General features: G+C 44.7%; 4 protein-coding genes across 4 annotated transcripts; 1 reads left to right on the forward strand and 3 right to left on the reverse strand.

The window, feature by feature from the left end:
* Positions 1 to 9760: 9760 nt before the first annotated feature.
* On the reverse strand, positions 9761 to 11443 carry LOC131264706 (fatty acyl-CoA reductase wat-like). The gene is made up of 3 exons (XM_058266976.1): positions 10979 to 11443; positions 10657 to 10915; positions 9761 to 10593 (listed from the first exon to the last, which is right to left on the reverse strand). Exons 1-3 carry the CDS (start codon positions 11441 to 11443, stop codon positions 9761 to 9763), a joined length of 1557 nt encoding a protein of 518 aa, XP_058122959.1.
* Positions 11444 to 14449: 3006 nt separating this feature from the next.
* Positions 14450 to 22552, reverse strand: LOC131264707 (uncharacterized). The gene is given in 12 exon segments (XM_058266977.1): positions 14450 to 15264; positions 15344 to 15602; positions 15672 to 16011; positions 16084 to 16256; positions 18187 to 18401; positions 18404 to 18456; positions 18539 to 18646; positions 18708 to 18888; positions 18953 to 19089; positions 19181 to 19373; positions 19435 to 20036; positions 22425 to 22552. Coding segments are annotated over 12 exon segments (3195 nt in total). The 5' UTR covers positions 22544 to 22552.
* Positions 22553 to 29264: 6712 nt separating this feature from the next.
* LOC131266785 (putative sodium-coupled neutral amino acid transporter 11) lies at positions 29265 to 54623 on the forward strand. The gene is made up of 9 exons (XM_058269431.1): positions 29265 to 29327; positions 45141 to 45197; positions 46825 to 47016; positions 51385 to 51499; positions 53222 to 53477; positions 53573 to 53643; positions 53724 to 53885; positions 53961 to 54262; positions 54339 to 54623. The coding sequence occupies exons 1-9, from the start codon at positions 29265 to 29267 to the stop codon at positions 54621 to 54623; spliced, it is 1503 nt and encodes a 500-aa protein (XP_058125414.1).
* A 4520-nt stretch (positions 54624 to 59143) lies between these two features.
* On the reverse strand, positions 59144 to 63951 carry LOC131266792 (rhythmically expressed gene 5 protein). Its single transcript, XM_058269437.1, has 3 exons — positions 63017 to 63951; positions 60990 to 61170; positions 59144 to 59850 (listed from the first exon to the last, which is right to left on the reverse strand). Exons 1-3 carry the CDS (start codon positions 63131 to 63133, stop codon positions 59144 to 59146), a joined length of 1005 nt encoding a protein of 334 aa, XP_058125420.1. The 5' UTR covers positions 63134 to 63951.
* Between the last annotated feature and the right edge of the window lie 7843 nt (positions 63952 to 71794).

The raw sequence follows: 71794 nt of genomic DNA on the forward strand, positions 1-71794 counted from the left end.
AAATGATAGATAAATTATTAATTACAGATGATGTAAAACAAGCACTTCCTTCAATGCCTCCATTTTATTATGAATGTTTATTGAAATAATGTTATGACGCAATATAATTAGACATGAATAATTATTGTTTGTAAAGTTTATGAGTTGTAGAAATAATTCCCATTGAAGCAGCGTTCCTATGCGTCAAGGTTAGTTTTCAAAAATCTTCAAACCGGTATAAAAAGAGGTTTTCCTAAGCATACCAACATTACTGCCGAACAGACAAAATTACCTTTCTTCACTAAAAATCACTCATTTGAATAGTTGCGACCGGGCAATAGAAGCAAAAATGCTCTGTTAGCGGTTTTACGAGCGCTTCAAAAAAAACCCACGCATGTCTCGGGTTTGATTCATGCCATAATTGGCGGCGCTATTTCGTCATCATATGTTGCCGTCCTTGAAGTTGTTTTCAGTGGCGCCTTAATTGAATCCTCGACGCCATCCCCACTGGGGAAGTTCCGGTTTTCATTGCAAGCAGCAACAAGCAGACTCAGATTCTCCACCGCCATACGATACGAGCCCGTTCTCGGTCGGCTAGACGCCTGTCTTTGTCCCGTCTCTTCAAGTCTTCTCTCCTGACTGACTCGAATGCGATTGCATAACGATACTCATCGGGTAGGAAGAGTGGATAGATTCGCAAAGGATTTCTCACGTTGCCTTCGTGCAAACCGATTTACTCCGATCTACTAACACATATTTTATCCGGTTGTTGAATGCACTGCAAATCCACGATACCTTCCCGGCTGCTCGCCTAGTTTGTTCCTCGAACCCCTTGAATGAAGGAATTCTACTACGGATGCAAAATGCCGAGACTAAAAATGAAACTGCAACCTCATCAAACCTCAATCGTCTGGCAGGGAAGTGGACAGTCTGCCCCTCGGGTGACTCCTTGTATGCATAAATGTATGTTGATATTTCATTCTGCATTTTTTTTTCCTCCCAAGCAACTTCCTCCTGCTAAGTGTTGCATTCTTTATTGCAGCCCATTGGAGTTGCCGGTGTCGGTGTTGCCGGAAAGTGCACCTTATCTACCCAGTCCAGACGAAACGACGATGCAGACTGCAATTCATACCCCTCTCGCTCTTTACTTCCCTCGCTGTCTATCTGTCCGTCTGACTCGCTTGATCTCGGTGTGTGCTCAATTCTTCTTCCGTCTGGCCGATGGAGACAAAATTGTAGCGAAAACAGGCTGCGGAGACCAAACAAATTCAAATCAAATAGACTTAATGTGCACTGAACCGGGTGATGGTCCCACTGGGGCGGGTGGGTCACGTAAACTCGGCCCAAAAGGATTGCTTGACGCGGCACATCCTTCTCCACCTTATGGAACCTGGTCGCGCAAAACAGCCGACCATTCGCTACTGTGACCAACTTGTCCGCATCGGCAGGTATTTGCATGTGCAGGTAAAATTATTCACGACGGCCATCAGTGGCCGAGAGGGGGACACGCACGAAGCGTTGGGATGGGCGAGATGAAGCATCATAAAACAGGGCTCACCGTGGATGGGCAGATCGTCTACCGGATGCACTTGCATATATGCACATATGTAACAACGAGGCGGACTCGATGGATCGACCGGGAGGAAAGCTTCCTTACAAAGCACCAACTCTTAGGCTGTGCTTATTTAGGGCATGTTATGGAACGTAAGAAGCAGACGTTGGAATGGGTAAGAATTTAGACGTTTTTTTGTTGCACCGAGCACTTTGGGAAGGAAGTACATCTATTTGAAGACAATTATTTGAAAGAAATATACTATCTTGTTAACACTAGAATAAATTGTTTGGAATCTTGCCAAAATGCTTTTTTGTGATCTTTTCGACCTCTTTTTTTAACACTCTGACGGCCGGGTACATCTATAGATGTAATGGCTCCGTTTCAGTTTGCATCCGATCACATCATTTTGGGGTGCTGTCAATGCTGTCTCCTGACACGCACCACAGACTACTATATGTAAACAAGTATCAAATAAAATATGCTGTTCGTATGTTAATTCTAATAAAGATTGGAAAAGAATGAACAGGGTGGCCAGATACAGAGGAACTAGTGCTAACACGTGAATTGTGCGGACGTCAAAGTGTTAACACGATATAACTTCGTCATTTGACTATTTTTCAGCGTTTTTTAATTTTTATGCTCCTTTTCATAATTTGTTTTGAATTGAACAGAATTTGAATGCTTTACAACTTCTCTTTTGAAAAGTTTTCTTGCATTTTTAATATATAAAACGAAGATTTAAAAAACAGTATATGCTAAAGCATCAAGTATCTATAACAAATAATTTCATACTTTTTTAGATGATTTATGACACCAAGAATGGACCTTGAATTGAAATTGAGGATTTTTTAATTTACCATATTTTCCGTCGGTGGTTTCCATTGGGTGCTTTATTTCATTATTCCGTTATTTCATTAAATTTTTGAGTGAACATCTTTTCTCTTTAATTTTCTTCTTCTTCTTCTTCTTCTTCTTCTTCTTCTTCTTCTTCTTCTTCTTCTTCTTCTTCTTCTTCTCCTTCTTGGCGTTACGACCTTGTTGGTCGTATGCCTGCCCCGTTAAGGACTTACGAGCCTTTTTTTTACGTCAGGTCTCGATTAGGAACCCAATCCGTCGAGGTGGTGAGCCCCGGCGCTCATGGGCCGATTTTTCTAACCGACCCTACCGCTCGGCTGTCGCGGACCCCCAATCTTTAATTTAATAATTATCAGTTTTGAAGTCCCGTGATGAGATGAGGTAAAAAACCCTACATTTTCAAAGTGCACGTGAAGCAAGCGTTTTTAAAATTTTTAAAACTAAACCAGAATACTTTTGAGTTATTGGAAATTAAATTTTTTACATGATACGAAATATAAAATGCACACCGTTGCAACTTACAGTCCTTAGTAATTCAGAATAATATACGTCGCCTGAGACAAATACACGTGAAATGGAAACAAAATATATATTACGCAATAGATATCTCGGATGCACCAAAGGCTCATCCACTGCACCCAAAGTGCGACGTAGAGTGGAATTCATCAAAACAAACCGCTCGCCTTACAAACGTGACCCAGAAGTCTGCTGAAGCACACTGAATCGCGTTTAGAACGAACTGGCAGGATCGTGAAGAGCGGCTGGAGAGGGCACCGGGGCCGACCCTCTCCAAGGCTTCCTCCATCGCCTTCCGGCACAGTTTGCCGGCAAGGAACGACAGGATTATCTTTCTCCACCCCAAAAACTCACTACCGCACCACATCGGTCCGATTCTGGACGGTAAGAGGAGTACTCGTGTCGTGAAGGGAAAAAGGACAGCGAGAGAGGGGGGTGTTGGGGGGGGGGGTCTAAGGGAGACGGGAGCAAAGTGACACAGTTTGTGGTGGTGTAAGACACTGGCAAACCTCGCAAAGGGAGAGCGGAATCGCTCGGGGGTCCAGACGATGGCGATGAAATGCCGCGACGACACTTCCAATCGCCAATTTATTTAGAATGCATAGACATTCGCGCGAGCCGGCCGAGACTGAAACATTCTGGCTGATGGTGGTACACTTTTTTTTATTGATATTATTACTATTGCTTCCACCATGCCCAACGGCCTCTTCGGCCAGCGTGTGTCCTTTTCGCTGTCGAAGATCCCGCGAACTAACTTGCATCGACCGGCTTTAATGCAGCCACCAGACAGACGGTAATGAGTTTGCTGCCAAAGTTGTTACCCCTTGCTGTGGTTCTGCATTCCCCCCATCCCCTCTCTCTCTCTCTCTTTCTCTAAACGGAGGGAGGGTCCTTTGTAGCGTGCAGCCATACAATCTAACAATGTGTCTATAGACCGTTCGTTCCCCGTTCGGTTGCTTAGAAGCTGATTTGTGGTTTGCGGACTTGTGACGATCGGCTAACGAGAGAGCAAAACGGAACGATGGAAAAGCATCGAAAACATGAGCAACCGGAGACGAAGGGAATGGATCAGATGTGAAGCAAAACGCCGGCGAGAATGCATCGTTCCAATTTTGGAGATGCACTCTCCGCCTGGCAGAGTGCCTTCCGACGCAGATTTAGTGGTTAGTTGTTGGTCGAGGCTTTGCTGTTTGTGGTTTGGTTTCTTCTCGCTCTTCCGTTTTCGCCTGATTGGGCCAAGTTCCCCGCCGGTCCGACTCTTCCGGACGAGACGTCGATCCTGGCCGTCGATATTCCCCGCGGTATGGGCGGATCCGGGTGTGACATAACTATGGTATGATGCTTGCGTAGCTGTCGAGACACTGTTTATATCAGTTTGACCTACATTAGGCGGAATGGGACGGTGAATAAAAAATAATGCCAAACAAACTGCCGCCGGGCTAGACTGAGTGACAAACCGGCCACAATAAAGTGAGGGGCAGAAACAATAAACATTGCAAAGATGCCATCCATTACGACTCATAACAAAGTTATTGTTGTATCCAATTTGTTACAAAACAAACTTCCCAGTTATATTCTTACAAATGAAAAACCTTCAAAAGGAAAACCAATTTCGTTTATCGATTACAAAACTTTTCAGATTTGAAAGAATATTGAAATGAAAAATACTTAAATGAAAAACTTATTTTAATGCGCAAAAAGCGATTTTAATGTATTATTTCTCAGACAAACTCTTTCAAGTGGCATACGGTTTATAGGAATGGAGGAATAATTTGAGACCAAACTACGCCTTTAACTGTTCAGAAGTCAACGTTCAAAAGAAGATCAACGGTCTACAAAATGAAGGGTTGGATTAATTTTATCCTAGCTCATGGAATTCTATTTAAACTAAAATGAGAATTTATTTGGAAATTGGGAGTTCTTTCGATTTATAATAAGCAGAAAAGGATCTGCCTTTTTACCATAGTTTAGAGTAATTGTAAAGTGAATCCTACCCAGAGGGGGATCAATCTATTCCGGGCCTCAAGCGGATCTAATACCCCAAATGTTTCTGTACCAAAGACCAAAATTGGATTTGTTTGTTTTATAAGAGCTTGTTATCGATTTTAAAAGTTTGCAGTATTATCATTTACTTGTTATGTTTTTCAATTGGAATAAAATCGAAAGAAAAATCTGTTATTCTTGCAAACTCGGACACATATTTTATAACGAATGCTAATTAAACTACATGAAAAATTTCAGCAGAAGAATTGAAGGTATTGGTATAGTATAAATCCGCTTAGTTTTATAATTCTTAAGACTTACAATTTCCGATCGGATTATGATTCGGATTCGATTTTCAATTATTTCTATAGCAAGAAATTGCTATCCCTTTTCCACTATTTGCATATTGTTTTAAATGCAACTCATCATATTCTTTTTAATTATCTTAACAAGTTAAAAAAGTTCCCTACTATCTGATTCATACTGTTCAGTATCGTATCCAAATCGTAATACAGCATAAGTTTCTATTGGAAAACTAATTATTTTAGTCCTTTTTTCATTTTCAGTAAACCCATTTCTTCTTCTTTCGATAAATTCAAATCTACTGTATTGTTAATAGAAAATATTTATGTATATAGAGACGAAAGAGGCCAAAAGGATCGAAACCACTATAAACCTTTACTACTACTACTCTATGTAAAGTGTAAATAGCTAACATTCATTTTTTCATTTTTTTTATAATCGCTTTCTAATTATTAATTCCTTGTATTAATTTCGAATGCTATAAGGAAAATAATTTACATGGGTAACAAAACACACTTTTCCCGCTAATTGAAGGTACTTCAAACGGAAAGATTAGACCGAAACAAGAAAAAAAAACATGTTTTACCAATGCTTTAAAGGTGAAAATTAACAAAGATAAAGATGGTAAGATGGATGATAATAAGTTGGTATATCAAAGTATACCCACATATATTTGATCTCACTCGCTGTCCATATCCAAAACTGAAAAATATAAATGACAAATAATATACATCGGTGTTTTCTAAGGTTTTCAGCCCAGCCCCCTAAGCTCCGGGCGACCGCTGCTGCTCAATCCGCTCATAGGTAGATCCGCCAGTTATCCTGCACGTTGTAGTTCGCAAATGTATATTGAATGTTTCCACGTTATTTAATAGCAGAGCTAATGTGTTTAATTCCGTTTGAGCATGCATGTGCTTTAAATTAGCATTTATAATGCAACATAACTCAATTATATTTTACAGAACGAAAAGCAAAATATAAAAATGATATGTATCTTCGTTGTCCCTCAAAACAAGTGCAAGTATTTTGCCGACATTGACTAAAAAAGTGACAATAAATAAGTAAAAATAAAAAAATTAAAACAAAAAGCATCTCTTCCAAACGGTCCTCGCAGGTTTGGGGCAGCCTAAACGATGTGCAAAATTCAACCAAACATGCAAGCAATAAAAAAAAGCTCATTAACATTAACAATTGCAATTGATGTCCTTTGCGTAGCAGAGCGCAGTCAAAACAAATTTATCAGACCAGACGAAACACGACAAACCACTGCTACTGCACTGCACGCTGCACCCGGATCGGAGATGAGACACGGAAGGCCAAGGCGACCTAAGAACTAAGAAGAAGCACCACTTACAACACTGTACGGCAGCCAAGAACCGGGGGCCAACAAATCAAACCTCGCACAACGCCCACTTTGGTTTTACAAATTAATTTTCCCTTTTTCGCGTCCAGCCAAGGAGTTCCGTGTTCCGAAGTTGTCCGGAGCGATGGATCCGGCCGGACTGTTTGCCGGCTACATCACCAAATTTCGGATGCACTCGATGCTTCGGATGTCGTTCTAGATGCTTTTTCGCGTTCCGTTCTTCCTGTTGACGGGCCGTTCTGTTTTGTTCCTTTCTGTCCTCCCGGGGATTCGCTCTTCGGTCGAAGCAACGCCCACTGGCCGCAGGGAAAGGATAAGACAAACCTTTGGACAATTGGATGAGGTGCTTCGGTTGAGGGAACGGAGCGGGGAGGGAGGGGGCTGCATTTATTTGAGGCCCGAGGGCTGGTGAGGATGAATGCATAAAAATCATATTTTATTGCTATGTTACGCTTTTTCATGCTCCAGACGTCCCCGAGGGACGGCCCGATTACAGCATACATGCAGCTTCCCGCCCGTTCACCTTCCCGTTGCCCACCTTCCCCACCCATGAATCACCAAAGGAGAAGGACGAAGGAAGCAGAAGCTCGAAGCGATGAGACACTCACAAGTGTCTGCGGAGTCGTGTTCTTGGTGTCCGGAACGAAATTGCTGCCAGTCTGGTGAGGTGCATCTGCCTTCCCCCGCTCACTCTCTTCACCACGTGTCCCCATGCACCCATTGATTAGCACTTACTCCACCACGGCAGGCACGGCACGTCTCGCCCACAGTCTCTCTCTCTCTCACTCTTGCGTAACCGCGGTTCTCGACGACACCACGTCAATCCGGCGTTGCAGCCCATGCATCCGCGTCCTTCCTTGCTGCACCATGCGGCCACGCAGGGCGCATGAGCGTGTGTCAGCGCGTAACTCGTCAGCCAAGTCCAATAAGTCCGGCCAGACAGCCAGACGGTTGCTGTCGTTGATTAATCGTCTCGCTGGCCCGACTCAGACGGTCCAGACCCCCGTCCAGCCATTCGCGACACCACGCAGACCCTAAGCTAAGCCGCCGCTAGATGGCGGACTCTCCGGCGCAGTCAGACGGTGGGCTTGAGGCGAGCCAGACAACGGCGAGCCCACCGATCGTCAGGCTGGCATTGGTGCTAAGGAGGCAGCTCCGGCCTGTTCTGAGTGTGCGCCTCGCAGGCCTCGGAGGATCGCGAATTGCCCTGCTGGCAACGTCTGGCAACTTTTTCTAACGCCTTTCGCTCCGCTGTCTCGCAGCAATATTTTACACCTTTGCCGTGTGCTGAAAAGGGAATGTGTCTCGTTGTTGCATCTTGAATGCAGTTTGTCACGCACTCAATCGGCAGCCTTTAGATTACTTAGCGACAGATAGATTTTTTTTTTCTGGACCTAATTGTGGCGGAAAATCAATGTACTGCTTTCATGCTTATGCAGCACAACCTCCAAGGAGTCCAAGAATAATAGAATGAGTTAAAAAACTGAACTATTTTTAATTCTATTCTATTTCCCGATTTTAAATCGGAGTGCAACATACAACATTGGTGAAAGAAAAGTATTTCGCAGTTTTTCGAAGTAAAATTTTTAACCATCATGTACAATTTAATCTTTCTTTTAAAATGTTATAATTTTAATCAAATCATGCGCACCCATCAAAGGCTTTCTAGACTTTTTCCCTTTGTGTATGTGTATATTCAGTCCTTTCGTACAGGGAGGGTCCGGCCCCGTTTGGGATTCGAACCCATTAGAACCCAAAATTGACCCTTCCCTGAAATAATTTCATCATAGCGTTTCATTTACGTACACTCAGTTATGTACGAGTGTCAACAATTTTTGAGAAATTTTGTATATTGTAATGTAAGAACGAAAATTATATTCCTTGAGTTAAGTTAGAATTCACGCGATTGGGAAATTTCGGATTTACCAATTATGCAAGAAAAGTATACGTGAATGTCGCCTAGTGTTGGTTCCAACTTCAATTAATAGGAAAAGCATGTGTAACTTTATTTACAAAGCCGACATGAAATTAAATTCTATTCGTAAATTCATATCAAACCCTTCATCTGATCGCGTCGAACTCTTCTTGTGAACCTACCCTGATCTTGACCTTCGTTGAGTTAATGTTCAACTTTCTCTCTCTTTCTCTCTCTCTCTCTTTCTCTGGCTCTTCATGTGTCAATTACCGCCATCATTAGTGTCCACTTCCTCTACAGCCATCCAACGGAACAAGCTCCCACCTGTAAGCGAAACGCATGGTACGTCTGCGTTAAAAAGGAAAAACAAACCAACCGTCCCGCCGGGAGTTTGGGTTTTATTTGGATTTTATATTGCAGCGTAAAAGGATAATTTCCACCACAACCGCATCAGACTGCGAGATGATGATGATCCGTCCGTTCTTCAGTCATTTTATGACCGTGAAAAATAAAATCGGTTGGCCGCTCTTCGGAGCTGACCATGCTCCAGACGAAGGCCACTCCGAGGGGCAAACATTGGACTACAGTACACGGTGTCCTGGCCCTGAATAGAGTGAACCCGCATGATTCTCATGGTTTCTTTTTGATTCGGAGAGTAATGGTACGATAACGTATCATATATATGTACTAATGCAATTTAAAAAGTCAAAGAGGCCATATTGTTTGCATTACGATGTAAAGGGCGAAGTTAAATAAAAAGTGTTAAGTAAAAAGGGAATCGCTTTTGTAAATAAGATTCAAGAAGTGAACTGCAAAAGCAATGTAAATAATTCATCCATGCTGGACTCTGTCACCGAGTCCCATTTTGACGAAATCTTAGCTCATTATTTTTCCAATTGTACCGTGTTACAATATTTGAAGTACAAAGTATGCTATGTCGCGGAGTATGTCGCGGTTTGAATTTTACTATTTTAGATTTCTGTCTATAAGTTGGTTTTGCAATATGGCTGAAACTGTGGTTCTTTGGTCTTGGAAATCTAGCACGAACGGTCATGCTTCGGTTCTATGATATATCGTTTAACCTTTACGCTCGTGGTCCAAAGATAATGCTTCTATTATGTTTTTTTTTTTTCATTTTTTGTGTGTCGATCACCATAACTTTTAATAAATGAACAGACGTCGTTGGTTTTATTTTATCGCAGCCGTTTTAAATCATTTGTTTTACTTTTCACATCCTTTGAATAATGCAACAAAACGTCCCTTAACTGGTAGTGGTGTTCCCTCAACCGACTCAGGCTGCCTGCGTTTCTACTTCATCTACAGAAATTTCGTGCAAACCCTCGAAATTCAATAACCCATAAAAGTGCAGTATCTTCACTATCAGACAAAAAAGCACTCCGTATAGCAAAACGAGCAGACAGCGATGTGCCAGGGTACGTCGCCGGTGTCGGGGCATCGTCCACTCGAGCGTACTCCAGGGATCGCGCATCAAGTACAGCCGCAAGCCCTTGATCTGGTCATCGAGGAAGTCGTTCCACACGATCGCCTTCGGATCGCACGGGAAGAACCGCTGGTCGTCGGCTGCCAGCGCATCCAGCACGGCGCGCATACGCCCATTCCGGAAGCGCCACTCGTTGTTGGTGAAGAAGCGCAGAACGGCCGAGAACCGGTGCACCTTCTGGTAGAGCTTCAAGACGCGGGGCCGCTGGCCTCGCAGCTTCAGTACGGCGTCGAACAGGAGCGCCGGCAGGAGGTGGTAGAAGATGGCCAGCACGTCCGCCACTAGCTTGTAGCGGGTGGTGTTGTAGGTCGTGATCCAGAGGGACTTATCAAACGCGATCCGATCCTTCCATTGCTCCAGTTGGCTTTGCGTCTCGCGCCAGCTGACTGGATTGTCGTCGGTGGTGCAGTTGAACACGTGCTCCTGGCCGGGATGGGTCGCCGCGTACCAGGTGATCGCCAGCGTCGAGTTGATCACCGTGTCCGCTGGCACGATACTCGCTTTGTAGTCCATGTGAATGTGGAATATCCGAAGCACTCCGGTAGCCGCACCGCACACGACCCCATTGAAGCCGTACAAGTTATCCGTCCATCCGGCGATAGGATCCTCCTTGGTTGTGGTAACTGGTTGGAGAAAGAAACCCCGATACACTTACCCTAAATGCTCCTGCGACGCTTAACACTTACTAATAGATGGTCTTATGATAGCGATCGGTAGCTTTTCCTGGTAGCGACGCACGATCTCCTCGGAGAGGGACTTTGTAAACGCGTACGTGTTAGGCCACGGTTCGATGATCTTTTTCGACAGCATCTCGAAGTCGTCAGCATCAGTTGCCTTCTCCGAGACCTTGATCAGCAACGACGGATCGATCGGAGGTTCATAGAACGTCTCATCGATCTGCTTCAAAACGCAGTGTGAGAAAGCCGTCGAGATGTAGGTGAAAATCTGTTGAGATAATTTCAAAGGCCATCTTAATATTTTTTCCGCGCTCTTGAGGCGTTACCAGACCTCCAGCTTGCGGCACTTTTCGGCGATCATCAGCATTTCCTGCGTGCCACGAACATTCGTCTGCACCGATTCCTTCAGCGACTCGTCGAACCGCACGTCGGCCGCGGCATGCACGATGATGTTGGTGTGCTCGTACACGTAAGCGAGGTCATCGTTGGCCATACCTATACCGATCTCACTGATGTCGCCTTCGATGACACGAATTTTCGCCAGGTACAACTGCGGATTTTTCGCGTAGTTCACAAACACCGGCTCCTTGTCGAGCAACTGCTCGAGTCGGTCGGCCGGACTGACGCCTTTCTTATGCCGTAGAATCAACAGAATCTCGGCCACATCACACTTGACCAGCTTCTCGATCAACAGCTTCCCAAGAAAACCACTGCCGCCAGTGAGCAGGACCGACTTTCCCGTGTAGAAATCTTTCAGCGGCGAACGGTACGCCCGGAACTCCTCCAAACTTGCCATGACTACAGCGGGAGGTGCACCAGAAAACCGATGACACACTCGGGCGACCGAGTGCAACTGTAATAACTAGCGGAACTGCCAGTGCCAGTCTTGCAACTGCAACCGAAATGCACGGTGACCGATGTTTAAAGTTTAATTATAAGCTATCGCTTTTTTCTCCCTGCAACGGAGTTCATTACCATTATACTTTTTTCAGTCCTTTCGTTTTGTTTCACACTGTTTGGTGCATTTGATGCACTGGACATGCTCTTTTGCACAAATACAACCACGTGTTGCGAGCGAAAAAAGTGTTCTTTTGCAGTTTTGAAACATACAATGTTTGATGCTTTATTGATGCGATGATTGGCGAATGCCTTGTAATCTCAATATTCTCTAGGATTTCAAAATTTTGGATAAAAAATTAAAAGAATGTAATTAGCCTATCATTTATAAATCAAAGGAAAAGTTCAAATACGGATTCATACATTACAAACGTGCTATTTTTCCGAACAAACAAGTATACAGCCTCGGCCACGGTACACGGGAACTTTGTCATTGATTATGGGAATCTTAGCCGTCGAGGTCCGAACTGCGGCCGTCGATGCGGTAATAGCTGCCTCTTTTTGCCAAACGTCGCTTTAGAAATGCGATTCAGCGCACTCTTTCTACCCTTGAATTTCTACAGGCACCTGGGACACATGTACGGCATACAGCCTCGGCCACGGTACACGGGAACTTTGTCATTGATTATGGGAATCTTAGCCGTCGAGGTCCGAACTGCGGCCGTCGATGCGGTAATAGCTGCCTCTTTTTGCCAAACGTCGCTTTAAAAATGCGATTTAGCGCACTCTTTCTAGCACACCGTTTTCTCAGCCATTTGGCAAGCATATCAGAACATCCTAAAGGTATGCAATTGATTATGCGCTGTATAATTTTCTCTCACTCACTCACTCAGTTCATTCGGTACCAGTGTTCGATATTGAACGCCTGAAGTTATGCCGTACATGTGTCCCAGGTGGCTATAGAAATTCAAGGGTAGAAAGAGTGCCCTGAATCGTATTTCTAAAGCGACGTTTGGCAAAAAGAGGCAGCTATTACCGCATCGACGGCCGCAGTTCGGACCTCGACAGCTAAGATTCCCATAATCAATGACAAAGTTCCCGTGTACCATGGCCGAGGCTGTAACTTCAGGCGTTCAATATCGAACACTGGTACCGAATGAACTGAGTGAGTGAGTGAGAGAAAATTATACAGCGCATAATCAATTGCATACCTTTAGGATGTTCTGATATGCTTGCCAAATGGCTGAGAAAACGGTGTGCTAGAAAGAGTGCGCTGAATCGCATTTTTAAAGCGACATTTGGCAAAAAGAGGCAGCTATTACCGCATCGACGGCCGCAGTTCGGACCTCGACGGCTAAGATTCCCATAATCAATGACAAAGTTCCCGTGTACCGTGGCCGAGGCTGTAAGTAACAAAGTGTAACACTGTTTGTTGGTATGACCAGTTCTGGATTTCATTTATTTCGATATATTATTTAATGGAGCCTTTTTATTCACTGTTTGATGTGACCTACCATAAGTCTAAGTACTTAAAAGTATGTCCTATTATTCGTAGAAACAAAAAAAAAATTCTTAAATGAACTTCAAATTTTTTTTATTCGCAAAAGACTTGTTTGATTCTACACCCTCCTTCCATCTCTTGCGGACAATCTTTTTCGATGACAGGAAGACCCACTGAAACAAAATGCTGAGTAATACTAATAATACTGGTATGACGCGCTCGATGTTCCTCAGATATTACAGTTTGCGAGCTACTGAATATTTCCCATTGCTTTAAATCTTTACAAATTAATTTTAGAGACCCATTTCGTATGACTGCAAAGTTTTGCTTATGGTCACATCAACTAGTATGTATTTAAAATGTCAAGTTCAAATCCAGATAATTGCCAAGCTTAGGTAATTTTCAAATAGGAAAGCAAAATAGAAAAGCTATAAAATAGGAAATGTATTGTTGCAATTGGATGTCCAATGAACAAAATTACATATGTTGTAAACTGAATGAATGCCAACAACTCGGTGTTATATTTGAAAAGAAATACGGCTGATTTGAATTACTGCACCTGGTACTAATTAAAAACTTAAAATAGTCTTCCAGATATGACAAACTATGGCCGGAAGCAAAAGGGGAAAGTTTACTAAGTTACCACGAAGATGGTTGTTAATACAGAGAAAAAATGTCATAAAAAACTAACATTCAATGAAAACTGACGATCTTAGATTGTTCAAAAATATCGTTCAATTTTTTGTCGTTTTTAAAGTGTCCGCGTTTGGGGTCCGCGACAGCCGAGCGGTAGCGCCGGTTAGAAAAATCGGCTCATGAGCGCCGGGGCTCACCACCTCGACGGCGTGGGTTCGAATCCCAACCGTGACCGGACCCTCCCCTGTACGAGAGGACTGACTATCCACGTACAACAGGGAAACAAGTCTCGTAAGCCCTTAACGGGCAGGCATGACCAAGAGGTCGTTACGCCAAGAAGAAGAAGAAGAAGAAAGTGTCAAAAATTGAAAAATATGTTATCCCTTGTAGCGGCCCTCAATAGTACCGATCGTAGGTGCCGGAAAGCTTAAACAACAAGCGTCACCAAATTCTACGCTTAATTTGAGGGTCAAAGAACCGTAAAACTTTTGCGCTGCACACTTTTAGTCGTACTCTTGCTTTGCATAAACCAGCGTTCATTGGCGGACTAACCTCGACTGAAAAGGAAATAAATGTCACCTTTAGCATTGTACCCAATTTCGGACCCGGCACCAACACGAACAAGCTTCACGATGGAATGTGTAACAGGGGACCGTAAACCCGGAATCGTAGTGTAGTAAATTAAATTCGATTAGGCAACTCATTTAAATCGAAACAAACAAAGCACATTGCTCAACATAATGTAACCGCACGAGCTTTCTGGATAATTCGAGAATATTTATTGATAGAACAGTGGATAGAACACCCGTGTCCACGTTTACCGGTTGGTTACGTGAACTGAGTGCAGCCTAGGAATGTCCGTAAGTCCGGAACACCGGCCGCCTCGAGAATGTGCAGCCCCGCGACAGCAAACCCGGAGTAGATCAACCCCAGCATGCACCGGTGTATCCAGATGCGCCGTCGGTAGATGCGAAGGGCATCGTCGTTCGTCTCCCATGGCTCCCCCAGCAGATACACCCGGCAGCCACGGATGTGGTTGACGAGAAACTTGCTCCAAACCACCGAACGCATGTCGCACGGGAAGAGATACCGATCGACGATGTCCATCTCGTCCAGCACGTGCCGCATCCGGTCGGTGCTAAACAAGAACTGGTTGATGGTGAAGAACCGCAGTACGTCGGCGAAATGGTGCACCTTCCGGTAGAGCCGCAGGATCTGTGGCTTCTGGCCGCGGGCGCGCAGCGCCAGATCGAACATCATGGCCGGGATGAGATGATAGAAGATGGCTAGAAAGGCGGCCACGTAGTGGTAGCGAGTCGTGTTGTAGGTCGGGATCCAGAGCGACTTCTTGACCGCTACGACGCCTTGCTGCGGTAGGCAGTAGTTGCGCACCTCGCCCCAGGTCGTGTAGTTTTCGTCCATCGTGCAGTTGAACACGTTCTCCTCGTCCGGATGGTTGGCGGCGTAGCAAGCCGCCACCAGCGTCCCATTGATCACGATGTCCGCCGGAATAATATTGGCCTTGTACTCGTCATAGATGTGGAAGATGCGTAGCACTCCCGTTCCGGCGCCGGTCACAACACCGTTGAACCCGTAGTAATTATCCGTCCACCCAGCAATCGGGTCGGTGTAAGTCGTTGTCACTTTCAGTAAAGAAGAAATAGGAGATGATACTCAATATGGAGAATGCATGCCAAACAGTACGTTCAGGAACACTCTTACCGATCGATGGACGCACGATTGCAATGGGGACCTTTGCCCTGTAGCGACGTACCACCTCTTCGGCCAACGATTTGGTGAAGGCGTAGGTGTTCGGCCACGGCTCGATGATCTTTTTCGCGAGCGCCTGCAGATCGTCCTGATGGGGCTCATTTTCGATCATCTTTATCAGCTCCAAGGGGTCCACGTTGGCCGGATAGAACCGTTCCTCCACGGACCCGTAGACACACTGGGAGAACGCAGTCGACACGTGCACGAACACCTATGCCAGGAGGTGAACATCAACTCGCTGATCGTTAAGCGCGAATACTTAGCGATCTAAGGTGCGTACCTTCAATGCCTCGCAGTTGGCAGCAATCTTCAGCAGATGCTCCGTACCGCGCACGTTCGTTTCGACGGCTTCCTTCAAGGACTCGTCGAACCGCACGTCCGCCGCCGAATGGACAATAATGTTCGCGTTTCTGCGAATGTAGTCCAAATCATCGTTGCCGATCGCAAGGCCCGGTTTGCTCACGTCGCCCTCAACGACACGCAGCTTCGAGTGGTATAACTCGGGCTGCTGTGCGTAGTTCAAGAAAATCACTTCCTTCTTCAGCAACGCCTGGAGCCGCTCGTTCGGGCTGACACCTTTCTTGGATCGCAGCAGCAAAAGAATCTCCCGTACACCGCACCTGGGAGGAAGAAGTAACCACTAGAACCGCAACGTCTCGAGGTAGCCACAACCCGGTGTTTCCGGTGCATACTTGATCAACTTTTCGATAAACAGCTTGCCCAAAAACCCACTACCACCAGTGAGAAACACGGTCTGGTCCGCGTAGAAGTCCCCCACCGGTGACCGGTTGTTCTGGAACTCTTCTAGGCTCATCCTGCGCGTGCTAGGCGGGCTGATGACAGTGACGGTCTGACGCAAATGTACCTATCGCCCCAATCTACAATCGGTAACTAACGAACGGATCTTGCGCACGCAGTCCATTTGAAGCGTTTTCTGTTCCGTAATTAATTACGGACCTCGTCCGAATTACTGCGCTGGGGTGAGCGCAATGCATGTGGCACGTTTACTGCGTTAATTAGGTCGCCCTGTGCAGGCGGAACCGGGTGCCAAAAGGTCTTGGTTGTGTTTAAATTTGTAGCGAACCTCACATATCCGCTTATGGACACTGACATCTTTACACATTTTCATGCTCGTGGCGGCGGGCCCTGCATTTATGTGGACGACTCGCCTAAATGTACGCAAGCATAAGCTCTGCCTTAAAGTTGTGCTTTCAGCAGCTTTGCAACGAACCAATTCCTCTTTCATCTTTACCTTGTATCGCTGCTACAGCTTTGTTTCAGTAACCGTGGCAGTCTACCGGTTCGCAAATTAGACCATCGACCGCAAAATTTAAAATTTTGTTTTAGTACAAGTTATCAAAAAGTTTCTAAATTTTATTCTTTAAAAAAAACGCTAAAAGCCGTACACCTCGCTATCTAGTGTGCCAATATGGACTTCGAACGAATCTAAATCGAGCTATTAAATGCTGTCGAAAAAGCGTGCATCAAGCACCTTATGAGGTTATTAAAATCTTACCCATTTGATGTTCACTTTACACTACCCAAACATAGTAATATGTTTGGCAAAAAACACTTTTTTCATGCACTAACAACCACGCATGTTTTGCCTTTTTAATTCAGCAGGTTGTTTTAGATGGTTCTGATTGAAGTATGTGCTTTGGCATGGTTCAACTAATCTCGACATATGATTGGCTTTGCTCACACATTTTAACAGGTTGACTGCCAAGCGTTAGCACTCTTCTTTAGTACAATCTTTTTTGATAAAATTTGTTTATAACATTTATTAAACCGACTATTTTCGAAAGCCAAGCTAAGACTTAGCTTCCTAAAGAATTTGTTTTAAATAGTAATATTTTTTTATGTTGCATTTTCATTGATTTATGGGGCAAAAACTTTTTAGAACTAATGACAGCTGGCTATCAAAAATGATAGCCATGGCAGTCAACGTGTTAATAGTTTTTTGACATAGGCATCCGTGTTTACACAGAAAAAATACGCAAAATGAGCGGACATTGATATTTTGCTAGTTTTCGATAGTTTTACTTCATTTTTCAGCCGGTCTTGACAAACTGTATGTTGATGATAGCGCCCATTTTATGTAGTTTCGGTACTATTTTTTTGTTATTGTATTGAAATATTGTTACAAAGGATTTTACGACTCTCTATGTTGTTTTTTTCCTCTACCTCTCTTTCCTGAAATTAGTGAAAAATACTATGTCTATGAAAATTTATTGAACTTTTGCGACATTTGCCTCACGATATCTTCCTGATCCACGATAGTTAAATCTTTTGTATTATGCTCAGTTAGTCTAACAAGTGAAGCAATATGACTTGGGTATTAGATGACGATTAGATCTATTATGACACATTTACCACACATACTTACCCATAGTATATTATTTAAAGAATGCTAAAAGAGATCTTCCCATACTTTGGGCCAAATAATTTCCGTGTACCGTAAAATGCATTTTTATTTTGCTGGGACTTCTTTGCTATATACATGAAAAGAGACAATAAAAACGTACAATCGAAAGAATAATTCTAACATTATGAAAAACATTTCACGTTGCTCGCTTTCATACTCCAATCGAATATTTATACCATTCCACGATGATCGTAAATATTCAAAATGATTTGTACAACGAACGAACGAGCCAATCGCATACGTATACCGTAGAGAGGGGGTTTTTCACTTGAAGGAAAGTTCGTCGCTTCATCGTATCTCCCAAAGCCACGAAGATGAAAGATCTTGAATGTTTCAAAACGGGAAGGCTCTAAGGTAACCGTAACACTACCACCGCATCCGGCTTGGCCTTTAAAACACCAGCATGCCCACCGCTTTGCAGAGATAGAAAGCTAACAGCGCCAGGAGCGAGTAGTACGCGACCAGGATAAAGAAGTGAACTATCCGCATCTGCTTGTGGCGCTTGATCGCTTCGTTCAGGTTCTCCAGCGGTTCGTTGGCAATGTGCTTTCGCAGCCCGTGAATGTACGTCCAGAAGTAGTCGGTCCACTCGATCTTCTTAATGTTGCACGGGAACATTATCTGATCGTCGGGCGTCAGTCTGGAAAATAAACGAAAGGGTTGTTTTAGAAAAAGTACGCAGAATAAATAATTTCTTCGCGCGGCATATCAGCGAGACTAACCTTTCTCTGAGATTTTTCATGTTTTCATTTTCAAACGCCCATTTACCGTTGGCAAAATATGCGATGACCGTTGCGAATTTGTGTACCTTTCGATAAAGATCCATAATTCTAAAAAGAACGAATGGTTTTTTTTTAAAACTTCACAGGCAACTATTTCTTGAGAACGTACCTTGGTGTGCGTCTAATGGCTCGTAAATATGTATCGATAAGGAACGCTGGCAGCAGGTGATACAACAGTTTGTAGAACTCGTAGAGATACTTGTTTTGCGTCGTATTGTGGCACACGATCCACAGTGACTTCTTCGGTGGACAGTGTTTGCCGACCTCGATTGAGTACTCGTAAATTTTCTCTGTAAGGGTGAACGAAATGAGCAAACCATCCAGAACGATTGGCCAACCCCAAAAGGAACTTACGGTACGAGATAGGGTTGTCGTTTCCGGTGACACAGTTGTAAATTTTCGTCCGGGGCTTCTCCGCTCCCCTGAGCTCCCCGTTCGACTTGGCCACCGGGAGGGGCCGGTCCAGTTTCCTAAGGTGATGATAGATAAAACTGCCACGTCAAGAAAACAAATTCGGAACAAAGGTGGTGCGTTAAAAACCTTCCGCATGGGTGCGGAATGGATTGTGCGCTGGTACGTTACCGTTCTACGTAGGTCTCCCAGCCGGCGGCGAGGACTGCGTTCACGACAATGTCCGCCGGGATGATATCCGCCTTGTTCTTGTCGTCCACGTGCATGATGCGAATGATGCCCAGGGCGACGCCAGCGATCACCCCGTTCAAGCCGTAGATGTTGTCCGTCCAACCCGAGATGGGTTCCTCGTTGGTGGCAATCACTGCGTTGAAAGAAGTGCTCATGAAGTCACCTTCCACTTAGTACTTATCGGGAGTACTTACCAATCGATGGTCGCACTACGGCAAGTGGCAACAGTTCGCCGTACTGCCGCACAATGTCCTCCGTCAGCGCCTTGGTGTAGACGTAGGTGTTCGGCCACGGGTGGATAAATTCGTTCACCGTCTTGTTCATGTGCTCCTCAAACCGCTCATCCATCGCTTCGACCAACTGGATCATCTTCTCCGGATCGGACGGTGGCGTGTAGAACTGTTCCTTGATCACCGACTGCGGGCAGTTGGAGTACGCCGTCGAGATGTACACGAACAGCTCCAGATTGACGATCTTCTCCGCAATCCGGAGCAAATCGCGTGTACCTCGCACGTTTACCTCGATCGCCTTTTTCAGGGCCTGATCGAAACGTACATCTGAAGCAGCGTGCAACACAATCTGGGCATTGTTGACGATGTACTCGATCGACTCGTCGGACAACCCGAGCGATGGATGCTGCAGATCGGCATCGACCAGCTTCACGCGCTCGACGAACGTCGGGCAGTCTTTCTTGAGGTTCATAAACACGACGCTGCCGAACAGGTCATCACATCGTTCCTGCACCGTTTTGCCTTTCTTTGGCCTCGACAGCAGGATGATCTGTCGTACGTTGATTCTGTTGAAAGTGGAACGAAGAAAGCAACGGTTGGTGTTAGGGTAAGTATCTACGCAAACGCCGCAATCCACAGTCCATGACATTGACTGGTTTCTCGTCCACACGCTGGGTAATGCTAAGGTTGGATGCATGTTCGAATGCTAATCACCATCAACTCGACCCATCGAGCAACGCCATTCGCGGAACGCCGGGTCGCCGGTTCTGGATCAATTATCAATTCTAATTCTAAATCAGAAGCCACGGTGGGGCAAGCCGCCGATGTTCGAAGCTTCTAGCTACTATGTCTTCGAGTACTGTCGAACATAGCTCCGCTACACCTCGGCCGACTCTGACGACATTTACGCACTTGAACTTCACCTACCGAGAAGCTAGTTTTTTTACTAACTCAACCACAAGGAAACCGATCAATCCGGGCAACGACTTTCAAACCGCGAGTTTCTTTGCTGATCGTGCAAATAACAAAAGAACACATCGTACATCTCAGTGCGTCACGAGTAGGCACCATTTTGATAGGCAAAACTTTTTCCTTCCTCCTTTTGTCCACTCCATTTCTAACGCCTCGCTAACCGTAGTCCAACAATTGGTTGCGCCATTCCGTTTGCCAGTGTTCGCATAAAAAAACCTAAACAAATTGTACCGAGCAAGAGCAATTGTACGATTATGCTTCTTGAACTTCAAGTAACCTTCAATTGCTCACCAGCCAGGAAACGTTGATGCGCCCAAAAAACCGGTTATGAGAGATTAACAGAAACCCTTACAATTTGCCACAGGCGTTTATAGAAGACAGATACGCAGTAAAAATGTCTGACCATTCGACAGAACAACTCGGTTGTTTCTTACAAACAATTTTGAAAAAAAACCACCTATTGTACCTTCTCCGATTTACGGTAAATGTTTTCTTTTCTACATGCGAGTTGATTTTACGCCTTTTTTCTCACCGGTATCTTCACTATGCATCTCCATCTTGCACACGTTATCATCACATATGTCAACACTCCACGGGGTATGGCTCACATCACCTCAATGCTTTAAAATGCTACTTCAAACTTGATTGTATAATGCAATTTTCTGGTTATAACAGCGAAGTACGTACGTGCCTAATTGGCATTCCATGTTGATTTAGAATATAAAAGTGCAAATCGTTTTTAGACTGTTTTTCAACTACTATACACTCGACCTTATGGTAAATAAATTGCGGTTTGTTATACCCTACTAATGAACGTTAACGTTCATCCAGCAAACAAAATTTTAAATAGTTTTTTTTTAATTTCAAGCCCTTTCGTTATATTATGCTTCAAGATGCATCACACGAATAGTTCCGACCGGTTGAACGATCCGAGCACGGTTCGCAATACATTCAAGGCCACCATGTAACACCTCCATTTGATTCAATTTTTGTTCCTCAATTAAACTGAATATGGTCTTGAGACGAACAAAACAATCTGTTAAAGGCTATTTATTTTATGAAGATGGTACTCCGAGCTCCGACACCGAATGACGAATACTGGGCCTTCTTATGAATTAGAATGAAAAATCCATCAGAAAATGTTCATATCGTATAGAAGTGAACTTTTAAAGATCGAATTCTTTCCCAAAATTCTACAAACAAGAGGTTGTCAAGTAAGCAAATGATTATATTTTTAGGCGATTGCTTTGACATGTTGTAAATAGAAGGAGAAATTGGGAAGATCATTTTTTCCGCCCTAATCTTTCATGTATTGAGTTCATTCGATCATGCTGCTATGCGCTGCACCAGGGCATGGTTATTCTCATGGATGATCGGAAATGGCAGCTGTATTTGTAGGATCACTTAGCGCTACACAAATAAATCGTTTCGCAAAGAAAAAAGATGCTTGCACTCTACCTTCCGAAAGTGAAGTAACGTTGGTATTAACAATTATAGTGATTATCACCCACTTGTTAGTGTATGATCGGTGAACAATAATCATACACAAAGCAGATTGATGACGCAATAGCAGACCAGCAGATCGGATAGGTTTAGTATATGGTTTCAAATCCGTTCATGAATAATTTACAGTACTTTTCCATCAAAGAATAATTGGGCGACGTGTCGATCAGAGAGATTATTAGTACTGCGAACGGAGCTTTCCTAATGAAGAAATCACGGAATTCTACAGCAACCACTTCGTGGAGCAAATTTTCCATTTCTCTCGCCAACAAAACAAATGACTCAATTGCTCGAATCCAAGCAACAACAAGTTGCTTATTTTTCAATCCCTTTTTGCCTTTAAGCCACTTTGTTGACAACTGTGCTTGAATAATTAATTAATAGGAGCGAAATGTGTCGCGCACCAAGAAAAGGTCTAGAATGTGACTGTGAAACCTCACCCAGCGTACGATCGATACATACCCTGCCGGCAAACCTACCTGAGCAACTTCTCGATCAGCAATCGCCCGATAAAGCCGGTACCACCGGTAATCAGGACACACTTGTCGCGATAGAACTCCATCACGGGAGTGGTCGTGATTTTGCGCTCCTCCGTCATCGTTAGCTCATTATTATGGCTCGTCTCAATGGTTGCATGCAGAGCCATTTTTTATCCTGTAATAATCCTTTCCGCGGTAGGGTTTCGGATGAAGTTTGGAAATTTTCTGAAAGAACAAAAATAGTAAATTGAACAAATTGTGTTAGTGTTTATTTCTACACAGGAGATTTATCTAGAACATTTAAATTCCGATACAAAATCACTTTCGATTGCGATTTGGCTTTCCATCAAAATTTGTCCGTCTGTGCCGTACCGGTCTTCCAAACGACGGCACAGGGCAATGCCGTTTTTAGCCTTATTCATATTCAAACACCTTAGGTAATTAAAAACAAATCCGGCGACAGTTAAAAGGAATGTTAGGTACGCGACTAACGGCTTTCGCTTTTCATCGGTGCATTTCACTGAATGACTTTTAATATCGCTTCATATTTGACTCTAACTTATCGCTTCTTATTTGAGCAGATCATCCTCAAAACTAAGATTTTGTACAACGAACTTTTTATTGGCCTAAAAAATCACTCATGTATCTACAAATGTTATATTATAATTGCTGGTGGGCAGTATTTCGACCATCATCTTTTTTGTATGATCGACAAACAAGAGGAGAGTAAACACTTTGTTCAAACGATTACCGTATACGGAAAGCACTTTCACTTGATCCTTTATTTAACGTTAGTGTCTCATCAGTTAATATAACCTCTAAATCCTGTGGCCATACAAAATTACATTAAAAAACTAGTAGTCTAAATTAAACTGGCTACATGCCTCGAAAATGTTTTCATTTTCTCCCTAAAACGGAACGGCCGTTTATATTAATCTGTCTGACGATCGCTAGTAATTACCACAACGTGCACATATTTAACGATTCAACAAACGGATACAAACAATTTCTCTACCTCGAAAATCAGCGTCCCTCCCGATCACGACTGCACGATCACGCACTCAGCTTGAAAATAGTAGTTCCTCACGCTGCTACGTGCGTTTATTGTAGGTGATCGATCGATTCACCGACCGGTCCAGTAGGTGGCTCACTGTTGATGCGCGTATTTACTGTGCACTGTAGGCAGCACACGGAGGATCACAGTAAAAATTACGTCCGTACAGCTTGAGCTGATTCACAAAACTAGCTCCAGCAGACAGATTATTTCAATTTTCACTGTCGGAAACTTGAGTGCCCCCTTTCCGGTGGCCACCTCAACGACGACCCACAATGGCAGTACTCGTACGTCGTACATACACTCGCATACGTACACGTACGTGGGCTGTTTGTTTTTGTTGGTATGAACCTTTAGGAAGTGTGCGCATGTGTGCGATAGTTGTAACCGCAAATGAGTGTGTGAGCAGACACACGTTACGTTTGTACGTTGATTGGTGGTGCCCGATGCAGAGTTACCTTATAACAACCCGTCAAACAGTGGCACCTGGGATAGCGCCATTGATCGAACATGGACGCACACGCCATACGGAGGCGATCCTATGGCAAATAGAACCTCCCCTCCATTTCTACCAGGAAGCTGATATCCTCACCAGATTACGAGTGGAAAGATTCGACTGAAATAATGATGATGATGATGGTGATGACTGTGCCTTTTCCCAACCACCCGCTTCTCTCCTCCCCGCCCCCTGGGGTTGCACTGATACTCGGTAAGGTGCCGGTGTTTACCTTTGCGGCGTGTAACAACACCTAACTCACTTCGTCACTTCATCCCGTACCCGATAGATATTGAGTACGCCATTAGAAATACTTTCAACCCCGCGACAAATGGCACAAATTTGCTGACCAACGTCTACGTCAGCGATCAGTGTCGCGGCGGAGCGATCCTTCTGCTCAACCCGGTACTAAGGTGTAGTATAGGCTACACACACCGCCGCCAAATGACGTAAATCACTCGTCTGGAAGAGAGCACACCCTTGGCATCGCGTACTCCCGGATACTTTGTGTGGGGGCAAAAATATACATCAAGGAAACCAGGAACAACTTGGACTTCCATTTGTTGTTGCTTCCCCAAGATTCCAAGGGTAAAATTACGCCATCCTCGTTAAGTGTATTTGGTGTTCCCGTTGGGGTTGTTTGTGAAGTTATTGAATCAATGCACGAATCTGAAGAAAAAGTAGGATACGTCCTTATAAAAGCGTGTAGCTTTTCAGTTAATGGAAAAGAAGTGTAATGCTTTGAATGTTCTTACTTATCTTATTACTTTGAAGTGGATATACATCTGTAATCTAGATTCATAACCCTCACCGGAACGCCTACGATCCGATGTGAGTACAAATGAGTAATACGGTAGTAAGAAAACGTTAGTCAGGCCACATTCTAAAGTTCACAGTTCTCAACTTTCATCCCAGCCGCAGTACGGTGCGGGTTCTCCGCGGGTTTCCGGACCAGATAGGCCCAAGTTTCTTGAAGCACGCAAATTAACACTAAGCACGTCCCACCGAATCCGGTTCTCCGGGGAATCTGTCACAGTTGGACTGCTGGAACCTACCCGGTGCATCACAAATTTTCCACTTTCGATCCACAGGTTGCGATGACTAACGCAGTGCGGTGCGGAGGGGTGTTAAGCAACGGGACGCGATATCTGCAACTGCAATAAAACAAAACGTTTTGCAGGCAACCACTCTCGCCGGTTTTATGGTAGCTGAACCGGGGCCATTAAATAGTAAGGCGATTGAAATGAGCCTACTGGCTTTACTGCCGATCGATTTACTGCCGAGTGTACGTCGCGTTAGAAGAATAATTGTCGGTGTCTTTGGAATGTCACACCCGCTGAACTACGACTACTTACATACAGTAATCAAAGCACGCGGAAGATAGTGGGTGTTATGTCGCGATCACTCTCGTCTTGGAAGTCTATAAACGAACAATGATACTGCAAGCCTGGCCGTACCATGAAGTGCACATATCGCAGATCTATCACAGCAAGCTGTGCAAACATTTTATACGGTTAGAGTTTTTTTGTCAAAACTACGACATAAATAGTAATGTGTAGAATTTGGTTTTATAAGATTTCATTTTGCTTCATATTTTACGTCCAGTCACATAAAATGATTATCACAAAATTATTATACATCTTTTTTTGCCAGCGTATCACAAGATGTATTTGGAAGATTTAAAACCACTGTTAACCAGAATCCTCTGAAGCCGGAAATGGATTATACCATTATCAGCAATTATCTCTTGAATATTGTCTATCCTTAGTTCAGTCTTCGACTAGCTCACTAACCTTATCAACCACTGCAACATTTTTCCGCCAACGCCAGAGTTAAATTACGTTCTGGGTAACTCCTCCACCCAACCACCACGTGTTACCTCGCTCTCTGTTTCTCTACAATCAGTGTGTGGCCATCATGGCTTTCATCACGGAAACCTTCTGCGCTACCTACTTCGGCGTAGTATAATCATCCACTAATTAACAAGCGAACGCCGTTTATCCATCCCCGATGTAATGGACAGTGTCAACAACGGCTACGGATGTACTTTTGGTTGTTGAGTTGTCCCTAACACACACGTATGGATCTTACTCGGATGGACTTAGACACATTACAAAATGTAGGATTGATAAAGCCAAGTGCCGGTACCGACATTGTTCAAACCACTTTAAAACGAGTGTTACTTAACATTCTGACACCTCGCCGATTGAACAATTCTTGTTATTCGTTGGACAATAGTTTGGTACATTAAACAAAGGTATAAAACGCTGAATGTATTATGTTCTGACTGCAACAGACTGTACATATGTCTGGTCCCAAATCCACAGACCAACCCGAAACGAGGCTCAACGAAAAGCTGAAAAAATGGGATCTTTTCTTCGGGTTTACGTAGTTTGCTTGGCGGAATGACGCGAAATTCGCGTAAATATTATTTATCAACATGATCAATTTAAGCGTTTACCGACAATTTGAGCCTCAACACCAATTGTTACAACTTTTTATCGCATTTGCTCTTCAGGCCTCCCATCGACAAAAGCCTCATCAGCGGAATATCCATGTGTATGATGTTTGGCGGGTACCTCACGAATCACAGGATAACGAGGAATACAGAGTGACCGACCGCCTTTGGAACGGTCTGATTTTTTGGGGATTTTTTACTTACCGTCTCGCCAGCGATTCCCCAATGACGTCGACCGTTCTGCAGCTTCGTGGTTGAGAATGAATTGCCAGAACTGATGCGTGAAGGTACGCCAGCAATTACATCCGCAAACAGACAACAGTACTCAGTTTCGTACACAGGGACGATCGGACGATACTCGATCACGATGGAGGTGTTGTCGATGCGGTTTACACTTGGCCAGCTTCCGTGCGAGAACAGTCCCGGTGTCATGAGTCTATCGCGTACGATTCGCAGACGATTTCAACAGCCGATTGGAAAAACACCATAGCTTGGGCCATTTTTTGTTTGAGCTCACTCATCAAACACTCTTGCCACACGTGCCGTCAACCGCTATCTCAAGGTGTGTTTTTTTCGGAAAAAGATGAACTTTGCACTGGTAAGTGAATGCTCAAAATCAAACATTTATACCTTCGGGTCGGTGTGTACTCAGCATTTTTCTTTTCATTTTCGTCTTCCAACTTGACCATGACCATCAACTGTTTAGCTAATTGTGCGATCCGGATAGCCCATGGAGGATGGCCAATGGCGTTGATCAGCGTCAGTTCGGATAATTGCTGGAACCCATGAAAGCTGAAGGCAACCGAGTGCCGGTCGGTTTGGATTGATTTTTACTCCGGTGTAATGCGTCTAGTAAGTTAATTGCAATTTCATTAAAAAGACACACTTTGTATACCCAGCTCGAAAAGTTGGTCAAATATGCCCGTGAGAACTGTTTTCTTGTAAGTCATTTTGTGTTGTCGAATTTTGTGATGAATTATTTTCGATTTTTTGTTAACTATAATATTTTTACATGACTCTACTTGTTTTCTGTTTATATGTCAGTGCTTTGTAACTCTAAACATTAATCCACGGAAAGGGGAAAAGTTATCGTAATTTTAAATATTTTAACCTTCAAGTGATAATTATCAAGTATAGTCCTTAGCAAAAGCACAAACAAGCTTTTTCGAAACCAAATGCTCGATGGAGCTTTCAGCGCTGTGAACTTCGCTGATCGAAGAGCTTTTTCGAAACCGGGTGCAGTTCTTCCAAATTCCTTTGCCTACTGTTTCGCAAATCTTTGGTGGTCGTGCGTGGGGGATGCACGTTTTGAATGTCAAGATCAATGGTTTTGTCTGCTCGTGCCTTTCTTGCGCACGCTCGCTGCTCTATCTCTGTCTTCACCGTGTCTCATCCGAACCATTAACCGTCTCTTCTTTGCCTGTGCGTTTTTCGTAAACAAAACCAGGCTGTCTCCACGAGCGTGACAAGGGGCGGATAAGAAGAGGTCCTGATTCCTGTTGCTTGCTGGTGGCAAAAGGATGTCATGCAGGAGAGAAGTACAGAGAGAGAAAGCAACAAAGAGAAGATTGCGCGGGAAACAAGTTCGATTTGTTTTCGGGCGCCACCTCTCAGCTCTCACGCAATGCAAGGATACACTCTCCTATAAAACCCATCCCAATGGAACAATTCTGCCGCCAGCCAAATAACACCTGCGAGAGGCATGGATATATCCTTGCACTTGTGCCATCATCAGCGGCGTGCCTGTCTCGGCCGCAAGTCGACGCTGTTCCGGTGAGCTAGATAGCACACATTTCGCACAGACTGCAGTGAAGCTTCGTCGCGTGCGGACGTGTGCTCCCGGTTTTAATCGGTTCTGCTAAACGCTCCTCCTATCACCTGCACGTCACTTTCCACATTTGTATCTTGCATCACCACGCGTTCGTGTATTGAAGTGGAAGTTACAGGCAGTGATCTGTCCGGATTGACCTTTGGATACCAGCCTAAGTCACATCCAAGCTCACGATTCTTCCCTCAAATCGCTTGTCACCTCCTGATCCCTACTAGCTTGGTGTGTTGTGCACAACGGAATACATCAAATATCCAAACAAATCTCGCATCCAACACGTCCGATCGTATCGTGCCGATTGCTAACCATTTATTCACGTCAGTGTCACGCGTAATCCCTCGTTAGGCAGTCGCCCGGTACTGGTCCTCGGTCCCGGTAGGCCGCCTCTGATGGGACCCAAGGGACTAGCGCTCTGCAGCGTCAAACGGGAACGTGGTGCGTAAGCGTCAAACGTGCTGCTGAATGCTGCTCAATCGACCAGCGGAACCAGCGGAAAGGAAAACAGGAAACCGTAAGGCTCGTGAGTGGTCTGCTCCCAAGTGGATTAGCCCATTCTCAGCTCTTCACGTGCCCAGCTTCTCGGCAGTAGCGAATGCCTGTACCGAATTGATGAGTCCTAGTCCTAGTCTTTCAGTGAATTCCCTGCGCATCCTTCCGGCGTCCCGAACATCCACACCACTTCCAGGCACACCTGTCCCGTGTGAAAAGTGATTTTCGTGCAAGTGAATGGTACCGAGTGTCTGCGTCTACCGATGCCAACCGGTTCCCTCAACTATTGGGGCCCTTTAAACCGGAGTGTGGTGCGTGCTTAGAAAACCAAAACCTCCTCCGATACGTAACGGAAACGGCGGCTCGTAATTAAGTGCGCACGTTCCTCGCCTTGCAACAGGTTCAGACAATCGTGCTTTCTCTTCAGGTGGAAGTGAATTTAAAAGTTTCTCATCCCCAGCGAGATCGTGCTTTCCACTTACGGCAAGGCAACGGCTTTGAGCCAGCTGTCAGCGATGGAATCCGCCAGCACTAAGAAGAACACCGTGTCGGAGTTTAGTTACATGCTGCAGCGACAAGTAAATATAACTTATATCATTTTCTAAATTCCTCTTCTCTCAGAATTTACTACCTTGCGACTAGGAATTCAAATCCAACTCGTCATGCTCACTGCCAATAATGTGTGCATTTCCTTCCCTCTAGCCCAACCTCTATTCGGTGTATGTCATAAACCACACTTTGTGAAGGTTTAGCAAACGCTCGCTAGTAGAAATGGGTTGAATGCCAATCGAGCCACCTATTGGCACTTCGGCAGTCGTTCGAACGTCGAGTTCCTACGAACCTAGGGAGGAAAATGAAAAGGACAAACAATCCGAAAACCAACGCTGACCCGATCGTCCTGGGCACCATCACCCTTTGCCGTACGCTAGGCTACAATGTTGTCTACCACCCACGTTCAAACTGTCCGGACCTGTCGCTCCCGGAAAGGATGATAGAATACTAATTTATGGATAACCTTCGCCCGCTCGAGCGAGAGCCAGCTTCCAAATGGTTCTCCCCCCAACGGTCAGCTAGGTAACGGTGAGTCCTTTGGTGACCCGTTTTCGAAATGGTAGGAGATTGGAAATTGGGACAATTTAGAGCAACGTTTGGGATAAATCAAGTCCCCCCCGGGTGGGCGTTCCAGTCTACATTAGCCGTAGCACTGATGCGAAACGTTTGCATCTCGGGCAAGCGACCTTCAGCGTCCCCCATCCCAACGGGCACATTGTGGCATTTCTTCAATTAACAGAAACGCTTGAAGCACTGCGTGACCTTCACCCATCGGTTGTTCGGTTGGTACCGGAGGTAGCGCGCCCTTTGAACGATGTGGGTTGGCAGATTTTAAGTTTTGTCCAATATTTTGTACGCTACAGGCTTCGATGTTCAAGATCCAAGAGCTACAAAGATTACGAAAGATTACTCCCCTTCCTAAAAGTATCATGATATAAACTCCTATCGCCGCCAAGGGAAGAATATCGTTTCAAATAGAGATGTTCAAGGGTTTACGATAGAGTTGAAAGACATTGCCGAGGAAAGGTCGCACGTTGTCAAAGTTTCCAAGTTTTAGTAATATCACAGATAATCAGACCGAAATTCAAACACTTTCTTTCACAAGACAGCGAAATGGTATTGTCACAGTTTTGCTAATACTTCCTCACCGTTGCTCGAAAAGATTGCGAACATTCAGATCGCATAAATTCCTTGCGATTATCTCCTGGGACACATAATGAGAGCATGATAGAGAAGAAGGATGTTTATTGGTCAATCGGCACCGGTTCCCATGCTCGGGGGCCCATTATCCTTCCGCAACCAGCATCATCGTTTCGGTGGGCCGTAAATCAAACAATAAACAACTTCACTCCCTTCCAACTGAAAATCGATAAGCCAGGCCGGTGGCAGGTACCGTATCGTTCTTCACTAGCATCCCGGCCAAGCCGGGAGTTGGTGAAGATGCCCGGAACAGAAGCAACACACCATCTCTGCTCCAAATCCCCCCGACGATTGTCAGGACGAGACGTCTGTTCGTCTGATGATAGGCGGCGGGATCCGCGGTGGTTTGGCCGAGGGTGAATCCACCGGAGAGCCATTAACGCCATTCGGACAGCCGACGCGCTAAGCCTACCGAGAAAGGAATACGTAATCCTACTTGCCGTTCTGATGTCTACTTTACTGCATAATGATTCGCGTAAAGTATTCAGTATCATGACGGGTTGGCACACGGTTGATCCGGTTTCGCATTACCTAGAACCAAAGATTACCATGCAAAAACTCTATTCCTCCGCTCTCGGTTGCAATTGTTCATATAAAAGCGGAACCGTCAAGTGGAGCCGGGAAGTTTTCCTTCAGGGAAAAGAAACTTCAAAAGCATCGTTCCCCCGAACAAAATAAAGTTAAACAAGATCGTGCATGTCTTATCACTAGTTGATTTCTATCTTTTTTACGGTGCTGTCCATGGCCAATGTCATGTAGTTTATCACAATACCATAAAAATACACAAGGAGACATTGCCGATAGAGAATTCTAAGAATTGATTGGTGATGGACACGGAAATTCTGTTAATTTATTGCAGGTGTGCTAAACTAAATGTGCTTACTATCTTACCATACTCATCTATATCAATTTAGCTTCGGCATTTTTGCGCTGCCTTACAACTACTTTTTTCTATAGTACAGGCATTAGAGGTTCATCCTTTCAGTCATTCTTTTTATGATTTTATCTCCCAATGCCTCATTTAAATCTAATGCTAAGGTGATAGGATTTCAAACGGATTATAGTTTAAAACGGTTGCGTGACTTTCGTGTGGGCTCTACCTGTGTGCGGGACGTTTGTGGCGTGCACGCTGAACAGGAATAATGTACGATTTAATTGAAGCATTTTATTCGCGCCCTTTATCGAGGGGGAGTAGGAGTATAAAGCTCAAATTAGACTGGACTCAGTTAAATGGCTTCCTATTTGTGGCGCCACGTGAGATGGTTGCGGTAAGATTGCGACTTCCTCGACCATGTCTGAAGCGACTACCGCAAGCTTTTTCTTTAGTTTTTCTTGTATTTAAATTAATTTCAGCATCGATTTTGCTTGTCAGAACCGAGCTGAGTTGTAGCGGATATTGCGCAATTTGCTTCCAGTTTGTAGGCTCAAATTAAAAAGTAGATACATCAAAGCGAATGTGTTGCCTTCGGGGATTTTCCCTTGCTTTTCTCGTGCCGGTTAAGATTTTTGAAAACTTTTGTAGGTCTTGCGGCATTTTCAGTTTACGAAAGTAAATATTTTCATCGACAGCTTTGAAACTGTCTCTCAGCTAGCGAAATAACGTCGTCGACTAAATCTTTCCACCTCATTTACTTTGCCCGAAAACACAACATGAATTAATTAGCTGGTTAGCGGTACCAACGTTACCAGGATTTACATTTAGCCTATCGCTCAAGCATTGAAGCAGAAATGTTATGATTTGAAGTTTATTGCATCGTCTAGCAGTCCGTTCAATCCGATAGAATCAGCAACAGTCCAACAAAATAGGCAGAACTAGGAATGAAATTATCCCGAGCCCAACGGTGGGCGTTGAACTGTGTGCTACATTATCATCCAGATTATCGCCATTTCCTTGTCGGATAACATTTTGCTTTCGCAGAACTGAACTTCCACCTTCGCCCTGTTCTGCCGCACCGAAGTTGCATAATGTGATTCGCAAAATTGTTCGTTTGAATTGTTACGATCATTTCCGCTCATTTGAAACGGGCATCGCACTGCCCGGCAACAGCTGGCAAAAGGTTCGCTTAGCCGATTTTCACCGCGCATTTCCCCCCTCGAGTGTCGTTTCCAATGAATTCATCTGCAAACGAGTTCCCGGTCCCGGCTTTCCCGGGGTGCGAAATGCGGTCCGCCTGAGAAAACAGTTGACCAGAAACAACGGTCTAACGAAGCAGAGCAAACATAAACCTGACCTAATGTTGCCATTTCTATGCAAAGTGAAAGTAAATAATCCATAATTGAAATCATTGGTATCCGCCAACCAGCTAGTGGCCACTTCAGCGCTCCCTCGGGAACATGGCTCCTATTGCTTTGCGAAGTTTTAACCACGCTAGGAAGCCACGGAAGCGACGGCTCGGGAAAAAAGGTAAATTGGCTTTGTCTGGTTTGAGATACAATGATGAATAAACATGGTGGCGCTTGTCGGAAGGATTCGCACCCGAGAAAACATCCAGTTTCCGAGCGAACCGAGCGAGTGCGTGTTTGATGAAGGTTGAAGAGGTTTGCTTCTTGGTTGTCTCTTGAGTTGAATTAAGCGGAACGAGGAAAAACCAAAGCTACACGAAAAATACGGCATACTTCTCTCCACAGTTGGAAGTAAGGAAATGTAAATTTTATTGTGCATTTTTACAACAGAACTTTAATTTTCGCAAAATGTTGCTTTAATATTCGTTTCAATATTACCTCAAAATGTCACTTTGACTCCAAGGAATGGTGAAAAATTCCCATACTTTTTGCAAAAGTCCTTCGTATACCTTTCCTTTCCCTCATCGGAACTCCGGCATTAAGACCCATCCATAATTCCACACTGTCTGGCTTTCTCACCTCCCGTTCCGAGAAGCGGAAAAACACCCCCAGTTCCGACACAAGGGAAATTATGTTCGAAATGGTATTGAAACAGGATATCGCTCATCGGGATCGGTATCGGTGCGGATTGGATTCGTGGATTTGGATTTTTCGCAGCTAACTTTCCGCCGATGGTAGCGGTAACGGTTATCGATTACGATGGATTGTGTCAGTTCTGCTTTACTTAGGTTATTGTTCCTTACCACAAACTCGTGCAAAATACAACAGGGCGAACGAGCTTCTTTCGATCCCGGTGTGAATATCGATGGATGGTTTCGTAATCAATGTGAGGTGCAAATATCTGCCTTTCTTGTGCGTATATTAGTTTTTTACTCTTTCAATGATTTTTTTTCGAAAATAAAATTGGTAAAGAGCGCAAAATATTTGGTCTTGCAAGGTGCTCAAATGAAATAGAAAATTTGAAAAGTTTGTCGGAAACGTGATGTTTGATCAACAACTTGAATAACAACTTTATTTTTCCACTATGACAACATTGATAAAAAGATAACGTGTTTCTCTTTTCCCCTTCTATTTCCTGAAAATTAAATGTCATGTTTTTATAGTTATTCCAAATCCAAAACTTAGTAAGTTTTCCTCGCCATCCTGTACGTGGAATCTCAAAAGAAATCAGAAGTCCATTTGAAATCAACTTATATCACAAAAACCGAGCAAAGCGGTTAAGGGAAGATAAATCCCTTATCGGCTTTGTTGTCGTTCGATATGCGTCCACCTCAAACCTTCGCCGGTTCGTGAAAATCTGTTTCACGCCCTTCATTCGCATCCATTTGTTTGCTGTCGCACACTGTTTCTTACCGCCTACAACACCATGGCCATCATTGGGATCGTTTCTTTTCGCTTCGTGTTTTGTATAAAATAGATATCTGCAACACCTACGCGGTTCTCGATACAGGCCGCCGACGGTTTTTTCCCTCGTTTACACCTGTGTATCAATTCTATTTCCACCCAACAGGAGGTTGCCAACCATTCAGCATTTAAACTCAAAAATAAAATAAAATAAAATCTTGCTTTTACTGGAACGACAGTCGGTAGAAATTGGCCTGTCATTGGTTCCCCTAGATTTGTGAAGGTGTCTTTCAACGTTTCCTTTTTTATTTCAGCACAAATAAAAATACTTTAATGTATGTTTACGTACATCTACGTGGGATCGTTTGAAGACTTTGAAGAAAAAATATCGAACCATGCAACCATGCAAGTCCTTCAATAGAGGCGAACTTTTGCTTCTAAGGTTTCATTTTGATTCATTCAAATTTATTTCTCGGTGTAGAGGCGTTTTGGTGTTTTGTTCATGTTTTATCAGCGGGAAAATTTGCTTACACTTAACGTGGGGAAACTTTTATCCAACATGGCCCACCGATCGATCGTATGTTCTAACATTAAAGAGGAAGTAACATTACTTCATGAATATGCTTAAAGTTATCTCGTTTGTGGCACAAAAGTTCTAAAATTGTCCCAATTGCTGGCCTCAATTTTCCCTTTTTCGGCCCACGCCATCTGTTGATTCAGCAGCATCTCACTGGAAAAAAGGTACAGGCTCGTTCGGTTCAGCCAGCTTTGGCGGTTTCAAGGGTCCGACCTCGGATTGGCACCTCTCAAATCGGCCTCAACCTCATTTCCGCTTACCGTAAACAATCGGTTCCGGTAGAATTTAGTGCGAAATGATGTTCCGCCGTGTGCTACCGCCCGGTAGTTTACACGCCGGCTTACATAAGCCCTTCGGCCCTCGTTCATGCCGCAATCTCACACTCACTCAGCCTACCCCCAGCGGCACATCCCGGGCTCCATCGTTTCGCTTAGGCTCCGTTGAACGGTTGCAATTAAGAGACCAGTCGTAATCATCGTCGTACACGATACCCAATGTTCCTCTCACGCCACCCTCGTCATCACCATTGTTTTTGTCCTTTTGTGGTTATCCTTAATATTTCCTCCCATTCTTGTTTTTCGTCTTGCCAACGTTGTACCCCCACCCACGCCAGCCAGCTTCGTTTGGGGACATTTCACCGCTACGCATAAAACGATTTGTAAACAAAAGCATAAAAATAAACTTCTGCCGGTTCCGGCAGGGCCTTTCGGGAAGTTTTGTACGTTTGCAACGATTTCAACACGCTTCCAACACGTGGGAACAACTTTTTCGTGTTCGCCTCCGAATCAAAGCCCGCTGAAAGGCACACGCATGGGAAAACCGTTCCCGAACACGCGCGTTAAAAAAAACGAAAGCGAAACACAACTTACGCGACGGTGTTGTTAACGATGGTCATCCATGTTCTGAGTGGGCTCTTGTGTGGCTTTTTTCGCGGTAAAAGAAAACCAAGAGTACTCTCATCCTCCATTTTGGTTACCCTGAGGCGAACCACTTCTTTTGTGAGCAACAAGAAACGGAAGTAGAAGGGGAAACGATCCGAAAAAAGAAAAATCGGACAACGGTTAAGCGGTACGAACAACACTGTTAATAATTAATGTCCCGTGCTTGTTGGCACACTTCACGGCACGTTGATGTAATTTTTTCCGCCATTTTCCGCCAGCCCATTGGTCAAACGAGCTCTGTGGGTTGTGCGAATTTTCCAGCCGAACGCGCAACCAGCATGGAACGAGTACAGTATGTTTTTTCTCTTCAAGCTGCCCACCAGGTTTTGAAATATAACGCCATCGTTATGGAACAGGAAAAAAAAAGTCTCATCGAGCAATGGTTGATAGACATTAATAAATCCTCCACACGCCTCGGCCAATCGTCGGAGATGGCTGCTTTATCCTAGTAGTGATGAATGTTCCGATGATTGCGATGATTGAACAGAAACATTTGCTCATGACGTTTGGGTTTTTGCTCCCGGTCATACACCGTACGGTGCTGGCTAGCGTGGAAATACCTGGTCCAACAGAACTGATTGATGCGTTATTCTATAGAATTGAAAAATCAGTTTTCCGCCCATTTCCATGTGAAAGATTATTTATTTGAACAACCTCTGCTTTATGGACATTTGAAAATCTCGTATTTAAAATACTATCTTGAGGTATTTTAATAGTATTGTTTAACAGGTCACAAAACAGATAATGAAGATAAGAAAAACATATGTTTTTGCAATGTTAAAAATGTATGGTAATTTTCATTCAACAATGCATTGAAAAAGCTTATCAAAGGTAAAATTTAGAGGGAATTTAAAATGGTAAATAAAACAGCTCTTAAAAGATTATTCAATACATTTTTGCCTAGTCACAAGTTTTGAACAAACTCATCACCGGAGAAGAAATAGACACTTTCCAAATGCCTTGGAAATAAATTAAAAATATTCCCATGGCTTTCTCAAGAATGCTACTTTAGGAATCAAAGAAACTTAATATAAAAAGAGATTCCCATATGAATTTACTTAGTCCTAAAATATGTCACAATGGAAATCAAAACTATTCCGGTAATTGGCACCACCCTTTTTGTATGAAATCTAAACATGCAAATCCAGCAACCATAAGCAACAATGACTGAACAAATTCATGCTTCAACAAATTCATTGCTTTTTTGGTTAAAATTATTAGTTAGAGAAGAGTAAGTAAAACTTGAGAAATGTATGAAGGGAATAATAATAATTCTTCCTAAAAATTATATATTTCCATTTTGACAAAAATTCGCATAATTGCAAAAATTCGTTAAAAATTTCATAAAATGTATGTTTATCGAATTTGCGATCATTTTAAATTAAAGAAATTACATGCGTAAATTACTGTTCCTTCGTGCTACCCACTCCACTCTTGCTATTTAAATATCGGGTCTAATGCCCTTCTCCCATTTAGGACCTACGCATTTCAAATTCCGCACAGTTTTCCCCCGTCTGCGAACGGTTTGCATGGCATGAAATTACTTCTCCATTTTCACCAGCAAACAACAATGCTGCTGCTATGGCAATGACTTGCTGGGTGCGCCATTCAAAATATGTGGGAGGAAGACTGAGTCAAATTATAAAAAGCAACGGAAGCGTGCGGGCAACATCGGAAAGCGTGGCGCATTATCGAAGTTGAAGAATCGATAATTTAATTGAGTGGTAAAATCGTCCACCAAACGGTGGCTGCCAACATGCTTGCTCGTCTTCACGTTCCTGCCGTGGGTGCAAAGTTGGTCGGGAAATTCTTCACATTCCGTCACGCCTTCATTCGACACCCGGTAGAACGGTCGAAGCTTGGTGACTGGAAAACCCGTCCAATACGTCTGCAACGCTACGTCGGTAAAGGTATGCGGGTTGATATAAATTACATTCCAATGCCGCACACCATGACACTTGCAGTATGAAACACGGCCCTCAAAGAGTGCCCTGCGAGAAGAAAGTGCGGAACGGTTGCACACCGAGCCGCAAACGTCAACAACGTTTCCCAATGAGAATTGATTCAGAACGCGCAGTACCAGCACGACCGTGCTACTGAAACTCATGCTTGGGGTTTGGATTTTATGCTTTTCATTCATCGTACCTTCCACTCTGACCGCGTTATGTTTTTCCACCTGCCTGAAGAATGCAGCGTCACGTTTTTCCTGTGCTCCGTAAAGGTCCTTCCACTTGGGCGAATCTGAGCGGGTGAACATTACTGGCTTCACGCCTCGTTATTTCCACACGCAAAGCCTGGAGGGATCGGACAAACAACAAAAAAGAATAAATTTTGCCACGTGAAACCATGTGGTCACTTGGCTGATCAGAAGCTATAAACGATGCGTATTTCTCTTTTGTTTCCTTTAGCAAATGTAGAGTCAACCTGGCGTCTAATTTCATGCCATTTCAATCGAGCGGGTGGGACGGATATCAAGAAGGATGAATGTCCTTTTTCCACTTCTTGCAAGAATTTCCTCTTCAACAACAGGCCTCCAACGGCGCTCAACCAGCTGCTCAAACATTGAAAGAAAAATCCAGACTCCGAAAGATAAACTCTTGCGAGCGAATGGAAGCAACAAAACCGCACGACTCGTGCATTTTCGAAAAGAAATCTCGTTCCAGCCATCGGAGGCTGGGAAACGCGCGGGCGTCATAAAATGAATTAACTCATTCAGTTTTCGTGCTAACTAGCGGCGCTCGTCGAGCTGCTGCGCTGGTAGCCTAATGAATACAAATTGAGTTTTGGAGACACTCCTGCTCTATCTCTCTCCCTCTCTCTCTCACTGCTCCACGCCATGGACGGTGCTAGATCTTCTTGCAGCTTGTGCAGTCGAGCCAACCATGCCTCCTTAGCTTGCCAGCATTTCCCGATCCCCACCTCACCGATGCGGCGGCGAATGGCGTGAAAATTCTTCAACTTTTTCCCACCACTTTGGCCGAATCTTGCCTCCCCGATGGAGGCGCCTGGTGCCGGAGTGGCATTCTCGAACGGCACGCTCAAAACTAGCTCGAGTAAAGTTGAAAGCAACATGTTATTAGATACGTTTTTATTACGAAGACCTTTCCCCCCCCCCCCCATTTCCCCGACATCCTTATCCTCTCCTACCCACCTTGCTATCCCACATGTTCGTTCTGTTTGAAGCCGGTGATTTAGATTTTCGTATTACCCCATGGTCTGGCATAAAATATTTAACACCACCAACTTTGGCTGGTGCAAAGCCCCGCCCCAGGTACCTTCCTCGGCTATGGTTTCGATTTGCGCCCAAAAGCCCGCAATCCAGCCTGGTTGAGGCACCGTAATTGAGCGGCATGAGGCCAAATTTTGGACGCTGTCAACTGGTGTGACAACGGCAACATACGGTGTGTGTTTGTGTGTATTTGTACGAGCAGTGTTTCAAATTAGTTGAACTCTTCTGGCGACTCATGTGACGACGTGCGGATAGGCGCCTCGGGTGATACGATGTGATCGGTCGATTACGTGGTATGAAAGGTAAATGAATTTGATTCTGTCCAGCTCATCTTGCCGAACTGCGTGCTGTTAGGAGGTGACGAAAGAAATCTTCTACAGGTCGTGGAGGAAGTGCACACGGTGATGGTGAAACGAAAAGTTGAAACAAGTTTTTGTTACTCTTTATTAAGAGGATTTTACTTGGTACAGTAGTTCGAACCGGAATCGAAATTTTATCGAATTCTAACTACAAATCCGTGCTCCCTACTTGCAACAGGAATTAAAAACTGGGTTCACAAACTCTATTTCTCATTTTCCACAATTGATCGCATAAAACCCTACAGCTCACCGTAATTATTTTCAATACCTCTTTTTATGATCGTTTTCATAACGTCCACAACAATTCGGCACCGGTGAAGCGTTAATCCGTGCCCGCCCGTGGGTGGATTTCGCTAAACGGTAGATGATAATTAAGCACCGTAAATGCCGCGCAGGAGGTCCAGTTCTCGCTGGGTCCGGAAGTGGAGCGCGCGCCAAGTTAATCGTTGCTGGCCCATCAATAAACAAGTCGATTTAATTACAGCGATATCAAAAATGCAATTAAATCGCACACCATGCCTGGAAGCTTTTCAGCGCAGCAACTCTGGGACAGTGAACCGTTTCAATGAGCTTGACCGAACTGGAATGGATGAGAAAATGGGACCGGATCAATTTGGGGGAAATTTTGCAAGAGTAATTATCGGCGAAGTTGGTGGTGTGAAATTAACTGTTATGAAATATTTTGTTAATAAGTATAGGTCATCTTAAAAGGGAGTGTTTAATAATCAAACATTTTAACAAATTCGTTATATACACAAAAAATCCAACATTTCTCCACTTTAAGAGTAACATTTATTATGCTTTTCCGAACCTATCTTATTTAATTAAGTGTATCATCAACAATTTTATCTATGCGCTTCAAATGCCCTTGTCTAGATACTGAAACCAATCAAAACGAGAAAACACAGTCAACGTATCTTCAACGTTCCAACGTTATTTAATATCCTCTCAAGGGGTGCACACTTTACTGCATGAAGCGCAAACCGTTTTCCCGAAACTCACAGCCATGTTGACGATTCCTTCGGATTCAATCCTGTCCGTGATGGATGGCTGCCGTAACCCAGGGATTATTTTACACGCTTCGATCCCCGCACTGACTGCGGTACGGTTCAGAGAACGTGCATCTTACATTTTGCAGCACGGAAGAGCAACTCTGTGCCCAAACACTCGTGCTTTCGAGAAATTTCCGATACCGGGCGAATGCATCGTTTCCGGTAAATGCACCCGTCGATCAATAGTTGAAGAAAATCGTTGCATCTTCGGTACCATAAGACGAGTTCAACACGTTTTAGAATACGTTTTATTTCTTGTTTTGGGTGAACGGAGCAACATTTTGCAATCGATTTGTACATTGTTCGAGGAAAACGAGAGCTGCATTTGAGCAAGGGATATCGCTCGTGCGCAAATGGATAGGGAATTTCATCCAAAAAAAAAAGATTGAAATATATAAAACTTTACTTGCTGCCAACCTAGCGACTAGACGAGTTTTGTACAGAAAAAAGAAACTCCCTGCTTGCGCTGTGAATAACGGTCTGATGAGCGTGGTTTCATCCGTAGCGGTTGGCACAAATGCGCCAACTCGCACCTTAACCTTCAATCAGCATTTTTCCCTCGATCCACCTTCGGCCAAATAGAAGAATAGCTGATTGCGCTATCCTTGCAGCGAAACCCACCCATCACAGAAACTCCATTCGGAACCGGAAACACAAACGACATGATGCGCAATGACTCGGGCGACGTGTCTCGTGATCGATGTTCACTGTTGGAAAGGACCACGGAAAACGGGGCAGCAAGATTGGGGCAAGGAAATGCTGCTTCCCTGAGCGCGCTACCGAGGGAAAGTCAATCTCCAGCATTTCACGAGGTGGCAGCGGAAAACATGCACCACGACCGGATGAAGGTGCGTCAATTTTTGAACAGGTGCAGCTTCCTTCACGGAATCATTCTTTTCTTTCTCGTTTCCCATACCTAACTGTTGGAGCTGCCAGGTCTGGACTTTGAACGTTATTCTCTGGTGACGCCCCTTGTGTGCTTGTGTAGTGGGTAGAATATCAAGGATTTAGTGCAAATATTTGCCGACGGTCGAAAATACATACACTGACAAACACACACAAGCGGCTGATGGAATATTTTCCTTTCTCACGATCCAAAAATAGTCACCGCGGGCGCCTGGATGGATGGGAAAGGATTATTTTGCACAATGCTTTATTTTCTACCGTTCGCCCACCATTGTACTTAGCTTTTCTTGATGTGATATTTTTATGGAAATGATTCCACTACCGAAACGCTTCGTGTGCCAACAGAAGAGAAGCCAATACGAGGAATAAAAGTAGATGATCAGCTTTATTTGCATACAAATAATGCAACTGCCAGCGGATACCGCGAATAGAGTGGAAACAGTGGAATTTGCAGGTGCATTTTAAAGCAATAAAATAGTCAAAGTTTTTGTTTTGTTAATTATTCCAATCGCAGTTCGAAATGAGAAATGGGAAAAGATAACTTTATGAAATTCACCTGAATGGAAATTAAAATTTTAGCCTCGTTCCCGAAAAGTCAATTCGTAATTAATGTTTCTTATACGCCATATTTGCTCGGGACTGCTTTCCTAAGCCCTTCAATTCATCTAACTTCGGCCATGTATCTTCATCGTCGTAACAACGGATGAAATCCAACCGACGCTCGATTTCCGTTCGAACCATCTTGGTTCATCCCCATTGGACCAGTAAATCGCCATTCCGGATTTGCCACGCGTACGAAATTATTAAAAGACGATCCATTCCACCATAATCCCCCGGTGACCGGCTGGCGAGCTTCGAACGGTTCATCGATTGGGTCATAAATCTCTGGAACATGTTCCATCATTCATCAAAACCCATTGACGGAAACAACCTTCTTACCGCTCGAACGATAACGGCGATTGCGTAAGATAACATCCCACACGTCCGTTTTATTATGAGGTTCGTTCGCAAGGTCCGAAAAATAGATTGGTAAAGCAAAACAAACAGCACTAATACGATCGGCAAATATTTTCAGCATGCTCTATTTGCTGTTAGAATTGATTGAATCATAAAGTAACTATAATAAAATTTGCTTTCAACCCTTCTTCGAGAGACAACTTGTTCAAAACCAGCAACAACAAACTTGTCCGCAATGTTGTATTAATATTAATATTTAAATACATTTTTTAAATTGTATACAAAAAATTCAACATAAGGTCAAAATTCGCCTTTGAATAACCATTTTTCCTCAATAACTCCCTGCCTTAAGTGATAAAATATAATCGCAGCAGGAAATGACGAGCCAGTTTTGGGTCCAGTTGATTTTTATCTTTACCTCTCCTATCTGGTATCCTGTACCATTGCTGCCACTGTCTGGCAACCTTCCGTCGAGGAAAGCGAGTTCCGCACGGAAATGACCATTTCGTTCTCGGTTCCATCTCTATTCTACTGGTTTAACGCTTCATAACGCTGTAGTAAAGGCACGTGGCACGCAAACGATGCCACACAGAAGCAACAAGAAAAGTAAATCGTGAAAGAAAAATCTGCAAATAAGAAAAAAAGCTGGGTGCTTAGAAAACAGGCACAACGATACAGAACCCACGCAAATCGCACCACCAAGTGTTGCGTGTTAAAGCATCCTGTGGCAAGCGTTGAAGCACTAGAAATTGAGTTTCATGAAAATGCCAAACCACCAACAGGCACCGATCCGGATGGATGTTAATGTTGACGATGACGATGCCCTGTCGTCTCGGGCGACGGTTGTCTTTTTACAGCTTCTAGCACTTATTTTTGGTGCTATTTTACGTCACCGTCTATATCTCTTCTGTCATCGGTGGTGGGCAAACTTTGCCATCGCTTGATTTGGATTCAAATGCCGCAAAATGTTTTGCCCTTATTCAAACCATATCGAAACAAGACAACAACAAAAAAAACCAAACTCATCGCTCGCTGGCTTCGTGTGCCTTTTGGATTTGCTGTCTCATGACGTCACCAGACTGGTGCTCGCTCCCGAAGATACTCCGGATCAATTACAGATGCCCATCTCGCGTAAAAGAATGCTCGTCCAAGGGCGAACACAAAAGGACTTTATTTGGCTGGTATGATTTTTTCTTCCTTCTTCTCTACCACCTTAATTCCGAAAACGGGTGGACGGGAGTTTGTGTCTAGTCATGGGAGAAGATTCCAAGAGTGAATGGGACGCACAGTTCATCGACACGCATTCACGTCACGTTCCGAGGCAACACGCAATCAGCTGTGGTTTAAGGCTTTAGGGCTTTCAACCTCTTTGAATGCTGGGGACATTTTTGAACCGGCCAGCTTTAGCATGGCAGGCATTTGGAATGCAAAGCTGTAAGGATATGCGAACTGCTTCGGGGTAGATAAATAAGCAGTTTTTATTATCACTCATACATTAATCTTAAGTTTTGTATGTTATCGGGTACTGTGTATTTTATCGGGTATGTTCGTAAATTGTGTTTAAAAAAAATCGTTCTTTATTTAACGTTGATAAATGGATAAATGCGGTAATCTTTCTCTTGCATTCTGTATAAGCAAACTCCTTGCAGCTTGCATCAGAAAACTATTCATTTTAATTTACCTCTATACCTATGTTCCATTAATTTAAATCAAACAACATGTTGCTGGCTCGACCTTAACCTCTGCTCACCTTGCGAGTAATTTCAATTTATGTCGCCTGCCTTCCGCTGCACTATCGTTCCCGGTTTCGGGTGTCGTTTAAGCCGCTTAGGGCCACTCCTGGCATGGTTTTATCTACTTGCTCCGATACTCACCAAACTAGCCGGTACAACGAACCGCACTTCTCGAAAATCCTTCGCTTTCGTCGTCCCCGTAAGAGAACCACCGTACGCGCGAAGCAGCTTACGTCCGGAGGACACTTTCGTACGCTGTTCGTTTCAGCCAAGTGGCTCTCAAAAAGGGGGAGCGCATGTGTGGCGAAGGACTCGAGAGAAATAAACTGCCGCATCCGTCATAACGTGGTGGAGTGTTTATTCTTTTATCTTCTGCACTTGCGATCTTTCTTCATTTTATTCGTCGCCCGCCCTACAGTAGGCAACAGGCATTGATATTCATAGCGGTGAGCTGTGGCGATTCATAGTGAAATTTCGAATTTGAATGCACGGAACCGTCGGTAGAAGTGAGCAAGAGAACGCAAGAACACCGCGAAGAGCGCACATTTTGGTTGACGATGGAAGCGCCTGGTACTTGACGCAAGTTGCAATGGAGTCGCATGGTGGGGGACGGTTGTGGTATGTGGGGTATGTAGACACTACCATTTCAAACACATACACAACCTGCGCACACATACTGCCCCGCGGCCACCGTTGGGGAATAAATGGAAAGATAAAACTAAACCGCGTTCTTCGACCGGGGTAAATATGATCTGCTCGGAAGGGCGTTGAAATGGAAGCGTAAAAGAAACCGGCCCGAGACGGACGAAGAAATTAGGTTTTCCACCAGTCCAACGGTTCACCATATCCCATTTTTTTCCCGCAAGAAGGAGGAGAAGATTGCACAGTCCCTGGTGGTAAATCGTTCTATTCCCACGATTTCCATTTTTTATCACACGGGAAAAGTGGACCATCGAGAGATGCAAATTTTTTTTCCTCCACGTCATACATAACGAAGCGTGATCCGGCCGGGTCGAACATGACAACCTTGGTAGCACGGGTGTTTGATAAGGATTATCCGCCCCGAAAGTATCGCATGCCCGCCCGTTTGGTCCGCTCGGAAATCGAAATACTTACCCTCGAGTTGGTTTTAATTTTTCGCCCCGATAGTTGAGTTTTTCGAAATTCCATTTTTCTCATATTTTTTCGTTTTTTTCAGGGCAGTGATGACTCGGCTGAAGTGAATGCATTCGATGACATCAACTCGTTGATGAAGGTAAGTTCCACGAGAGTGTCCCACTAGAGTTTCCCGGATTTAAATTTTCCCATGGCCCTTGGGAAGCGTGGAAAAATCCCGCACACTGACCTGTCGCCACATGGGTTGGATGTGAAATTTTATCCCTCCCTCCACCAGCACAGCATGGGACCTGCTGTGATATACACGAGAGGTCATAGGAAATTGTAAAAACAACACGGATGATTTAAAAGCACCGTACCAAAATATTTATTTCGTTCTCGTGAGTATACTTTAAGCCGCCTGGCAATCTATCGATTGCATTTTGTTCCAGAGTAGTTTGGCGAACAGTCGAAAAGCCATTGAAGGACTTAAATCCAGTATCATACTTGAGCATACAGAGTTTGCTAGTTTGCTTTTTTATTGAGGCATAAAAATATGAAAATTTATTCCCTCATTGGCCATTGTAGTTGTTAAAACACTGCAAAACCCTTTATTATATTGAAGTAACTATTAATAATTATGTTCATCCCAAACCGCCCAGCAAGTAAACGCAAAAACTCAATGCGTTTGTCACGACTTCAATACTTTTTACTCCACTTCGAAAAGGGCCACTTCTGGAGATGACAGCAATGTCAACCGGTACTTATGTTTCATTTAACCTCCCGTAAAAAATAAAACCACTTAGAACCTACAGTGGGATACATACTTCTCCCCCAGCTCGTCCCCAAGCGTTCAACAACACCACCCCCGACAGAGAAATGCCATAAAAGTCAAGCAGAAGCTAAAAAGCAACCGGTGCCGAAACCAGTCAGTTGCAGTCGAGTTTGATGGAGGATTCGGTTGCCAATATATATTTATATATTGTGCCTAGCGCAAGAAAACTTCGCCGTCCTTTGCGGCGTCCCGTGGGTCGAAAGCCAGCCAACCCCTGGCAGTTCGCTGGGTGGTGATTTATTCAACGCCTCAAACAGACTAAACGAAACCCAACGATATCACTCAAATGCACATGACGTTTCCTTAATTAAGTTCTTGTTCATTTGCGCTTCCGTCCAGTGCAGAAAAGTTCCGCTTTTTGCCGTAGAGTATGTCACCGAGTGACACATTTCCAAATGGTACTGGTTAGTGTTTTGGCAAGAGAATAATTGGATAAGTTTTTTGACAATTACCTAGTTTACGCAAAGCAAATGTTTAAGAAAAGCATTCTGGTTTTAATATTTAAATAAAATTATTTTAGAAAGTTTACGATGGACTATCGACAGTAAAAAAAAAAGATGAAATGTTTTGCAGACATCGCGTTTTCATCGACATTAGGATCTCTTAATTGTCTTTTCATATTCATAAAAAGGCAAATGAAAACAGCCAAACAATTAGCGCTATTTGTTTTGTATCTAATTTCACCGAAGCTACTTATTTACGGCCTTCTCTTTTGTATTCATCACAACTTCTCTGCGTAAAACTTTATTTAAACATACTCTCCACACTCAGCATCCAGCGCAGGCTCGCTTTTCCCGATAAGGCCTCCATCAACCCAAAACCCAATTAGCTTACCGTAGTAATTGCTCATTAAAATACGGGTCCACTTTATTTACACCGCTGACCGGCCTCCGGATGGGCCTACTTCCGGCACCCTCCACCATCGGACCCGCGTCCGTTTCACCTGTCGAAGAGGGAGGCGAACCAGGGTAAACAGACCGAAGCCTTATCGTCGCTCCCGCAAGCATCCTTCAACTACATCAATTCAATCGTCGGCAGCGGCGTCATCGGCATCCCGTACGCGCTCCATCGGGCCGGCTTCGGGCTTGGTCTCTTTCTACTGGTGATCGTCGCCACGATAACGGACTACTCGTTGATTTTGATGGTAAGTAACGCCGGTAACGTGCGAAGAATCCCGGTGGATCGTCTTGTTAGTCTCTTTTTGAGCTAGGCTGCTCGTCTAACACACGACGAACAAGTATCGGGGGATAAAATTTGAGAAGCAAGTAATCAAATCGTCAAACTACACGCACCCTGTTTTACTCATCTACGTACCTTAACTTATAAAACCCTAAAAGCAGATACCGAAAGCACGGCAGATTTGCGAGAACCCCCCATCGGCTGAGATCGGTTTCGTTCGGTGGAAAACTTTTTGGCATTCTATTTCATACCCTGCTGACGTCTGTCCACAGGCTTACAAGCCCCGTCCATGTTTACAAGCGGGTTCAAATTTTATTACACCATTCCAATATCACAGCACCTCATCGTACCCTCTCCAGCAACGTGCGGGGCATAAAATGTTGGAGCATAGGCATGTTTTAAACGATCCAGATGGGCCCAAGATGTAGCCAGCATCTTCGGAGAACCGGCGCGTGCACACACATTTTCGATTCTTATCCAGTTCAGCTTCCGCAAAAGTGATGGTTATTGAGGCGAATGTTTACAAATTCATAACCCACATCAAGCCATTTCGAGAGCACGGGAGGGGGGGAGAGGTTGAAAAAAGAGAGAGTGAAATAAAATAAAATGGAGTGATGAAGCTTTAACGCCCGACCGCTGGTTAACGGTTTTGGGAGTGTCGACGAAGATGGGTGATTAAATAAGGCTGCGAATAAACTTTTCCTAGAAGAACACTGTTTTTGGTTGTTGTTGTGACTGAGCAACAGATTCTCGCTATGCATGCACGGTGAGGCTGCGAAAAAGTATAAGTTGGGCTTTCTTGATGGTTGTGTGATGAAAAGTTACGCTCCACAAATCCTCCAAATTGACAGCCGCGTAAGTAAAGCAAGGAGAGCCATAAAAAGGTTCGTTTTATTTCCAGTTACCGTTGGATTTTACGTGTGTTCTGTGAAGTCCCGTAGCCTATCTGGCAAGTGGGAAGCGGCGCCACCAAGCAATGGGTGGTGATTTAACCTTCTCAATGGTAATGCCGAGCTGTGCTCATCAAGATACATACAAGCCTGCAAGACTTTGTTTAAGCTGAACAATACACACTCGAGGACCAGTAAGCCATTTTCCGGCGGATGCGGTGCACCGTGAGGACGCAGTTGTATTAGCATAATTTATTCTGCGCCACAAAAGCATTGGCTCTTGATAAAAGAAGAATACAGACATTGAGGCAAACGATGTCCCAAATGTCCGCTAGCGCCAAAGTGGAACATGGAATACAAAGAAAGGGAAAACCAAAAAAATATGTGTGGGAAATTTCAACCGAATTTTCTATCGCAAGGTTCACAACGGAGTTGCCGTTTTCGCCTCCTTTAGAACAAATGTTCCTTTCTTATTTTTAAATGCATCAGGTCGCCGGTTTCTGAGCTGCTCAATACCGTAGACAGCTACTACGCGTAGGAAGGAAAGACGCCATTTCCTAATGACAAAACTCCCGCAGAGCAAACATCTGCAGCATCAGATATAGAAAAAAACGGGGTACACTGCATCCTCGGGCCAAAGGAAAATGCGGGAAAACGAGCGCGACTGACAGGTCACGGACGCTATGTGCTAGTGAACCGCGCGTTTGATAAACGAAAATAGAGTGGAAACCGACAACAAGATAATTTCAATCGAATGAGCAGTCTGATGGCACGTCGGGGAAAACTTTTGTTCACACTTTTTCCAACGATAGCGAACGGGTTCGGACAATAGAAAGTGGAAAAAATGAACCCTTACCAAGCAACCGAAACGCGGAAGAGGAAAAAAGTTGCTCTCCCTTCAATGTACTTCACAAGGTCACGGTTGCGGTTGCTCGGTGAGCGGCTGTGTTCGGCTCCAGGAAACTTGGTGTCGTTTGTGCAACGTTAACTTCTTCCCAACCCGGTTAGGTATCTGTTTGATAGAACAAAGGTCCTTAAAAAAAGCGAGACGAACAAAGCGAAACCTCACTGGACGGTTTGGAGGTTCATCCGAGCGTTTTGTTTCTCTACAAGAAAATACATTGTATTTTCCCACCCAACGCCCTGCCAGCTCCTTGGACACTAATGGGACGAACCCACGTTAACTGGACCGGACATCAAGTGTCCTTTCCGCAGAAGGGACAAAAAGACCTCATAAATTCCACCACCGAGCAAAGACAACACAAAGGATTGGAGCTATGCTAAGCATTCCATTAGCGAAGTGGCCCCACTTGGAGGAGTATTTAATAGGTGAGAGGGCGGGTGGACGGTGTTTCCTTAGGGACGACGCACGGAGTTCCGGTTTGCATTCGTTTGGCAAGATTGCTTTTTAATCGCATTACGGCGAGCGGGGAAAATTAGAGCCGATTCGTCAAGCGGCGATGACTCTGCCGCGGCCGGGTGGGTTTCGTTCCCTTGGTGGCCAGTTTTCCCGAGCTAAATGGAAGCGCGACCTGCGAGGGCAAGGCAGGGACGGAACTTCATTGTTCTCTTCATTTTGTTGGTGGTAGAATTCCTTTGCCGTTGAATTATTTGCTCCCGGTTCGTGGGATTGGAGCGAGTTCAAGCCAATTTTCAGATGAAACATGTGCACCATCGGCTCCCACACATACACCCACCCGTCAGGTTTATCTCGCAGGAAGGAACTTTTGGCCTGCTTTGGGCACAGCTGACGCGAGATCACGTGCGCAGGTACTTTGAAGAAGGCGTACTTTCGTTGGAGTTCCCCGTCCGACAGCGGCAACATGATGGACTTTCCCAGACGGAAGGGGTGAGAGGGTACAAGAGTTGATCGAAAACAAAAGAGCAGCTGAGTGCCTGGAAAGCAATGTTTTGTGAATGAATAATATATCAGACCAGGGAAAATCACCACGGAAAATCTTACAAACGAGGGCGCTGAAATCTTATGCACGCACCCACACAAAACGCACTCACATAGTCGCAGGTGGTAGGTGTTGTACCGTCGCCGACACGTGTATGTGCATCGGCGGCATCCCACACCGTCCGGAGGTCCTCGACATTTCAACAGTGCCGTTAGCCATTTCCCTTGCATCTTTCCCAACGTGAACCTCGGCCCACTCTCCTCGTGAGTGGGTAGTTACCGGTGCTTGTTCATAAATTGAAACAAGTGGTGCCACCTTCGCAGCCGTGGGACGCTATTTTGGGTGAGAAATGGACAAAATTCCCTCCGGGAGCCTTTCTACAGCACGCGTGAGTGACGAGATGCGGTCTCGGTTAGCGTGAATGTGCCGTCGTGCATAATCCACTCCACCGAAAACATCCCACCACGCGTCTCTGCATAGCACAAGAAACGAGGCGAAATGAATTTCTGCCTCTCCTGCCACGATGGCCCATTGTTCTGGGTGGAGGATTAATAGTAACGATAAAGGATGAGATTTAACAGAAAATGGGCTCAAACGACGGCATAAATCTTGGCAAGCGTCTTCGTTTCGGCTCAGCCAGGTAGCGTTCCGGGCCTTGTTGCAGCGTGTTTGAGCAGGTTTTGTGCGCTAGAAGCATTGAAATTAATGCACGCCAAGCTCATTATGAATAGTTATGGAGTGTAGCAAAAGAAGGGCAACACACCTGTTTTCATTTAAACACTAACACGTGTCTCTTAAGCATGGGTTATATTTAAATGCCAGCAACCTTTATATACTTTCCTTGCCAAACTAGCACACCTCCGAATATAGAGTGGGAATTCCTCTTTAATATGATTTCCAAACTTAATCATCGCAACATTGTAGATATTTATGTTTTGTTTAAGTACTTCGCGGTTAGTTTTTGAAAGAGAAAAAAAGTTTTTACTTACGCGCAAAGGAAGGACGTTGAAAGTAAGAAAATATATTCAAAGCAAGAGAAATATCATATTTGTCAAGAACTCGTCACTTTGTATAACAATATTTTCTTGTAATATTTACTACTTCAATCTGTTTATTTTTTATAAGCATTTCTTGATATTTTATTTTATTCTAGAACTTACTTATACCAAATTTCTTATTAATGTCCATTTTTACTGGCAAAACATTAACCCTAACGTAACAAAGTAACAAATCAATCAGAAAACAACAACTCCCATTCAACATTTTTCCTCCTTGCACCTAAAGCGACTTCAAGAAAAACTAACCACAACATGCCCTGTCTTCAGTATTCGAGGAAGCAAACAGCTGAATAGGATAACCGTGCCATGAACAATCGGCATCCAAATGGTGCTTCTTTTCATCGTGATTTGAAATTTAAATGCAGTTTCGACGGGACGGACGCAGCTGATCCATTGGCTTTTCAGTGTTGTGGAGTTTGTAATCGAGTTTTTAACTTTCTTGTTTTTATCCTTATCTCACCCCCTCCCCCTGGCTTTCACACAGGTACGCTGCGGACACCTGTGCGGACGATTCAGCTATCCGGGCGTGATGGAAGCTGCTTATGGGAAGGGTGGCTACTATCTGCTATCGTTGCTGCAATTTATGTACCCCTTTCTAGGTGAGTGGTTTCAGGCGTCAGTTGCAGTTTCAGCGTTGGTACCTGTTGTTTCAACCCACTTTGCCGTTGCAATCAGGGTGAAAATAGATGACGAGAGTAGGAAAGAAGAAGAGAACGATGGGCCAATACAAACATGGCGAGATTCATACTATCATAAAGTCGAGCACCAGTCACGTTTTTCCTGCTTCCAGGCTACACTAAATTTTCCGAACAACGTTGTTGGTAGCCACTGTTGGATGGTGGCCAATTTAAAAAACCTCGTCCTCGTCCTCCAAAATGTACCTCATAGAGAGCTAGCAAAACACGTACGCCACCTGTAAAACCACGAACCCTAATAAAGCATCTCGCGAGAACGTACCGAAAAACCTCATCTCCAACACACATTGCACCAACACTTACTCCGAACGAGCGAAGGGTTTGAAGATGGGGAAAAATCCAATTTAATAGCTTCTCCCTGTGGCATTTTGTACTACGCCGGTGCATTTCAAGCAGGACCTGCTTCCAAAAAGCGACGTGAGAACTAGCATTCTGCTACGGGCCCATTAAAGGCTCCAGGAGGGTGATTTATTTCGCAACAGCACGCCGCCACCTGCACCTTCGAACTGGTTCCGAAAATTGTACCAAGGGCATTTATGGCCCCAAAATGGCTAGACAGTAGGACAGTACGCAATTAAAAGAACAGTAAATGTTGCCACACCTTACCACCCCGCACTAACAAGTCGTCCAGTTGAGTTGTATACGAATCACGGTTAGTTTGACCAAATAGCTGGAAAGAGCTAATTAGTGCAGTTAATCCAATAACAATCTTACAGCGCCTACGAGAATACCTGTCTGTCCGATCGCTTCCTACTTATTCAATTAAAACTTTACCATTGCTAGCGCAAACAACAGCCAACAACGTGTGCTGTTTCAACCTACGACATGTTTCTCGGATCAAATACTGCGTCCTATCGTTTGTAGAAAAAATAAATAAAAAAAGTAAAAGAAAACCTTGAAAAACATCTGTCTGTCGTTTCATAAGTACCATTAGAACTTGTATTAGAAGAAATACTTGAAACAATCATGATCACGACTTCAAACTGAAGCTGTTTATTGAACGTGTCGTGTCGAGCGAAGATAATTTTCTGAAACCTGAAGAAGTTTGGTACAGTATGGTAACCAATTTTATTTTTTATTGAAATTCAATTCTTTCTGAGTGTGATGCTCATTGTATTGTGAACTATTTGATTGGAACTATTTTGTAAGATAATTTTGCGTACGTTTAATATTTTATTTGTATCGAGATAAATTTTGTTTGAACTTTAATGTTTAATATTTTTAATGTACATGCTTTCTAAGTGCAAAGTGTTCCAGTACAAGCAACAGAATAATTACATTTTAAAATAATAAATCTCAGAATCAACCACTTGCTGATTTAATTTGTTCAGCCCTACGTTTACCAGGTCCAAATAATAAGCTAATTACCCAAACCTATAACACCGAGATCCTAGGGCTGCTCGTTGCGTGGGTATTGCACTCCGTTACCCACTGTCTATTTTTCCCACTTTTCACTAGCAGTTCACTAAATGGCCATTTTGAAGCGAGTAGAATGTTCTTTGTTCATAAAACGTCACTCTATTCTTCCTCCTCCATGCCCGGCCGTACAATCTGTTGCCGACCACTGGTTGCGGCCGACTCGGTTGGCGCCTTTGTGCATGCAATGTCACCCGTTGTCCCGTGCAGCGATGATATCGTACAACGTCGTCGTGGGGGACACGCTCTCGAAGGTGCTGGTGCGCTTCGTGCCGTCCTGGGGCAGCTCGATGGGTGCGGTGCGGTTCGGGGTGGTGCTGGTCGTCACCATCTTCGTCGTGATACCGCTCTGCCTGTACAAGAACGTGTCCCGGCTGGCAAAGGCAAGCTTTCTTAGTCTGGCCTGCGTGGTGCTCATACTGATGGCCGTCGTTTACAAGCTGCTGTCGGGCGATTACCGAGTCGTGTAAGTAGACGGTAACGGATAGAGAATGCTGAGACGCCTTGCTTAATATTCCTTTATCTTCGTTTCCCACACAACAATACACCTACTTCATCCAGCCCCGATACACCAGAGTCCTGGCGATTCGCTCACAGCGATCTCATTCCAGCCGTTGGTATAATGGCATTTGGTAAGTCTAGGTCAGGATGGCACCACGGTACACACCAACACACTTCACAACCTTTGCCATCTGCTTCGATACGTTTGCAGCGTTCATGTGCCACCATAACACGTTCCTCGTGCACCAGTCGATGCAGGACGCTACCATGGAGCGCTGGGAGAAGGTGACCCACATTTCGGTCGGCTTCGCATGGCTCGTGGCGGCACTTTTCGGTATCGCCGGATACTGCACCTTTCGGGCACTTTCGCAAGGTATCCTGGATACAGCTGAGTGTACATTTGATTCCGTTCGTTCAGACCGTTTACTCCAACTATACGCACTTTCAGGGGATCTGCTGGAAAACTACTGCTGGGACGACGATCTGATGAATTTCGCCCGCGTGCTGTTCTCTATCTCAATTCTGCTGACGTTCCCCATCGAGTGCTTCGTGTCGCGGGAAATTGTCCGTACGCAGATCAAGCGCTTCTACTCACAGGAGGTCGTCGAGTACGACACCGACAAGGACCCGAGCCACGTGACCGGCGAAGACGACGACCGCAAGTCGATGATCACGACCCTCGTCATCGTATTCGCAGCATTCATTATCTCACCTTACACCGAGTGTCTTGGACCGGTGCTGGAATTGAACGTAAGAACCCAAGCAAACCAAGAAAATGGTCATTTTTCAACATGCTTCAGTGAAAACTTTTGTCCTTTTCTTGCAGGGCTTACTAGCAGCAATCCCACTGGCATACGTTCTTCCCGGACTGGCCTACATTCGGCTGAGCCCTCACTCACTGTTCAGTCAGGAGAAACTGCCGGCCTTGGGTCTAGTGGTATTCGGCACGATCGTCACCATTTCCGGTGCGGCCATCCTGATGCCGAACCTGATCGGCGATTGTCGGACGGGTATTATCATGGGATACTGCAAGGATGACGAGCTTGCTACCAACGGTACGGCATTTGCGACGTCCACGATGGAGCCCAATTGTGCAACGGACAAGATATAAATCACGATTCTACATTTGACAAAACAAAACAAGCAGAACAACATACGGAAGTACGCATAAAACTCTAAAGTATCATACACAACACAACCAAGAAACCAAAACAACAGGACGAATGAAAACAATCAATACGATTTTACATGAAACAGAAACCAAAGAACAGTCAAGAGTTTAATTATGTTAATAGATTAAAAACAGTTCTATATGATATTTTATGATGAACTTGTTAATGTTTCAAATGCAAAATTTAACAACTTATTGTTATGAGCGTATTATAGAAAAAGTTACTGATTACAGTATATTGAAAATGATCAACATTACAATTTCGATCGCTCTTTAAGTTTTGTTAATCTCAAACAAACAAATTCTCTAAAGTCACAATGCAAGAGAAAATCAGCTTTATGTACCTGCAAGTCTGCATCCGACCACTGGAACTTTTCTATACCATGTTCTTATAAAAAGTTACTCTGTCTAAACTTCGTACATTTTGGAAATAGTTTCCTGACTCGGTTATAATTGTAAACCACTTTTTAAGCAGAAAGATTTTTATACATTATTGTATTTACAATTTGCATATAATTGCATGTATATGAGAAATAGTTTTAAAAGATAGTTTTGTTGCCAGTATACACATATTTATACAACGATACACACTTTAGCACCAAAACCAAAAGGACACTTGAAACCCCGATCCACATGCTCACAATTCTGTGGCTAGGTACTATACATGTAAACTGACACGAGTGAATAAACTACCAAAGTTTGTAAGCATTAGCTACACACAAATTTCACACGGTGTAAGTGGGTAGCAAACTATACTGCACCAAAACATTGAACACATTGAAACATTAAAGAATGTGCGGCCACGAACTATCGTACGAAACTTTTAGGGAACAGATCAAATACATAATCATAAAGTATAAGAAATCTACAACATACTAAGCAGAACGGAAGTAAATAGAACCAATGCAGTAGGCAGTCGGATAAGTAACATAGTTATCAACTGTATTACCGAGAAAGTAATGCCATACCAAATGTAACAAAAACCAATCCCAGACCCCATCGAGGGGGAATAGAAAAAGGGGAATTATTTGTTACATTAGAAAACCCGACCAACATGACACAAGGTGGTCGTAGTATAGCTTTAGACGGAATGCAACCATCCACCTTTCGAACAGTCGCGGTTTGAACGGGTTTTAATGTTGTTGAAACGGTTTTGTTGGAAAACAGAACTTATTTAAAAAACATTTTTCTTTAAGTTTCGAATTTGATACCACATATTCATAGAACTACATATTTTCAATATTTTGTAGGTATGTTTCTATATTGGCAGAAAACAAACACAGTGCATTGTACCTCTGTTTAAAGCGGAGAGTAATTAAAATTTCTGTCAAAAGACAAACATGTGCAACTAGAACGCGAGCAGATACATTTATCATACCAACCAAGCATACAACGCTGGACGCTGGAGTGGACATAGAGATAGACTGTATTTTAAGTAGTTAAATTTACCAAATCAATCCATAGAAATGCATACTGTACGGTGTGAACGAACAACTATCGAATCAAACTAGAAATTTAAAACAATGAGCTGATGTTATCAATGTTAGAAAAAGTACTGAATAAAGTTCATCGATAGATCGATTGCTATCATGACACTTGCGTTGTAATATTTGAGTTCGGAAAGAAATTTTCTCAAAACAGTCGAAACGATAGCTCACTTCATAATCTTCTGCTGCCGTGACTTTGCCATACTTTACTCAATTAAGATGTTTGCCTAGACCGTACCGCAAAGTAAATATTAGTCGCTCGGCCCGGTCAAACTTCGCACGTTTCGATTGGAAGTGTGATCATCGGCGCCAAAATACTATCAAATATCGTAGGACCAACCGAAACCGTAGCCAGGCAACCTTGAAAAGGAGAAAAAAAGAAAGTAGTGAATCGAACTCGAGAAACTTTTTTCTACATATGCGTGGCGCACAGGTGTTAGATGGTGGAGTAAATGGAAAATCTCTGTTATACGATCAGTACTATTTGGAAATGTTTTTAACACCTTTTTTGGCAAATATGTTGCTCTACATGATTGTTCAATAGGTGACACAACAAGCTTGTGTATCGGAATGTGTGTCATGGTCCTGCATATGTAGCTCAAGTAAGCCTCATCGAAAGTTCAATGGCATCTACACAAACGTGAATCTGTAAACATGACTAATGCTATTGATTGCCTTTCTTTGTTCCTTTTTAAATCTGGTTGTATTTTGCAGCGTTTAATGTTTTATTTTTAATTTCTTTCGTTCATAGCTATGCACGTTAACCGCATCATGATTATTGTTTTGATTCATTTTATTTCATTGCATTTTGAAATACATCTCAAAACACGCTAATCTTCTTTTCTCGTGTTTTCTTTTCCTTTGGAGTTTGAACATTCGTCAGCAAAAAACAATTACACTTATCTTTAAAAAAGATGCACCCTTTGAAAGCATGTGTTTTTTTTCTTTTGCTTTACTTGATGTTCACATTGTCTCCACCACGCCATCGCATCTAACCGTCGCCACACGTATTTTGTGTGGACTTTTGCTAGATTCGCAGCGTGGCGGCACAATTCCCTAAAACAATACATCACAATGTGTTCGATTCTACTACCTCGGCACAAGTTGCCTGCACGTGTGTTGTGTTGACTACGTTTCTATAGCTCATAATAGCTTACTACTAGTGTACGTTGGGGCAACGTACGCATTACACGGTCGAATAACGAACTCCTACTTTCTCTTGCCCGACACCTCACCGTGTAGCGTTACTTTTCCAGGCTTGCCTGCTTCCCTTTCCCGGTTTAATCATTTTCGTTATGCCTTAAGATCGAGTTTATAAAATCTTTTCTGTGCTCATTTCTTAACCAACTTTTAAAGAAATAATTATACATCCTAATTATATCAAACAGATATACTTCTAAAAACAAAATCTCCAAATAATTTGGAATACCGATCGATTTCGTGTGAAATTTTGCCCAACCAACGCCACCGACACCTTACGGGGTGGCGGCCAAATGGGTGGCAATAACTTCAGCTAAAATCGTTACAATTTCTGTGCGTATGTTTAAATGTCCTCGTGCTCGCTTCCGTTATTGGGTGCTAACAATTTTTGAAGTTGCAAAATTTTTCCACGCTATATGCTTGCGGTGCGCGTACTCTGCCCCTATTGTCAGTACTTATCGCTCTGACGGCCTTTGCCACGAACTTTTCTTACACATTCCCGTCGACGGTTGCAACGACGCAACGACACAGATAAATATACAATAATTTAAGATACCACTCGGACGCCATTAGAACTTACAAATAATATTACTAACTCTAACGCCTATCGACCGCAACTAGCTGGAACGTCATAGAGTAGCACATTCTCCAGCGTATTCTAGTGTTTCTCAACACACTTTACATCACAATTTAGCAAAAAATTAATGGAATTTGCAAACTTTTGCAAGTAGGTCTAAATGGAAAATATTTAAGAAAACACACACTCCGTATTCGTGTTATCTGAGATTCTGCTGAGATAGAAAACAACGAACGATCGTTTGTGGTCGGAGGCGATGTCACCCAAACCCCGGTTCGCGTGGAGAAACAAAACTAATACGACGCGAATGAAAAGTGCCAGCGCGCATGGATGACGATGATTTATAAATATTTTAAACATTCGTGTGAATGTTAAACAAACAAGCTAAGAAAAACCTGTGTCCGAGCCTTTGCCAAGCGGTGGTTCTATCACACAATCGCAATCGATCTGCCCGAATTGGGCACGAAAACCGGCGGCCATCATGGCTATAACTCTCGATCGATAAACTGCCATCGATCGCAGCTAGCCAGCAGTTTTTTTTTAATTCTTTTTTTGTGTGTGTTTTTTTATATACTTAATTTCCAGATCGAACCGCGTTTCCGGGCTACAGCTCGAGAAAGGGGCAACCACCGCATTGGGCAAAGAACTTGTTTTACGAAGAAGTTAACACGAACGAAAAGGAAATGGTTACTGCTTAGAATACGGCTATCGCCTTGGAACGATAGAGATGCGGTTGGTTCCAAGAAGAAGTCTTCCTAAGACGGCGCGTCTCGACTACACTATCGTCGCACAATTTCCACTGCAAAACAACATCCCACGCTCATGCCGTCGACCGGCAGAACTGGACAGCCTTGAGCTGCGCGGTGGGATGCTTCGAAAGACACGTTGGCACGATCTCTTCCGTTTCGTTGGGTTCTGGTGGTCCTGCTCCACTCGGCAACGATGAGCCAGCTCCAGCGGCTCAATAGGTCTGGGCTATCTGCCAGGACACTCTGGAGTGTGACGTGAGTGCGCTGTTGCTGTGTGCTGTGCTTTATATGCGTCCGTTCGTCTCGTCCGTGCGACGAGAAGGGAGTTTTAGTTGAGTTAATTAAATAAAATCACATTCAGCTTTCGATCGAGAATTCTGTTCCGACGGTATACGACTCCTCCATCCCGCTGGTGGATGGATGGATGGATGGGCGTGTGGTTGCACCTTAGTGAGCATTGTACACCCGGTATGCGGTACGGTACGACCGGAGGTAGTTCGGGAGGCGCTGAACGAAGGCGTACACTTGCTGAGTGGGCGCAACAGCCGGCAGGGGGGCCGCATACGTTGGAGGCAGGGCAGTCGTCGTCGTAGTCGTCGTGGAAGACACCGGAGCCACCGTCGATGGCAGATGGTGTTCCTCGTTCTGCTTGAGACTGTCGTAGATCTGCTGGAAGCTGGGCATCTTCTCCTTGCCGAGTGTCATCTCCTTAATGTCGTCGTCCTTGGGCACGCGCGGCTGCGTCGGCTGCACCTTATCCTCCTCCACGGGCGTTCCGTCCGGTCGGAGTCGCACCACCATCGGTCCGGTCAGGTAGTTGCTGGTCTGCTCGTACGGTGCCAGATTGTTAAAGTGCGTCGACGGCGCCGGTCTGTACTGATAGCTATAGTCGACGTTGGTCGACGCCTCCTGCGGCAGATGGTTCTGAGGTTCCGCGTACTGAACTTCCATTCCGGTCGGTCCGTTGCCATAGTCGTAGTCCATGCCGTATTTGCTGATGCTACCGGCGCTCTTACGCACACCGTCCGTCGGTGCTGGATCGTCGAACAGCGGGTTGTGCTCGTACTGCTCGCTCATAATGTACGCCGGAGCGGCCGTCGTTTGCGTCTTCCTTTTGCCGTTCTTCGTGTGACCGTCCATCATGGCGTCCCAGACTGCAAGAAAGAAGAATCAAAAAGATCACGTTAGTAAGCAGCGATAGACCAACTTGGTGCTATACCACAAATGCCATTGATAACCGCATCCAACAACCAAACTCGTACCGAATACTACCAGTCGGCTGTGAAAAGACCGTGGACTCTACCGGTGAACTTTCCATCCAGGAACTCTTGGGTGAGCGCGTACTTCACTCATTAATCAGCGCACGCCGACCTCGTGATCACTCCTACGCCGGATCATCCACGATCTTCTCGATGTATCTGAACGTCGCTTGCGTCACCTTCTAGAGGCGTTCGTTGCGCTTGGTGCTTCTCCCCACAACTGCATCGAACTTCCCAACCGGTCCACAGCGCAGCGGAGGTCAGCGAAGGTTATCCAACTGTCAATCAGACGGCACGATCCTCGCGCACTCGGTCAATGTAATGGAATCTTTTGTACGTGCCGATCACTTCCGATCGCCGGGATCGCCACCATAATCAAGTACCCACTTGTTGCCATCAGCACCGGGGGAGGCCGTCGAGGGTACGTTCACGATCAAGGCTAGATCTAAGGCCGGACGATCAGTTCGTGAAGATCAAGTACCCCGGGGAAACTGCGTAGCGTGCTTAGACGCCGTCACGATGTCGTTAATAATATCTGCTATGTTGCTCTAATGGACAAATTAGTCTTCACGTTGTTGTTCTTCATTGCGCCGAACACATCTGAAGAAGTTTTTTCGTTTTTGAGTTTGTTTTTTTGTGTCTTAGTGTGAATCCCCCTTCGACGAGAGATACTTCACAAGCGTGCTTGAAATGATCGTTTGTGCAGGCTTGCATCGCCCTTTTTGCACCCTCGCCTTGCTGTGGCACAACTTGGGAAAGAAAAATTAATTTACATTTCCGTTCGCGCACCTCCCGCGGCCCTAGTGGAAGGCCGCACCGCGAGATCGGTAGGCAGGCGATGAGAAATAGTTTCCTGTTTAAGTTCACGAGCACGTCCTCGGGTCGCTGTTAGCAGCCTGTCGCTTTATCTTCCACTAAACCCCATGCAAACCGAGCGACTAGTCTTACGTCCCATGGTTGGTTGGACCGGATTTATCAAATGCCATTTGATAGGTAGTGACACAATAACTATGGAGGGAAAAACGATCACTTACTTATATCGGTAGCGCCACGCTGGTACGGGTCCATCGAGTCCAGGTGCGACTCGTTCATGTCCTGCAGCTTGTTGATACCGTACATCAGCAGATTCCGCTTGCACATGTTGGTCGGCATGTCTTGGGAGCCTTTGCAGTAGCTCGACACCTGCTTGGCGAACATCGTGTACAGATGCGACATCTGATGTGGCGGGACGGTTGTTGGATGAGGCACCGCAGACCATGAAAAGAGAAACAACAACAAACACACACCGTAAAGTGAAAGCACCGTAATCTAACAAGCAGCGTGGAATGACGCGCGTGAGGGCGCGCAGTTGGTTTAGTAAATAACTTCTTTTTGGCACGCAACAATCGCGGCCAGCGCAGTCAACAACAAAGGGCGTAAGATTGTGCGAATCGTATGTCGAAACACCGGCGGCCACCGTGTGTTTGTGTGTGCATGCGAGTGCGTGACGCTTTGGAGTTCGGAATGGCACACTCCACGCCACCCGATTTGGATAGCAACACACTGGCGAATCGCACGTTTCGTACACCGAGGTAAAAGTACTGGCATTTGATGTAAAAGAAAGTCCGTCGAGTCTTCACTTGGTCGCGTGAGGCGTTTGAACTCTGTGCTTTTCGCACCCAACATGCTAACTATTTAGCTTCTACATTTCAAAATTGTTCAATTAAAATTGTTCAACTATAAACTTCTAAACTCTAAACTAAAATCTAAACTAACCCTATCAATCAGTGCCATTTGCAAGACGGTGGAAATACAATAGCGGTAACTTGGATCCAGGCGCTCGAAAGTGATGTAATCTAAGGTTGACGCCAACCAGAGTCGTTGCGGCAGAACACACAGCTCATCGCTAGCGCCAACGAGCGAACTCGTGTTCCCAGAACGAAGAGCTCCCACACCAACAGGCCTTAACTGTGCCGCCATGCCACAAATTGCCACTTAATTAATTGCATTCGATTAGCGAACGCACGCTCGGAGAACAGCCCCTAGTCCGGATCCCACCAGAAACGTTGCCTCACGATTTCCGCGAACATGTTGGGGAATCGCGTGGATGCTGAACGGACGCCGCAGCAAGCTGACGTCAAGGCGGACACGTCTGTTCCGGGATGCGTGAATCTCCGACCTGTCTCGCTCAGCAACGCTGTCTACCGAGCAAAACTGATCCTGCATCCCGGGGCAGGGCGCAAGGGATCGAAAAACAATAAATTAATAAATTTCAAACACTACTGGCCTTGACTTTCCTTGACACCGGCGGCCGTCACACATACACGAACGCCCCCGGCCGGAGTCAGTAGACTCGCGGCGGCGGCGGCAGTTCGGGAAGAATCCGGTTTGCGCTCCCTCCCTGACCTAGGGCGAAATCCCGCGCCCGAACCTGTCGAACAAGTTTTCACCGACACCGAATGCCGATGATCGGGACAGCGTGCCGTGAAGATGACCCACCGTAGCCGTTGACTCCGGCCAGTGCCAGCGTCCATCCCCTGGCCAAAGAGACCCTTGGCCTCTAAACATCAAGAGCTTCGTCTGAGAATGCAGTCGAAGGCGATGTGCATTATAAAAACAAATTTCTACCGATCCACCGGAAAGTTTAAGGTTGATTTGGAAGACCTTCGTCGGCCGAGTCCAAATGGGTATGCTAATGACTGCGCGAGAGATTAAGGTACTGAAACTAGCTCATCTAAATGGTACGACGCGATTAGATTGGGTCTCATTAGCTGAGGATTTGTGTCGACGATACACGATGCAAACATTTGAACTTTGTCTCGTATAATGTCAAAGAACGAGATCGATTCCGAAGCCCCGATCGCTTTCGATCGGATAAAGTTCCATAATAATGTTATTGAATTTATAATTTATAACCACACATAAACCAATAAAATCTTTAAAATAAACTATGTTCAAAGCCGTTTTGATTAAATGAACACTTGCATATGCTAGTGATACGAGCTATTTACCAAACGAACTACATTACGATTCATTGCATTTAACGATTAATATAGCTTTGGTTTTTGAGAACCGAACGTACCTTCTCGCCGCGGCTCAGGAATTCCCACATCGGAATGGCCGATCCGGAACACGCAGTCACCAGACTCGACACCACGATCACCGCCGCACTGAGGCTGACTTTTCGTCCGGCAGCCATTTTACCGCACTTTTTTGTTTGATTTCCTTTAATTTTCTAGCTTGATTCAATCACCACAAACGTTCCACCACTGGATCAGAGCTAATCCGAAAGGTTCGTCGCTTATGTTTGCATTGAAGCTAACCGTTCGGTGATCACTGCCCGTTTGTTGGGTTTATCTTTTCCCTTCAATCGCGGAACTACCTTTCTGCCCTGCAAGACACTGCACTTCCGGATCGCCTATTTCCCTACAAGTTGTAAGTGTTTTTTCCTTCCTTCCTTCCTTCCAGCCTTCTATCCCCTCGGCACACGATCTCTTAACCCCTTTTCCGGTGTACTGTTTCGCTCCTTCCGCTCATTCACTTGCTTCCTCCTGCGGTTTCGATTGTTTCGTGTGGAAAGGTGTGCGGATTTGCAGTTTTCTTTTGCTTTCGCGCTCGTTTCCTTCCGCCAACGGTAAACCGAAGTGAAACCAAATCCACGTCACACGAAGGGTGTTCTCACTTTACGACCCGCTCCACATTAGGGCATTCGCTTCACTAGCTAGTTCTCTTCCGCCGCCACGGTCTCACTGTTGCACTATTTTGTGTTTGCTGTTTTTGTTCTTAGTTTTGCAATTTTCTTCCCCGTACACCGTTGCAATTTTGTTTAAGTTACACTGATCGGATTTGCAACCCGTTTAATCACAATTATTGTTTCTCGAACGATTATTTTCACAACTTTGCTTACCGTTCCCACGGATGGTTGTTTTCTCTGTGTTTTTTTATATTTTATTTTCTCTCCTGTACTACTACGCACTGTAACAGTTGCTGCAAACTGCAACGCGATCTACTCCGTCGAGCTTTTCAAGACTGAATAAACACGCTTCCACGAGCGGCCTTCACTTTATATACGCCGGCCAGCTTCGTAAATCATGACGTCATATGCCGACGCCAGCCGAACTGCGGCACTTTCGTGCATTCCAGCGTCGCGACGTCGCAGATCTGCGTTGTCTTGGACCGAACGGCCATTTTCTCACTCTTTCCTGGCCCCGTACGAAGCATCGATCTGGTATCTGGCCATCCTGCTCCGTCACGGATCTCGCGGTTTTACTCTTTGGTAAACAATTCGTTCGCTCGCGCCTTCAAACTCGCACACTGGTGCACCCGCGTCGATCATGATGATCATCTTCACCCTTTTCTGCTCGCATCTCGGATACTCGGATGCTGGCCCCACCGAAACGGCCGCCCCACTTCATCCTGCCTTTTCTGCCCGTTTATCATTATTTTTCTTCCGTTTGTTTATCATCTGTCTTGCGTTTTCGCGATCGCGATGTTTTCCTCCCCCCTCCCTCTTTTTTTCTGGTCATCTTTCTTTCTTTCGCGTCGTATCTTTGGTTCAGCTCGGCAGCCTCGGGCGTTATTTTTGTTCTTGATATTTTTTTGTGCTTATTTTGTTTGCATAGTTTTATCTCCCGAATTCTTCTCGCCAAATTCTTACCTCCGTCGCTGCCCGCATTCTCCTCTGATCTCCTCGCTCGGCGGATGGGCACGATCGTGATATTTGCCTGTTGACGATTTCTTGCTAATTTTACGAAACCATTCCAACCGTAACTCCGGTTCTGCCCATGACGGGTGGGGAGGGCGAGAGAGGACTGCAGGAAATGGAAAGAAACTGGGAAGGACGTTTGGGTCCAAGGCGCTCGTTTGCGTTATTTTTAAAACTCGAAAACAAAGTGTATGCGCACGAAATGCCAGACGACATAGCTTCTGTCCAACGGGTTGTATTAAAAATCGAATATTTCCTCCTAACGAGCATTTCTTACCCTTTCCCTTACTTTCTCCGTAATTTTCTGTTTTTTTCTGCTAAAAATTTGCCAATCCTTCAAATCATACTTAATTTGCATTATCTTTATCTTGGTTCCTATATGTCACTAGGATTTATCGCATGAGAAAACGGGATTTGAAGAAACTTCTCCTCCTCATGTGGAAGCCGTACGACAAAGCCTTGCTCTCGGGGAATTCCCTCAAATGGTGTTTCTTGCCGATTCTCGATGAGCTAAGGTGAAGATAAAGCGTGTGGGTTTTATTTACACTTCATCACACAAGCTGATACAAATGAATAATATTGACAGTGGAAATGGAATGTTGTTGATTCACCCAGAAGTATACTAACGTATTTGGAAAGTAAAAACAATACAAACCAATTCACAACGAAATGTCTCAATCTGGAAAGACCGATTCTCTGACCTATCATTCACGATGAATTCTCCAGCTTCTCAAACCGAAGAACCCGTAGCACGCACTTCACATTCGCATTTAAACTGGAGAACTCTCATACGCACCACTCTGCACGTTTCACATTCCAGCTGAAGTAGTGTTCAACATTCATAAAATTTACATACACTCACCTACCGCCGGCGACCACAATGCCGTGACAAGCAACGGAGAAGCGAGCTACCGAAAATAAGCATTGCTCATTGTAAAATAATTTTATGAGTTTTGTTTGCATTTTGCCTTCCCGCAAGGCCCCTCTTACCCCCTCTGTCGCTGCTGAAGAATGTTTGAGAGACGGGCTGTGTAAAACAAACTCCAAAAACGAAGGAGAAACAAACATGAACGCCGCTCATCATTAAAATTATGTGCAGTCTTCTATCTAAGGACGGGAGGGAATATTCGAAACGGTCAGTCGGTTAAGGGGGCAAAGGTCTCCCGTTCAAGCAAATGAAGTCAGATGCGCTCGGTGGTAGTGCCGCTCAACACGGAAAAGGAAGTGTTTTTTTTTACAGAACCGGTAGCACATTGCTGGCGTCAGGAATTTTATGTACATTCGCGTGTATTTACAAAGTCTGGTACCAAGCCGCAAGAGTGAAGAATTAAACCTTTTTGTTCCACAGGATAAATGTTTGTTTTTCTTTCAAGTTGGTCACAAATGCTCACGTCAATTATGCACCCATAGCGCTCCACGAGACATGCATGTGAAAACTACCGCCCAAACATTGACAAACCAATGCCCGTTTGACAGAAGATACAAGAGAAAAAAAAGCTTCACATCCAAACAGCACACCGGCTAGTTTTACAACTTTGATTGGCTGCTAGATATTGAGTCCGGTTGTCTTCGAGCCCCCTCCCAAGCCCAAGTGGACGCTGCCCGTACCAGCGCCCGCAAGATTTATTGCCACCGGCGACTGTCCGACGTTTTGGTAGCTCCTCCAGGCAGGAATGTTAATTGGATTGCCCACGCGCGCCGTTGCGCTGACCGGCCGAAGAAGCGCGCGGTCGGGGAAAGGAAAAATAAGCAACAATGAAAAAGGAAGCAAGCTACTTTCATGCGTTCACGATCGGCGAGCAGAAAACATCCTCCTGAAAATGAGTTAAATGTAGGCTAACGTGGATGCTTCGAATGTCACCAACTGCAAGTTAATATTTGGTTCATGTCCACGTAGCGCGTTTCTAAACGGAAGCAGCTAATGTCACTTCAATAATCCGTTTGAGAAATAATAAATAGAAACTCACGTTAAGCTGTCTTCTTATTTCAACAGACCTCACATGGACATTTTATTAAGATTATAAAGAAATCCATCATTTTGATAGTACTGCGTCATTCCTTTGATTACATTAAGATGAAAAGGACAAAATTACTATAACACAAGAAAAAATATAAGACACGTATTTTAGTTAAAACTGGGGACATGTAAAAATACTACTCTACAGTTTTACCTTTCGAATCCATTTGTTTACGACTTTACATGGTAAATTCGAAACCACCAGAAGATTCTGCTAACAATTCAGTTCAGCAAAACACTTTGACCCATTCCTGGCACGTCTCACCTTTTGCAACTACGGTTGTCCAAAGCAATGTTCAGCGATAATGTCGAAACTGTAAAACAAAACGAAAACCATGCCCCGTGCACCGGGCGACGAGTGGGTGGAAAATAGTTACTGGTCCAGTACTGCGCCGCAAACCGTCGTTGGCATAACGTTAAACGAAAATTAAACGATGCTCGGCTACTGACCGGCTACTGGCCGTGAACGCTTTTCGGTCAGTCAGACGACATCGCCGTGCAGCTGATGCACACCAACCTCAGTGGGGCGTTGCACGGTACATTAGCACGTAATCCATTATTCGAATCGAATTGGCCGCAACCCCAAAAAAATGGTGCGAAAAGGCAGACGCGCCAACGGCATCGTTGTATACGTACAGATTACACGTCATTACACACGGCGTCGGCGTTCGCCGGTCACCCTAAATGCAGCAATTTTTTGCCCCGTTGCACACATTTGGGAACGGAGGCGGCGATAGGTGCCAGCGGTGTGGCTATCGAAGGGTAAACCAACGACGCCTTATCCTTATATGAGGCTTCTCTGTATGTTACGATCGAGGGATGTGTCGCACATTAGCCGCGTTTGCTTACCACGCTGTACCATTCGAACGGCGCTGTTATTGTCTTGTGTTTTGACATGCTTCAATGAGCACAACCAGCACACCAATGTTACTCTGCAAACCGCGTGGGATAAAAAATTGATTGAAAATGCTGCTACGAGCAAAACAAACCCAACTGCTAATTTTCATAATTCTAGTTTCTGTTTGGAGCCACAAATATCTAGCGCTTTCATGCAGGTGTGCCAAAAGGGGAATGATCCAAAACATTCCTGTGCCAATTAACAGCATTCCTCGATTGGTCAGCGGGAACCAAAATAAAAATTTCTGTTTGCGTTGTCCGTTCGTGGATTCGTGAGTGAACGTTTTGGGAATAGACAAAGGAAAACCACCTTATCACTCGGTAAATCCAACCCGTATGTCATCAACCTGTTTTATTTCGTGCTAAGAAATACCAACCATTGAGAGGGATTTCTTCCGGCAAACCTTCATTCGTTCACCGAAGAACGCTCGGTTTTGCATCCGGAACGCCACGATTGAACGCACATGGTGATGATTCACCATTCACCGTCGTTGCGACGCTACCATGATCGCGACAAATGATCTTCTTTGGCCGGGAAACCATAAAACCTCAGCGTGGTTACGTTTTGACGTAAACAAACAGCTTCGAACGCCAATCTTCGTCGACGTGTGACGGTGTTGTTGTAACATTTTCGGTTGTTATTCTTTTTATTCCCCAAACCATAACCAATGTGCGTCTCAGATGTAGATATGCGGACCGTGGTAGGAAGGAAGTGGAAGTGGCGGTTAAAAGAGCATCGATGACGTCCTCCTGGCAACCTTTGCGCGGTACGTACCGGTGCGATGCAAATTACCAACCGGCGCTGGTTGGCATCATCCGTCGCTACAAAATAACACAATTCCGTGGGATGTACGGTGCGATAATGGTTCACGAATGTGGTCCCCCTGCAGTCCATAAAAGGCAGCATACGATGTTTACGCGATTCGTCACCGCGTGCGGTGGATTCTCGTGCGCACCGGAAGGGAAGGAGAGACGCATCGAGTGAGCAATCATGTGTCAAACCCGGCGATCATTGGCCATCCGCCACGGACGGAAGGTGTCAAAATCGATACATCAAATGCCAATTAACGTCGGAATTGAGTGCTGGTAATCAATACAAGGCAGCCCTTCAATTCTTCGGCCAATTGAATAACAAAGACTTCATTCGCGCATTGACAGTAAGGGGTTCATTTACTTCAAATAATACTGTTCTAACCTTCAGCCGAACATTGACAAACTAAATCAACCAGCAAGAGGGCCCCCTAAGCGGAGGGGGAAATCATCTTCCCGTTGCTAATTCGGATAATAGCGCCACAATCAACGGGTGGGTGCGAAATGACTTAAATTAAATAAACATGAAGCGGCACGGATGGCGGGAGAGGGCGCGTAACAAAAAAAAGGCAACCCTAATGCGATCCGCACCCGGAACTAGAACTCTAGATCCGCAAGCCGTCCCGCGGGGCCAGTTTAATCTTGCCCGAAACGGTGACCCATGTGAAGATCACTCGAGCAGCTCGCCATTCGAGAGATCCGTGTCCGGCGGGAGCAGCAATTCTGCAAACTAATCCACGATGACTTCGCTATCTTGGCGATCTTGGCGATCTCGCTGAAGTTGTGCGCCGTCGTCGGCCGATCCAGGGATCCGAACTGTCCCTGCTCTTCCCGGGCGGGCAGAGATGTGACCCACGCGCAGGTGAGTCGAAGGTCGAAGGCTGTTTATCATTTTCTGGCGGTCTGTCTCCGCTAGGGCATACATATTTTCTCGACCGTCGCTTCCCGGCCACGTTAGCGCGCTTAATGGGCCAAGATGGAGATTATTTTTCAACGACTTTAATTTGATTCCGCGATTCCGTCCGACGCTTTTATTTTTCAAGCACCTCTTGGCAATTTGGCTGAAGCCACTTCAGCCGGACACTCCGGGCGATACATTTTTGGGGTGGTCATTATAGTATTACGGATTTCGTTTCCTTCTCGATCTTTCTCTTTCCCTCTGTTTAAGTTACTCGTTTTTTTTTTCTGCGTACCAAACGTAACCAGTCATCAAATAATTCCTCCTTTCGAGGGTAATCTTTGCCTTCCCGGTTAGCCCCGAGCGAAGACTTCAACGGAGGAAGTAAGACGTCTCACCCGTTGTCCCGAGTGCGTATTTTCACAGCCATCACACATTCTTCCGTCGCTTCAACCCCGCGAACTCGCGAACGGCAGCACGCCGCATGGTTGTGGAGGCTTGACTGTAATTTATATCCCGGACGGTGGCGGACGTTTGGGTTTGAAAAATAAACGAATTAAACAAACCCTGGAAAGAGCGCGGTACGCTAGCGTCCTTCCCGGCCGGGCTCCCAAAGCCGATCGGTCGTCCAATGATCGCGAGATGATGTCATTCGGCTGCTCTCCAGCCGATCGCATATGGGATCGAAATGAAAAGCTGAACTAATTTCGAATGGAGCAACACAACAAAACCAACCCGAGCAACCCCGAAGAGAAAAAAAAACAACTGGGGGAACAAATTGGATACAGAAGCTCACAGCACGGTTCCCATCGCCATCCGTTGAGGTATCCTTATGCCCCGGCCCGCCTTCAGCAACCCACAAAGAAATATAAAATTCTTGATAAACACTAGTGAATTCTGCTGACAACACTGATTAGGCTCAAAATCCTATCAGATTGCAATAAATAGAGTGAAAAATACGCCTCGATCAAGCAAAAGCTTGCGCGATAAGGTGAGAATCGAAGCAATCAACGTCGATGGAAGAAATCGAACGATATTTATAGCCGAAAACCGAGGCGCCCTCATACGCACTCCAATAACTTCAGGGTTTTGGCCATCAAATTGATTAGGCCACACTTAGGGTGAAATTTATTTGACAAAGGTAGATCTGCAAACAAGATCACTGAAGAGGACCGTATATCAACTGCTAATTTCTAAGCCCGGTGTTATCACAAGCTATTGTCTTCTATAATGTTTAGTAAATAAATATTGGTGGTATAAAAAACTGAATGCATGTTTGCTTTAAACAAACGACATACAAATGAAATTTTTTTTCTTCAAAATGTCTTTAAAAATGTGGCCATGGTATCAAAACTAAAGCAAAGGCGGGATGATATCGATAATAATTTTACTATGGACAAAAATTGTATGGGAAAAAGAATTAGCAATAATTTTGTATTCACATTCTTTTCTGAACATAATTTCAAAAACTTTAAAGCTCCACTAAAACCATAGTACTAATAGTGAATTTTAATTTTGATTAACTATTACTATGACAGCATTTTTATATAGTGGAGAAAACCAAAATCCAAGGTAATGTTTGCCCATATCAAAAACACTCGGATTCAGTTAATAATCATATAGAAGTTAAGAACAAATACACAAACAATCCAATAATTTTATGCTGTCTCCTTAGATCTGTGACTTCTAAATGTCTCTTTTTCCAGCTGCTCTGGGATTTTAGTTTTCCCCTAAGCACCATCTCGCAACAGCGTGCAGACGCAAAGGTGATAGTTAAGATGCGTGTTCACTGTAGCACCAGCAAGACAACACTACCAAGAAAAAAATCATTATCATTCGTTATCTTCAGCAACGCGTCGCCAAATGCTAGCGGTACTGACGGCGCCCTCCCGGAGCCTGCACGCTTGACAGATCGCGCAGCAAAAATCGCGCAAATTCCGCTTTCCTGCTCGCCGAAGTGGTTTTTCTCCACCGCCGCCGCAGCCGCTGCCGCCTTCACCGCCACCGTAGACGTCGACGTCAAAGTGAGCTTTGGTCCGGTTTTCCGCTTGTGGTATTTTGGGTGTTTATGTTTTCTTTCGCCTCTTGGTTGAAACCATCCCCCTTTCCCTGCCCCGTCGGTCTGCTCGGAGCAGCGCCTCAGAGTGTTTCGCATTTTTTCCCCTGATGCTCTCTTCTCGGGGATGTTATAAAAATTATGCAAATCAGTTAAACTGACGCCAGCTAGTCGGCACGGCACGCCAAATATCTTGGCACTGTCGCCAGCACCATCATCATCAGTGATCATCAGCATCATGATCTACCCCATCGTCTCGATCGTCGCCGTCGCCAGCATCATCACCACCCGGCCTGGTTGGCTGGTGGATGTCTTTCGCTCGCCCGAGGAATGCCCGAGTGCGCTTTGCTATTAATACGGCGTATCCATCCGCGGGATGGTGGCATGGCAGCGAGAAAACAAATGAGGAGGAAAAATAACCATAACCCTGACAAGAACAACACGCAGACTCCCGTCGCCAAATAGCCGCTAGAAAGC

Source organism: Anopheles coustani, chromosome 2 (genome assembly GCF_943734705.1).
Source record: "Anopheles coustani chromosome 2, idAnoCousDA_361_x.2, whole genome shotgun sequence".
Lineage (NCBI taxonomy): Eukaryota > Metazoa > Arthropoda > Insecta > Diptera > Culicidae > Anopheles > Anopheles coustani.

What these genes read in the sequence shown, in the direction of transcription:
- LOC131264706 (XM_058266976.1), bottom strand. Translation starts at nt 11,443, where the DNA reads ATGGCAAGTTTGGAGGAGTTCCGGGCGTACCGTTCGCCGCTGAAAGAT. An exon ending in AAAAGTGCCGCAAGCTGGAG is followed by an intron (nt 10,916 to 10,978) that starts GTCTGGTAACGC and finishes TTATCTCAACAG; the next exon opens with ATTTTCACCTACATCTCGAC. An exon ending in TATCATAAGACCATCTATTA is followed by an intron (nt 10,594 to 10,656) that starts GTAAGTGTTAAG and finishes TTCTCCAACCAG; the next exon opens with TTACCACAACCAAGGAGGAT.
- LOC131266785 (XM_058269431.1), top strand. Translation starts at nt 29,265, where the DNA reads ATGGAATCCGCCAGCACTAAGAAGAACACCGTGTCGGAGTTTAGTTAC. An exon ending in ACTACTCGTTGATTTTGATG is followed by an intron (nt 47,017 to 51,384) that starts GTAAGTAACGCC and finishes GCTTTCACACAG; the next exon opens with GTACGCTGCGGACACCTGTG. An exon ending in CTTTCGGGCACTTTCGCAAG is followed by an intron (nt 53,886 to 53,960) that starts GTATCCTGGATA and finishes ACGCACTTTCAG; the next exon opens with GGGATCTGCTGGAAAACTAC.
- LOC131266792 (XM_058269437.1), bottom strand. Translation starts at nt 63,133, where the DNA reads ATGGCTGCCGGACGAAAAGTCAGCCTCAGTGCGGCGGTGATCGTGGTG. An exon ending in TCCTGAGCCGCGGCGAGAAG is followed by an intron (nt 61,171 to 63,016) that starts GTACGTTCGGTT and finishes CCGCCACATCAG; the next exon opens with ATGTCGCATCTGTACACGAT. An exon ending in GCGTGGCGCTACCGATATAA is followed by an intron (nt 59,851 to 60,989) that starts GTAAGTGATCGT and finishes TCTTTCTTGCAG; the next exon opens with TCTGGGACGCCATGATGGAC.